We start from the raw sequence: 72,089 nt of genomic DNA on the forward strand, positions 1-72,089 counted from the left end.
GAAAACTGAGTTTGCTGGTCCAAACTGCAAATGCATTCAGCACTGTGCACCTTGACCTTAACAGCAAGTAATAACAATTCACTGTCCATGGTCAAAGTTTTGATAAGGACATAGCTTCAGCAGGTTGGCATGGAGAGGAAAAGCTTCATCATCAGCTGACCTCAGCTGGCAGCCCATTGGCCTGATTGCCCAAATATTACATTCCAACATGGTCTCCTGGGTGCCAGAACTGGCGTAAATAACTGTTACAGACATGATTCTGATGGAAAAGGTGTATTGGGTAAAGGTACAGACTGAATATGAAAAAATAGAGCTGATGTCACTCCTATGTAGAATCCTGACTTTAAAAAATAATGTGTATTGATTGATGTGTAGTAATATGTGTCTTATTTTTCATCTATTTTTGTTTTCTCTTTGTAGGTTTGTCAAGACTTCAGCAGGTAGTTTAATGTATATCAGCTTTCAATCAGTTTTCTGGGAAAAATAAACAGCACATCCACTGCAGTACATACAGTATATGTCCTCAAATTTAAGTCAATATGTGATTGGTATCAGGTAGAATTTAGGCTGAACAACATTGTTAAATAATTTTAAGCTCATTTCAATTTTCTGCACTAAAGTACAGCTCAGGGTGAAACGTTGGCTAAAGTATTAGTAGCTTTTTCACCAAAAGCTTGATTGAAGCCTTATTTACTGTGCTGACGATCTAGTGCAATTATTAGGCTTGTGCATTCAGAACCTGTCTTTCCTTTTATGTGCTTATAGAGTTTACTTAGTTGAGTTGTGAAGGCACCTATTGTAAGACTGTGATAAAGGCATTGTAAGTAAATATGATGCAATGGCCTTAGATTTATTTAGAAATGACCAAGTTTTCATCAGCTATGTTCTTACCCACTATTGGTCAAGAGAGCAGGCAGCAGGTGCAGGCAGGGAGAACTTGGCCTTATTTGGAACTTGGATGCAACTGAGACGTTGTCACAAGTTTACTTTAATTTTTTGCGCCTGACCTTGCAGTACAGATAATTCCAGAGAGAACTGAAATAGGTGAGTGATAAAGTCTAGTAAGGCTGAGAGTAAAATACCCAAAAGACAAGAGAACCTGAATAATATTATAGCAATGGGAAATATGTGCACTCTGGTCCTTAAAGGATAACTTTGTTTTCTTTCTTTTTTTTTTACTAGCTGCATTTCCCCTAAAAGTGGATATTGTGACTCAATTGCTACTATATTTTTTTGTAAAGATTCATGGACAGAAGAAAGAATAAACTTGATCTCAACCAAATTATAATTCATGCTTATCTATGAGTCAGACTGAAATCAAAAGCAAGATTGCGCTAATTTATGTCCTCTAAAGATAAAAAGCATAGGAATATGCATCCATGGTGACTTTTTTAACCTTTATTAATTTAGGCTAGTTTCACTTAGGGGTTAACTCTCTGGTAAAAGGTTAATATAAATTTGCTATCTGACAGGAGCATCCATACTCAAACATGGTGTTGCCAATCAACCTTGCATATAACAGTGTGATATAGTTCACAGAACATACCAGACATCGATCAATTGCATTTTTTTTATTGTCATGTAAAAAAAAACAAAAAAACCCATTTGCATTCTGAACACAGACATTTCCCTAATGGGCAGCAACCTGACTGAACTGCCCAAAGATAAGAGCATCAAACTAATGGAAATAAAACAAATTGGAAGAGAGCCTGTGTTGGCATCTCCAAAAACCAGCAGCCAGGATTTGGAAGAGCATAGCTTATGCAGAAAATCTGGCAGACGAGGCAAATCATGCACTATTAGTAAAGACTCTAAAGTAAAGAATCTTCTCACCCATTTGGAGTGCTAGCAAATACTCTGGGCAGCCCCAATTTTAGCCACATGGATATTCCACTAACACTGGTTGTGCTGTGGTTGGACCTTGGCAACATGGTGTATATGGGTCCATGTGGCACAAGCTCGAAGCGAGTGCATTAAACCAATACCATGTTCCAAGGATGTCCAAAGACCTCATTATGGATAATTATCTGGCTGTGGGTCACATCTGGGTCAGAAACATTCAGCTGGCATCAGCAGGAGAAGGGAATCATTACTGGATTGCACATTTCTAGTCATCGTCTTTGCCTTGAACATGGTAGTGAAAGCAGCAGAAGTGGAATGCAGGGCACTGCTAACAAAATCTGGTGTGCAGCAGCATTTAGGGACGACACTGTCAGAACCACATTAGTCTCAGGCAGCAGCTGGCTCATTCAGGCCTTTCTAAAGTTCATCACCTGGGTAAAGACATGGTTTAACAAAAGAGAATCCAGGTTGCATTATTGTGGTTAGATAAATTGCTAGGCTGGATAGATGATTTTCAATGAAAAGGTAAAAGTACTTTTAACATTCAGTCTATCTATTCTTACTTAGCTCCTTAAAAAAAACTCCACTCCAGTGGCATTTGGCAAGTGCTCAGGTGCACCATCCAGAGACAAGTGGCACTCAACAACCCTAAAGGTTGAAGGAATGAGATTAGGACTCACTTTCCTCATTGAGGAAAAAGAAAAAATATATATATACATACTTTAAGTATAACTACAGTCATTTCAGCTATATATGTTACAATTAGAATCTTACAAATGAGACGCTGTGTAAATGACTGGACCGATGAGGCTACGATTGCACTGTTCACACAGCAGGGTTCTCCAAAGAACGATGCCCAGGTTTAAACTTCCCAGAAATCATTGAGTTTAATCATTGGAAATTTGAATGCCTGTTTTTTAAGTGCACTCAGTTTCTTGCTTTTGTGCTCAGATTTCTACAGCCAGCCCATGTTTTCTGTCTGTGTGATGCGTAGCAGGTTTGCTGCCACTCCTGTAAAAATGTTGTTAGGGTGAGACACAATACAGGGAAGGATCATTTTAAAATCTAAACCAAAGAGCTCTGAGTCACATTTCTTAAAATATGTGTTTAGTTCAGTGTGCACCATGTCCACACAGAAAGTGTTGTGAGAGCCACACATTAGCAGAGCTGCCTGTGTGTCTACTCTGGAGGCGTTTAGGTACAGTACAAAGTGTAGGTCACCCATGGACTGAAAGTGCTCAGAACCAATAAAGAAGTACTCTCCTGGGTCTACTGAAACAATTTGATTTCATAACTAGTATAGAATAAAAAGCTCTAGAAATATTAAGGCTATGGTTATTAGTCCCAGGCTCTTATTGAATGAGTAGATTATATTTTGCACATTGTCTGAAGAACTAACAATTCAAAGTATATGAGATACAAAAAAATAATAGTAAGCAGAATATAGACATTGCTATTTGATGGACAATATGAATATTGATTGATTTGTGGCCATTGCTCTTTGATGGGCAAAATTGTGCATGTTCATATTTGAAGGAAAGTCATATAAACATTGATTTTGATTGTGATATATAAGTGGCTGATATTCAAAAATCCTACCAGTGGCTGCACAAAGCTGGAATAAAAGACAGTGCAGAGGCATTAATATAAATATATATGTGTGTGTGTGTGTGTGTGTTTGTGTGTGTGTGTTTGTGTGTGTGTGTGTGTGTGTGTGTGTGTAGGTGTGTGTGTGTGTGTGTGTGTGTGTGCGTGTGTTGCATGTGCAGTCCAGTCTGTTTCTGAATTCAACTCCAAGATATTTGTACCTCTCCACCACCTCCACCTCCTCACCCAGAATAAAGATGGTGTTGACTCTGCTCCTAGTCCTCCTGAACTCCACAACCATCTCTTTGGTTTTAGCCACATTCAACATGAGGTGATTGTTTCCACACCAGTTCACAAAGCTGTCCACTAAGCCTCTTTACTCCTCACTACCACTGATACACCCCACCACTGCAGAGTTTTCAGAGAACTTCTGCAGGTGACAGGAGTCCGACTTGTACTGGAAATCATAGGAGTACAGGGTGAAGAGGAAGGCTGAGAGGACTGTTGCTGGAGGTGCTTCTATGTTGCTGACCACCCACTCTGACAGACATCCCCGCAGCCGTACAAATTGTGGTCTGTCGGTCAAGTAGAGTGCACCAGTGGTCTAGGGTCCTAAGTGGTTACTTTGTCAGACTGTTTCTCACCAGAGAAGCTCAGTCAAAGTATGTTGGGCAGCTGTGGATCAGTAGTTCCCCAGAGTTAGTAGTTCAACTGTCGGTTCTTCTTGGCCAGAAGTCAAAGTGTCCCTGGAAAAGAATCCTGTACCCCAAACCCAGAATGCATTAAAAGTGACAGCCTATCCACAACTATTTCTGTATGAGAATTAATAAACTAAATCAAAATGAAAAACAAATGTTTATTTACAACCGTGGGAAACAGTTTTACAGTGCATGGATTATGTTTCCAGTAAAAGAAAGTGAGTTTATTTCCAATTATCACCACAGACACAAGTTATTCTGAGCTGCAGTGACAGAAAAAGTATCAATGCTGTCAAGACTCCTGCTGGGAATTAAAAAAAAAAATCTGCAATTAAAGTGAAGCTCTTTATCAAGTAGTTATCTGGTAAATGGGGCCTCTCTTTATTAGAAGCTACAATATTACAATCAACCTGACCCATGGAAAGAGGCAACAAAAAAATAACTGCTTGATTGACTCTAAAAGTATCACTTGCTCTTCACTATTTGACACATTAAGCTAAATGCATTTGTCCATGTCAGGAGAATGTAGGAGGGATAATTCAGTTATTACAGTGATCCTCGAAGCCCACGCCTACAAACCAGGGTAATTCTGACACTGTAGCTGGCCCATGTTTTTTTTTTTTTTTGATATTCTGTCTCATATTAGCATGCAGCTCAATTTGTACCTGGCCCAATAGTCAGAGGAAATCCTGACCCAACAACTGTCTCTCTGCCTCCTTCCGAAACAAATCAGAAAGACCATACTGTAAAATGAACAAGTCGTGTCTCCTAATATTTAATGCACATTCAGAAATGTTAATCATCAGAAGTAACAGAAATGGTCAATGAAAGTTATAGTGTAAAAGTTTGCATCCCTTTATAATAAGTGTTCTCTCACTTTGCCTTTATGACCTCCCACAAGCTCTTTAGCTATGTTGTATGTTTTCAGATGTGATTTTAGCCCATTTTTTAATTTCATAATTGTTTCAAGTCTACCAGATTGCTTGGTTGTCTGCCATATACAGATTCTTATTTTAATGATATTTAGGTTGAAATACTGGGATGGCCACAGTAAAACACATTATTCTTTTTAAACTATGCCTGAGTTCGCTTTGCTTTGTCCTTTGGATGAGTGTCTTGAAGGATTCACTGGCTCTTAGTTTTATTTTTAGCTTTTGACTGAAGGTAGGAAGCCCTGCTTATATTGCTTTTGATGCATTCATTGTTTCTTCCACATTAAATAAAGGAATCCCAACACCTTACCAATACTCCACTATGTTTGACTATGAAAATGGAGTTCCTTTCCTCAAAGGGACAGTTTTTTGGTCTCACTACACATACCAGTGTGAACTATGACCAAATAATTCTTGTTCCAAAAATCATTTTGTTGGGTTTCATTCTCCAACGTCTATGCTAAGGTGCATGAGGCAGCACAGCATGTCTGTGCTACCTTATGTCTAGAAGCAAGTAATGGCTTCCTATGAGGTTTTTTTCCTTATTGATGTCTTTTTTGAAGATCAGACACTTGATATGCGGTGGCTGACTACAGATACCATTTTTTACCATTTACCATTTTAAGTCAATGCAGAACAGGTGGGTGTGGGCGGGGAACAAAGGGCAGGTGGCAGGAGAGTGGACAAAGGGAAAGGTGGGGTCACTAGCTAAATTCAAATCCAATATCCATTTGCACAAATCAATTCCAAAGTCCAGCATCAAGGTTCTAGTTTCTAAGATCCAATATCAGTCCCAATATCCACAATCCGATTAAAACTTCCAATATCTGGTTCCCAATTTAAATTCCAAATCAAAAGAGTAGAGTGACTTATAGTCAGGCAGGGTCCTGGACAACAGGGGGTAGAGCAGCAGACAGTCAAGAAGGGTGTATGTGCAGAATATCTCACATTTAGCAAGACCACTGTACAAGCTGCTGCAGGTAAAGGCCTTTAATCGAAAAGTCTAAAGGTTCCCAGCTACCTTCACGATCCATGCAGAGTGAAATAGTGAACATCAGCAGATCCTTGAGAATTTAGTAAACATCCTTACAAGCCCTTCTGTGTTAGCATACCTAGATTTTGACTACATCTTTACACTTCATGCCCGTGCATCTCAAAAGGTCTTTGGGGCAGTTATTTTCCAAAATAAGGGTAGCTCCATAGTTAAAAGCTTTAGTTCTTATCCTTGTAATGGGTAATGTGTGACAAATTTTGGTATTGATTTCTGTGCTCCAAATTCTGTGAGAACTGCTAAGCTTATTGTAGTGGGCCATTGTGGAGTTGGTTAGCTTGTAGACTTCTACTTTGAAATTGGGTACAGGCCATGTAAACTGAATACTAATGTTGACGCAAGTCAGTCCTCAGAAAGGCTCACAGAGGAGGCAGTGAATGCAACATGGTAAGGGAGTAGAACTGCTCAGGAGGGAGACACAGAATTTGTGGCAGCCCTTAACATTTCAGCAACTGACTCACATAGAACAGTTCAATGTTTTAGTCACAACAAACAGACACCCTGTCCCTGTCATTGGAAAGATCTTGGAGTTAAAGCACAGTAATACAGAAATAATTGAAAACAGATGTAGGGCATTAGTCAGTCTCCCAAGACAAGTGTCATGGAATGGAGAAAGTTATAGAGAATGGCCTGATGTAGAGGAGTATGTCACCACCATCACATGAACGTGTCCATGGGAAGCCTTATATTCACCCCTTACCAAAGTCTGTATTGATCATCTCCACTTTGACACCAGTCAGGGTGGGTATGAGTAAATCGTAATGGTGGTCAACCATTTGTCAGTGATGCCAATTTAGAGCATCTGTTTTAAATACTTGCTCTAACTGAGCTTTTGACTTACCGTTGAATGAACTGAACATTTAAATAAAGCTTTTCAAGACATAAAGACAAGATAATGATTCAAATTCAATAAAGAGTAACTACAAATTCTGTTTAGCAGTTGATCTATTTGTGTACATTAGACACTCGTACAGAAAGCTTGAATAATGGCTCAGGGAAATAAGTAAGGTGGATTATATACTCTCCCCATTACAATAGCAACACATACATACAGTGGCAAATGAAAGAGAAAAGTATCTTAGGAAGGTGTTGGGTTACCACATGCCACAATAACAACTTCAGTGCACCTTGACAATGATTCCACTATTATCTGGTTGACATAAGATATATTACAGTCCTCACACCTTATCTAAATGATGTTCTGTTAGCCACTGTTCAAATCAATAATAAAATCTATATAAAACAAAGTAGGTAAAAACAATAATCACTTATTAGCAGATGTTTCTGCACTACAAACCACAATGTCTTTACCATCAGTCTGATGTGGCAACTATATGCAAATGCAACTCCACACAGACATATATACACACAAAGTGTACTGTAAGTACACGCAGTAAAAAAGCTTAAACTTGACCAGTATAAATGCAGCAAACCGACCTAAGCTGTTCAGTTTTTATATCGCCTTGTTGTTTCAACCATTGATGCAGCTTTGTACCGAAAGCTTTGCTTTAATTTAATTTATTTTTCTAATTTTTTTTTTTGCGTTCTACACATTTGGACTCTACATTTTCCATTTCTTGCCGCTCTAGTCTTCACACATTCATTTTCATATTTTTGTATCAGCTGACAGACTACATCTTGGGGCCGTTTTTACTATAAAAGTTTTCAAAATTATACTTTTGAAAGATTTGAGAATATTGCCATCTCATTGGTTTCTGATCCACCAGATTTAAATTTTATTTTTATAATGACATTACATTGATAAATGAGATGCCTGGCCCCGGAAAAATTACACAATAATATTTGCAATAAAATCATAGCATGGATGTACATTTGAGGCTGTTTTAATAGATATGCATGGTCTAACCATACAAAACAATTTACATTTGTCTTAAAAGTGTTTGATATTTCCCTATCATGGCCATCAAACTTGAGAGTGGGGTTCAAAGATGACACCTAAACATTTGAATGTATTCACTTCCTCTGTTTCCTTCAGGTCAATGTTGATTTTAAATGTATCCAGCACATAGTATGAGTTAAAGTTAAATGGATGTCATGCAGCCACTGGGAATCTACGGTGGCCCAGAGAGCTCAAATCACTGCAATTTGAGAAAACAAGTGCAAATAGACAAAAACAAAAACAAAGGCACAGCAAGAAGAAACACAAAACACAACCAAATTGAGAAAAGTGCAGCAAAAAAAAAAAAAAAAAAAACACAACACGGAAATGGCTCCAGGAGCAACTTAAAAATACATTTACAAATTTTCTCTAAAGGTCTGTCACTTTTTAGTATCCCCCAGAAACATTCCTATGAGAATCACAGCTGCAATCATGGCCTCACTCATTCTCTCCTCACCCTTCTCTTCCAATAAGGTACTTGTACTAAACTACTAGCACAACCTGTTTTTCAGAGTAAATGCCCACCTATCTGAGATAGACAGATTAACACGGAGACTGAGTAACTAAACCAGATGGCAGATGGCACAATGAAACAGCCACTTAAGTGGAATCTTCTAGAATCACATTCTGACACAGTGGCAGCTGCTTCATTGTCCCCCAGCTCAGCTCAGGGCAAATTAGGCTAAAAACAAGGCTAATGTGTCCTAAAACAGGAAACAATGTGCCAACAATGATTATATCGCAATGCATAACCATAATAATCTGGATTGTACTCACACCTTCTGAAATATTTTTAGTCTAAAAGAAAATGGTCTCAATAACTAGACAATTCTTTCTAAAAGAGGAGGTGGATTTGACCTTGGAGCTGTTATGATGTATCAATGTTTCAAACAGCACCATAAGTATCTCATTCATCAAATATTATTTTTCATTCCCCCTCTGAGTCCATACAGGAAATCACACTACACAGTTAGTGAATCTACATGACTCTTTTTCTTGTAATACATAATTGTAATAAATTAAGTCACACAGAAAACAGTTCTGTCTCTATACTGGATGACAAAATCATTTTAAGCTGCTCTCAGATGCTCTACACAGACCCTCATGGACATACTCAATAACCAAAATATCCCCGGGAAAAACCTTTTTGTTGATGTGGTTTGTGAATCCACCGATTGCACTGAAGTGAAATGTGGATGTCCTAAATGCTGGTGAGACTGATTTCTTAAATTGTGGCCAGCGTAAAGGAAACAGAAATCAAACTGATACATATTTTTATCCCAAGGGGAGAAGAAGTTGAGTTGTGATAAGTTGTATTTTTGTCTGTTTGAAATTAGAGAGTGATGAAATTATTTTTGACAGAGCACAACAGTAAGAGTATATTAGTGTGTTTTGGCCTTTTGAAATATGCCAGCTTATTAAACAGGAGAGGAGAGTGGAGCGAGTGGTGCTATATTATCACTCTGCCACACTTTGAATCTCATCTAAGTATTTTGTTTTTGATCAAGTACAGCAATATATTGTACTGGCTTCGATTTATTTTACAGCATGCTATATTACAAAGATTATCAATAAAATATGCATATCTTTCAATGGTTTCCAGCTGAGGGCAGACGGGAACCGGGCTACACGACCATTAAGGAACAGCTTTTCCCTGTCTAAACACCCTCAATACTGCAACAACCAGCAACTACAAAAACAGTCGGATGATGGTCCGAAGTGTTTCTAGAGGTCCTGAGACAACTTAAGACAACAGACAGGGAGGTGCTCTATTAACCACATCAAGACCTTAACACGATCTTCCAAAGCTCAATGGTCCAGGTCCATTAAGGACCATAAAGAAATTATTCCCCTGTTAAAAAGTTTTTAATATACGGTTCATCATAAATCTGTTCTGAGTGTTCTCAGTAATACACATACATGCGCACAAAAACAGTTTTTCACGCAAATAGGCAAACATGCCTCTATCACTTTGTGATTCATGCCCCTCTAACATTACACTAACTATGCATATTTATCACCCTGATCTCTCAGCATTTGCGATTGATCTGGATGCATCAGCCTCTGTCAGTGTGATTTTTCTTGTTTGTTTTCTTGTTTTTTGTTTGGCAACCGAGGATCTTGTCTGTGTTCCACCACAACATTGTATGTGATGCAAAACATTTAACCCCTCTTTTGTGCAGAAAATCATGGAATTGCCTAACACAGTCCTCAGATGTGTCTCTTACAACAGATTTTGACACGAGACCAGCAGTTTCCTACGTATTGATAGCAGCTTCCTGATGTCTGTAAATTATATACAATATCCCGGAATTAGGTAGACCCATCTTTTGCCTCTGTGCACAGGTTTCACGTTTTGGAAAGTAACACCACGGAGCATTAGCACGCTCTTATCAGTTGCTCTGGTGGAGTGTGTTAACGGAGAGTCCAGAGTGTGGGTCACAGTTGTGGAAAAGTTGAAGAATCTGGAAAACATTTGCGCAAGGTCACAACAGAACTCACAGGAACTGGTTGCATTTGCATTAACCCCTGTCATCGCACCATCACTAAATCCTGGAGGATCTCATTATTTGTATCTGCTATTGACAGTTCTACTAAATATATTGAAAACAGCCACTTCTCTCCCCTTTTGGTGTCTTCTTCATCTCTGTGAGAAACAATTCACACAAAAGGATAAAAAAACAACAACAACATTGACTTTGAATGAAACTGAGCAGAAAGTCCTGGGCTGACTGGTTCATCGTGTGGATTAAATATTTAAAGACGATGCAGACAGAACCTTTATCTGAGAGACAGCGGACTGTGCCGCTTTCTACACACTGACAGCTGCCAGCTGCTGGCTGAAAGAGGATGAGTTTATCAGTGACCTCGCTCCTCCAGTCTGCTCTTCTATGTATTAATACACTACTGGAGCTTTTTCTCAATAAACACTTTACACAGTTACACCTCAGTGTATGCACACTTAGTAGCTTTTAGACACATCCAAACGACATATCTCTGCAAATAAGTCCCAGTTCATGCGTATGTGCTGTTCATTTGAGGTAACAGAAATTTTTTTTTATAATTGTAGTCACTTATTGTTCTCGAGGGAGTAATTTCTTGAGCTGCGTCCTGGAAGTTTTATGTAGGTTTGTTTACACAACTGCCAAGATGAAGGTGCATGCTAGGAGATTTGGAAGTTGGGATTTTACAGGAATTACAGTATTGCAACATTTAAATGTGATAAAATCTTTAGCTATAAATTCAAAAAGGAGGTGGCGTGAATTACTAATCAGGCTGATATTTCAGTTTGTTTGTGGCACTTTGTTTATTTGTTAGGGAAAAAAGTGCCACTAAAACACTATATCAACTGATGTAAGAAAGGCTTTATGGATCCTTCATCAATACCTGAAATGTTGTGGACTTGGTGTAAAAATATACACAGAGCAAGTTCCATAATTGTGATTAGCCAAATTCTCATTTACACAGAAGGTACTTTATGCATTTCTTAGGAATCGGACTGATTTCAGGGCCTCTAGGTGTCTCAAAGTAGGAAATTACTCCTGGAGAAATATAGGAACGTTGTGGAGGTATCTTAACTGGTTAGAAGTAACCAGAAGATGTTTTTTATAAAGAAAGAAATGTGCAGATTCTTTGGGAAGTTTCTAACATTTGATGACACAAAGCTCATTACAGTAAATCATCATTTAAACAATTTTCATTTTTTGGTTGGTTGTTTTTTATTTTGCATATCTTGGGTGGGATGGACACGCTCCATTAAAAAGAATAACACATGAAATTTTGTCGGAACTATAGTCTTGCAACTTCCACTTTATCCCCAGGGAAGATGTGAATGCTGTGGGTGAGTTGCAACCAACAATTTCTGCCATATTAAGAGAAAAATGTACAGAATAATTTAGTTCTCCACCAACTAGTATAGAATCTACATAAACAAGCTGAACATATACTGTGGATATCGCTGGTCTAAATGGCCTTGCTGGACTCATCAACAATGCTAATTAAAATCCCTGCCCCAAGCATCAGCAAAGACACTTATGTAAATCTAAAATGTTACCACAGTACTAAGACTCATATAGTTGTGGGGGTGAACTACATGATCCTTTAGGGAACAAATGTTCCAAATGCACACACACATTAAAGGTCCCAAGCCAGACTGAATTAAATGTTTATTTTTAATCGTGCTGCCGAAGGTTTGATACGGGGAACATGTGACTAAATTGGGCTGAAGAGGACAAACTGTCACAGTGTAGTCGTTTTACATGGTGGCTTTTCAAATTTACCATAGTACTGAAATAGAATTGGTATAAAACTAAGGGGTTTACTAATTGTCAATGTCATCCTCTGTTGCCTCTGTTTGCCTAAAAGCATAAAGTAATAACCAATCACTATGAATGTCTTCTGGATGACATATAATAAAAAACAAACCTTTGTTCTTCAATCTTTAATCTGTTGGATCTTAAAAATAATTGCCCTGATTGTGACTGGAACTTCACAACTTCCATTCCTCAAATATTTAGACATAAAAATTAGCGCTATTTTTATTCTATTGATTGTGTATTTCTGTTTTATACTATTATGTTAAATGTTCATTCTGCTTTTAGCACTTTTATTATCTAGCTTTTAAAGCATTTGTTTTTCCTGTTGCACTCAGGGTAATAATTCTATTGTATGTCTGTAGATATCTTGGAATAATACAGATTTCTGAATACATCTGGGTCTCTGCTATACAAATTTATCCAAAAATTCATTATAATCAACTTTAAAGTCACTGCCCCAGTTATCCCCATACAGTTATCAATGACAAATTCTAACAGCAGAAACCCTTTTATCTTGAATTTTAACCTTAAATATTTTATTTCTTAGTTACACAAAAACGCTCAAACTTTAAATACTGAGTTAGCAGTCTCGGCTGTAGATGACTTAAGTGCTTAACTTGTGCATAAACCATCTAGTAGAAGAACACTTCCTGGCTTTGGACTTTTATTTTTTAGCCCCTTTTCCCACTTCCTGTTCCTAGTCCTTTCCTTTAGCTTTACCTTTCGTTATCCCTCATTATTGTTTGCACCTCACTATTTAGGTCCAGCTTTCTCCACAGTTCCCTGCCAGATCCCCATCTCTCTCCCAGCCTACATGCTGAACTCGTGATTTACCAGACCATAGCAATCCTGACTGAGGTTTGGTGTATATCTGTTCATTTATCCCCTTCGTCTTTTCCCCGTTTTTAGTTTAGGTTTAGTGGGTTTGCATTTTTGTTGCTCTGCAGATCATTTCTTGTTTCTGTAAAGACAAATTGAATGTTAGTGTAGGTTACCATTGTTTTCTGTGCCATTAAAGCACTAGGAAATACCAGCCTCATTGGCTTCTACCATACAATCAAATACAAATTGGACAGAGGGGCTGTACTGAATAATGTGTATGTATGAAGAAGTGCTGTAAGTTAAGGCTTTGAATGTGCTACATTAACATTTTGGGGGTCTACTGGCTGTAGTTCAAAATCAAACTGTCAGCAAATGTGTTGCATTTACTCACTCCTGATTCAGAACTTTCACAAAGCCTGTATTGTTCTTCAAACGTCTGGAGATATCACCGGCTTATGACCGGTTTCTACTATTGTAACTGCTTCTACATAGAAAATGTAAAAGTGATGACGTGCAGTTGGGGGACATGGCTACCATTTCATGAGATTTACCCTGTTTTTCGGTTGGCGAGTTGGAGGCTGGGTTCTGACTTTCAGTGGTGATTCTAAAAAGCATTGCCATAGTAGGTCAGTGCAGTGCCTTACCTTTGTGACTACAGCTGTGCTCCGGTGGTTTGCTGGCTTGTAAATAAACTGATTTTGCAAAAAGCCAATAGAACACTATTCATGTATTTATTGTTTTTAGTTTTCTCATATTTTGTGTCATGCTATTGTGATTTAATGTTATCAGGAAGGATTTTTTTTCCCAACTATCAAAGTTGTATGATTTAAACAACTTTGAAGCCAAAATCATGCGGGTAAGTCATTCTGACCACAGGCACAGGTAATCGGACCACATTAATCAATCAAATCAATCCAAATGTTATTTATATATAGCACCTTTTATACAAATAATGCAAAAATGCTTGAAAAGGTGTACCAAGCAAAAACAAAGGTAAAAGTAATAGTGAAAATAAATAAATGAATAGGACACATAGATCACAACACCGCACTTGCATCCCCCACAGTTAGTACAGTTTGAAGTAACTTCACATTCTTTTAAACAATGACAAGCCAATTTCACCACTGTTAATAGTAATAGAAAAAAAAAATACTTGAGACTTGACACGATTTCTCTACTTGTAAAGAGTGTATGAAAGTTTCTGAATACTTAAACATTTTCTGGATTTCTGCATAAATTTCATCTAAAACATAATTTTATAAGTTTTCATGCAGTCCTGAAGTTAGCGCTGCAATTTACTAGACGTTTATCTCACATTAGGTTACATCTACAAAGGACCGTGTTAGATTTGCCTTGCACAATGTTATTTGTGACAAACAAGTATGATTACTGGGGATCAGTGCTTCAATACAAATTACACAAGTTACAGTAGTTTAAATTGCAGTTCTGTCGACAGGAAATTTAGCTGAGATTGTCTTTTTCTACATTTCCTAGACCCAAATATTCAGATGTGAACTTTAACACAGATGTTTCACTTGCTATTAATGTTAACTGATGTTCTCTGTGTGCAAAACTGTTTGGTCAAAGCCAAAATTCCTCCCTTTATAAAAACTGCTGGCATTCGTAAATGGCACATTATACCAGAGGCAATGTTGTTTGACTCATTTACATGTTTGGCTTCTAAAAGTATCTGGCTTCTGTATGTGTGTAGAAACCTCAGGGTGAACGATCCTTGTGTTTTTCAGTCCCGATGATGAACCGAATCCAATCCCTGACACAAACACATTCATTTGGCTTTTGAAATAAACATTTCCACCTTCGTGTGAAACATGTACAGTAGTTGACCCAACTGGTAAACGATACTGAAAGAAAATGGTTTTAATTATCTCTAAAGCAGTAAATCATTCAATAAACTGATTTACCTGACAACACACTATAATAGGATAAATACACTTGGAACATCTGTGCCATAACCAGAAAATAAGGCTGTATTAAGAACAATCTATCAGCAGTAAGCGATTACAGCTGTGGGGGTGGGGTGGGGGGGTAATGCTTTTTAAGTAGCCTCATCTCCAACACAGAGCACTTCATTCTCTCATTTATCCATGCCAAGAAGGTTGAAGGTAGCAAGCCAGGCGGATCCTATCAATTAATGAGATGTCAACAAGCATGTCTCCATTATTCATGCGTGAACACTCACACCGCCATAATAAAAGCCCTCAGCTCATGGGAAACTGCCTGAGAATGTAATGCTGTTTTTTTTTTTTTAAATCAGCAGCTTTACAAGGCAGACTAACTAACCAGAGAAGGTTTATTTTTGTAATGCTAAGGATTTGGAACCGATCGAGACTTCCCTTCTCAGTGTTGTTTAGAGCCACAGAGTTTAAGTAAGGTAGGCAGGATTCTGGACTGGATGGTTCGTCTCAATGTAAAATCCGATTCAAAGAGAGAAGACTGCTGTTTCTTCAGAGAAAGATCATTTCCAAAAAGCAATTTTTCAGTCAGTGTTTCTGAGGCAGTTTCTCCTATGCTTTCTGTGGTTTACTAGGGGATTGGGCATTAGACAGATAATAATAATGTAATATTGGACTCTAGACTTAGGTTTGATGCTCATCAGGAAAATGTGTAAGGCCATCAAGACAAATTCAAACTGTTTCTGTATCATGTGTGTACATGATTATGTATATCTGTCAAAACTGCTCAATTCTGTATTGATGTTATGATAGTATTCCTACTGTGAAATTATTTGGGGCCAAGCCTACCAGTCATAAATCAAGAATCCAATGTCACTAGACACACAAACTTTAAACTTGTTGGCATCATTGTCAAACTCAAATATAATTTCCTAGGTTTTGACATACCATTTTTCTTTCATACGGATTATATTTATTTTTTAGTTTTAAAGCCCACCCAGGGAGGGAGCTGCAAATAAGCTTTGGGTAGACACCCATATGCACTGCATTGGTTACCTTTGTGTGCCTATGTTTAACTGCATACGTCATTAACAAACAAAAAAAACCCAACAATAACCTCCCCCAGCCTCCACTCTGCTGGACCTACTCCATCAGTGTCCCCCTTTCTTCCAATCTTGCTGCTGGATGTGCCTTGTGTTTATTTTGGGTGTGTTTGGCTTGAAGGAAGTATGATTAAAATTACATGAGATCCTCAGACTCCATGTAAGAAGTGTCAATTAAACAGTGTGTTCACAGTCAGTAACGCCGACCTGAGAGAATGTATAATTAACTACAATAACTCAAATTCACTTGTGTGGGTTTTACGGTGGCTGTGTACGGGCTATATGAGTGGAAATCAATAGATCTTGTCCACAGCAGACAGCACAGAGTTGTTATATCAGGAAAGGCAGCAAATTATGACAATGCTCCATTTACACTTTACTCTTCAATTGCCTTTGATCTAGAATGAATTCAGATTCTGTTGTTGCATGAAAATAAAGGTTGTCCTCCTCAAATCTAGAAGTAGATGGGAACACACCTGAAGAACAACAGTTTTAGTTAGAGTCTGTTTCATAGGAGGCTTCCGCTGCACCTCTCCACAATAAGATAAGTATTGAAGCATATTACTAGTAAGAAACATGTGGAAAAAAATGCACACTGTCCCTTTAAGCCTGCTATGATAGGATTGATTGATTCACATCAAGATTAGATTTAAAAACCTGGAATTATGAGGGGAAAGGGAATGTTGAGTTGGATTATGGCAGGAGCCCAACACAGTTGCAGGAGGACAGAGGGGGATCTGGGCTGTTTGTAAAAATGGACAAAAAAGTTTCTATTTTATATGCAATATTAATAAAAGTTAAGTGAAACAAGTCATAGTAGCAGTTCTTTACACTATGCCCAATGAGTTTTCTTTCTTTCTTACATTAACAATGGATCATTAAAAGCAACATGATTAGCTTTCAAGTTGTGACATTAATACTCTTTCCTCTCGCATTTGCTGTCATCACACTGTCAACTATCCCATTATGCAAAAAATGTCCATATATTAAGAAAAAAAGAAGTCAAAGGCATCTCTGGTAATCACAGAATTATCAACCAACTGTGCAGCTCTGTGAAGTATTTTAGCCTTTTGTCCTATTGTTTTTGTTCATAGATTCTGTCTTTAAACATACTGATTTTATTAGTCATGAACTAGCAAATATTCTGTTAGATGTGTTTGAACTTTAACAGTGTTTAAACATGGACAGAAAACCTCCATAGTTTAGAGATGCAGTTATAGTTTTCTACAGTTATAGGTATATTCTTTATGTGCATATATATTTGTTTAGCTTTGTTTTCATTGTGACGCACAGTGAATCTATGCTGCCACTTCACCAATAATCTGCAGGTGTTCAGGTTTTGCCAACCTCCGAACTCACTTTTCTTGCTTTGAAAGCTGTGACAAACCTGCACAACCTCTGTTCCGGCCTTTATTCATAGCTTTGACATCAAATGCAATTTATGACACATGCAATCACTCTGTGCATGTGAGGACTGTGTGGAGTCACATGTGTGGAAAATCTGTTTGTACTTTTATTCATGTTCTCTTACAATTCCTGTCAGTGGGCACAGACTAATATAGGAACTCACATGTGTGTTTCAAACTGTGCAGCCCAGCGGCACAGCTAAGATGTTAGCCGCTTTAAAACAGCTTTAACAATGTGTCTTTGTGGTAAAGAATGTACCCCGTTACAGCTGCCAGGACTTTATGATGTGAGTAAGATAAGCTGTTCAAGTTGTTCACGCAGACACACAATGTGTGGCCACTTGTATGAATGGCTCGCTCAAGCCACTCTTTCACTTTGCAGGGTGACACAGTTTGAAGAGAAAAAGGGGAAAAGCAAGATTTGAGAAAAAAAAAATGGTGCTTGACAATAGTCACTGTGTGGATAGAAGTTGTTGCCTGGGGGCTGAAAGAACCCACTCTGACTCTAAAGAGAGACATTCCTTTTTAAAGCAAACTAGATTTTAATTGGAAACATCACTGGGGTCAATATCGTATCGAGGATCTGCCAAAGAAAAAGCTATGTTCCATTCCTTACGGTTGGACAGATGGCTTTCCAATTCAGCTACCACTGTGGTAGCCAGACATGTGAAAAAGCCGATGTAAGAATTTGATTTTGTTATGCATTTTCATTGACTGAGTACAAGAAGAGCTCAATACAGGTTCACTTCTTTCTGGAGAGCTATTCCTGCACTAAATCAAAGTCTGGAAAAAAAAATAAAAATAAAATAAATAAATAAATATATGCACACAGACAAATGTCGCTATTCTTTCATTTTAGGGAATGAAGTCTTGTTTATGGTATACACTGCTAATATGAGAAGGGCATAGAATAAATGTAGATGTATTGAAGTTTAAGCACAGTGCAATTACTATTGTACTGTACTGAATGAAAACTCTGTTGCACTTTTGTACCATGATATATGGTTTCTGAAATATGTATCACTAAATTTCTGTTTCTATTTTCTCTGAAATAGAAAATAGCAAAATCAGAAATATAAAACAGGACATTTCCAATATCATTAGGGTCCAGTCTACATGCACAAACCAATGTACTGGCTACAGTGAGAAAGATTTGTCTGGGTTTATAATTCTGTGTATTCATGTGACCATAATGAGGTTGGGGGGAATGTGCAATTCCAATAAGAACTTAGTTATTACTCTGACATTTTTGGTTACCACTATTGACAGGGATACTATACTGACCCAAATTCATTGCTTATAACTGATAATGTTTTTTAGACCTAGTAACTGTTAAATAAAATGTATAATTCTATTGAGATAAACAACCTCTTCCAAGGGAGTCTTGGTTAATACGGAAACAAACAGCAAACAGAACAATAAAGCAACAATTATTTTGACAAAGTGCCTTTAAATTCTTTGTATTCATTGATAGACTCACTATAATGTACTTTTAGTGGTTTAATGTTTCATGATTATAGCAATGCCACTTAAGATATTTTATATGAGGGAAATAAATGTGTACACTGCTTTATTGATGTTAGACTAAACCTGCAGATTTTGTATTTGCTTTGCAGAAAAACATAAAAGGCTATCAAGTATACTTCAAATCCAGAACAATTAAATAGTTATTAACATAGTATGTTTTAACACATACAGAAATTTACATCAATCACGCTGCTGTATTATGGTCAGGAATACTAGTTAAACAAAAGAAATGACATTTGGTTATCAGATTGAGACAGTTTGAAAGACACTGTGTTTGCTGTGTGACACTCTGTGACAGTGCCAATGATGTGATGCCTAAGCAAACAAAGCTAAGCTCTGTGAGGGTGTCATGTGGATGTCAAGAGCTGGAGATCAGTTCCAGTGGGAGGGTGTGGCGAAAATTGGCATATTGGGGACAGAAACGATGATATGCACCTACAGACGCAAATTTACATTGAATGACGTATATCCTCGTCTTTCCTGTGGCGCCACCCTGGCATTTTGCACCCTTAGGCAAAATTACATGCCCAATGCCATGGGATGGTCCTGAATGGGATGAAAACAAAATTAGAAGGAGCACATTTTTCAACTACGTGTTGCCATGAAATATGAACAAACATCTGATTAGTGTATTTTGATCTAAGTTAAAAAGGTTTGCACAGCGACATTGTGTTCTGTGCCATTTATTTATCTGTGACATTTATTTATAATACGGTATTAGAATAGAGAACTGGTGAGATGATTGCAGCAATCAGACTATTCCTCACCTTCAAAGAGGTGATAATTTAAAACAAGTAACATCTGTTTTTTCCTTGAGGTTATTTTTTTTCCTGCATCAGCAAATGACTAACATGATTTTGATTGTTTAATAGAAGCTTGAGTTGGATGAGTTGGGATAGTAAATGTTAAATACAGACTGTGATACTGAAGTTTATAAGTCAGGTTAATGAGTGAAGATGCACAGTTATTTTTACAATATCATCATCAAAACATCGAGAAATTCCATTTGTTTTCCTACCAAATATATACACAGCCAACCCCGTAACACTATAAGCAACCTTTAAACCAATAAATAACACTTTCAAACTTTTCAAGTTGAACCTGTCACAAAAATGTTAATTCTACTAAGTGTTTATATTGAGGTCACAGTTTGTGGTGGAGTTGTACTGGAGGGCAATATTTTAAGTGGTGACTCTAATGTTTTGGCTTATGGCTCAGAGGCGTCATCTGTTCAAGAAAGCAACACGGCCATATCGAGATGTGAGATTTAGATGTGACTCAATGACTTTACCTCAGAAACCTAAATAAGTGCCATTTCATTTACAGTGGGACAAGTACTGTACTGAGGGACAGTGATCATTCTCTGTAGAATTCATGTTATCCTTTGTTCTTACCTGGTAACTGAATTTAGCAGCAGCAGCAGCTGTTGATATGGACCATGGTGACAAGTAACCGGCTGTAGAACACAGCAGTAATCATTATCACTGTGCATCCGAGTTCACCAAGGCTTCAAAGGGAATTGCACCAATTTTAAAATTTCAAACATGCTCTTTGTCTGCCATAAGACAGTTCTGTCAATACTTGTGAAAATGAACGACTTTTTCCTGCTGCTGAGGAGGTGACACTTGGCCATTGAATTAGTCTCTGGGATATACAGTAGAACCTGCCCGATTTGTTCACCAGTACAAAAATGGATCTTCTGCATAAATTGTATCTGCTATAAAAAAAACTATGACTACACTGAGTCAATATCTCATTTACCATTTCATCTACTTCTAAGTTTTTAACACAGTCTCATTAGAAATTCAAGTCTTCTCAATACACAAACTAGATAAAACTGACTGAAAATTTCTAAATGAAGAGAAATACGATGCTTGATTACTGTATTTTCCGTACTGATGTACCGTACCTTGCTTTAGATTACATTCGAAGTCTAACATATTTTACATGCAAACAAATGACATTTTACAGGATTTTTATCAAGCTTTTTGGTAAATTGGTAAAGGAATAAAATGTTTGGAGATGTATAAAATACTACATATTGTCAAAATAACCTTTGCTTTCAGTACAGTTTGGGACAAAGTATTTGATACTGTAAATAAAGATAACCACACATGACACACACATTGACAGGATGGGACAATGAAAAAAAGCTATGTTTGGTTATTTAACAAATAGATCTGAGGAAATTTGGATTCGGCTAAATAGAAGTTTTAAATTCAAACTGACACAAACTAATAGATTTGACCAGGGATTTAGTGCCTCTTTAATGGAGTTAAAAAACTTTATGATCCTTGAAATAAAGGATTACAAATTTACTTTAATTTGCAACTTAAACTTGACCTTACCTACATGATAAGGGCTTTAAAAGAACAATTCTTTGCCCTAACCTGAATTTGAAGAATACTAATGGATTTAACTATATTAAGGAGTTTTTGTTTATCCTTGCAATGAATTTAGGGATAATACCAGATTTGGAACTGATTAATGGATAAATTAAGGATTGATTTAACATCAGCAGATTTATAGCTGTTATTATAGTACAGAATGTTTTGTTTCAGGGTTAAAAAAACAGTTATGTCCCTGAATTTTCACCAAAATTTTATATGTAAGGGCATTTTACGGGGGGGGGGGCTTTCATTTTAAATTAGATTTAAAACAGTGCTCAGAATAAGAGGTACATTTCTATAATGATATATATTACATATTTTTCAATTCAATTCAACTTTATTTATATGGCACCAATTCACAACTTAATCATTTCAAGGCAATTTATATAATAAAGTCAAGACTATTAAGATATATAGAGAAAATGCAACAAATCCCCCAGCAACCCTAGAGCAAGCCCTAGGCAACAGTTAAGAGGAGAAACTCCCTTTAACTGAAGAAACCTCCAGCAGAACCAGGCTCAGGGTGGGCGGCCATCTGCCTTGAACGGTTGGGGTGAGTGGAAAGTGGAGAGAGAAAAAGAAAAATGCAACAAGAAACAGCAACAAAACATCGGGCAGGTTGATAGGACCAGTAGCTGCACACTGGAAAACACACAGCTCCAATGCCGGGGACACCTGCAGAAAGGGACTGAGACAAGGAGACAGAGAAGGAGAAAGACAACTACGGAAGAAAGAATACACAAAGTTAATGTCATGCAGTGGTGGCATATAAATGTGGGGTGAGAAGAAAGGAGAGAGGGAAGAGGGAATGAAAAGAGCTCAGTGCATCGGGGGTGGTTCCCCCAGCAGTTTAAGCCTATAGCAGCATGAATATAACTGTATCAAAGAGGAAGGTTTTGAGCCTACACTTAGAGTAGAGAGGTTGTTTGCTTTCCAAATCAGAACTGATAGCTAGTTCCACAGGAGAAGAGCTCGATAGCTAAAGTGGTCTATTGGAATGATTTGGAACTAGAAGTAACAAATGCCTGGACTAGTTTTTCAGCATTGCAATGTCACGAAGGTTGAAGAAGGTTGTTCTAGAGATTTGTTTAATATGTGACATAACAAACAAATCCTGGTCAAAAAAAAGTTTTGACGTTCCTTGTAGTAGTACTGGAGGACAAAGCTATGCCATCTGGAGTAATGACATGGTTGGACAACATATTTCTGAGTATTTTTGCCCCAAATACTATGACTCCAGTTTTGTCTGAGTAGAAGTAGGAAATTGTAGGACATCCAGGCCTCTATGTCAGTTTTAAGCTTTAAGTTTGATTAATTGATTTCTTTTAGCTGGTTCCATAGATCAATATAGCAGGGTGTCATCAGCATAACAATGGAAATTTAGTGTTTTCTAATAATGTTGCCTAAATGAGACACATATAAAGTAAACAGTATTGGTCCTAACACAGAGCCTTGTGGAACTCCATAACTAACTTTTCGAAGATTCATTTTGGAAGATTCATCATAAACACGAACAAGTTGGAATCTTTCTGGTAAATAAGATTTAAATCAACCTAGTGCAGTTCCTTTAATCCCAAATTTATGTTCCAGTTTCTGTGATAAAACATTGTGATTAATGGTGTCAGATGCAGCAGTAGGATCTAACAGAACAAGTATAGAGACGAGTCCATTATCTGAAGCCAAGAGAAGATCGTTAGTGACTTTTACCAGTCCTGTTTCTGTACTATGATGAACTCTAAATCCTGACTGAAAGTCAAATTAAAACAAATTATCCCTGTCTGGGCGGTCGCATAATTGTTTTGCAACTACTTTTTCAAGGAATTTAGGGGATAAAGGGGATATTAAAGGGGATATTGGATATTGGTCTGTAATTGGCTACCTTATAGGCCTTTGGTACATAGCATGTTTCTAAGTTGAGGATATCTCATATATATATGTTTTAATGACTCTTTAAAATCCCATATACAGGAAACCAGTGTTCTGTATTGCAATCACTCTGTTGATCGCTTAATTGACCCTAATTGTAATGTACACTTGTCAAAAATCTGAATACTGACAAAACATTCCTTTTAAGTATAGATATACTGTAATATTCCACAAATGTGTGGAAATTGATGTTTTATTTTATTTTTATTACTGTTATAATTGGAAATTAAAGCAGATGCCTGAGGCTCTCCTGGTGGATTTGCCTATCCCAGTGCAGAGCAGCAAACATAAGTTAGTTCACATGTCTGATATAACCCCCTGATGTGCTTCGACATTCGACCTTGAGCTATGTGTGTTACTGTATGTGTGTGTAAGAGAGACAAGACAGAGTGACAGCTGACAGCCCTGCAGGCAGTCAAACAGCAGACTCCCCTAGTGCTGACAATCTCCGGTCAAAACTACAAACACTGACTGTCCATGCTCTTCTATCCCCATATTGGTTGTTTGTCCCTTCTCCTCAGCAGCGTACTGTGCCAGGCATGTTGGACCTTCGTTAGCTTGGTTTTAATGAAAACATACAGACCTGACAAACCTTTTCCAACATCATTCAATAATAAACCCAAAGTAAAGGTTATTCAATCATCATACTTTGGTTAGGTTGGTGCACAAAAAGTACTAGGCTTAGGGGAAGATTGTGGTTCTTATGGTTGTATCTACAAAAAAGTTAATGTTGTGGAAGGGTCATGTTATTGATATTATATTGATATGAAATGAGAAAAAAATAGCCTGTGAAGAAGTCCTGTGTTTTGTTGACTTGACCGTCCACCCCAGCTTCCGTCCATCCTTTGCTTCTGTCATAATTACAGCCACTAGATGTTAGCAACAATGAAATGTAACTACGGGTCATAATAAACCACTGGCACAAATGACATCTGGAGCTGTGTTTTAGGGGAGGAGAGTCTCTCATCCGTGTGATTGTGGATGCATTTGTTGTTGCTCTTATTGTCTCTCTGAGCCTCTAAAGGCTGAGAGAAGCATGATTCTAAAGTACATGTGGGCATGTGTTATGCTTTACAAACAGAATGAATATTTTCTGCATGAGGCTGAGCTTCAATGTCATTCTTCAGATTCAGATTAGTTTAAAAGCAATGTTGTGAGGTACACGCAGGGATGCTTTCTTCATGTTACATACAAACTAATTACAAAAGAGATATTATAGAGTTAAATCCATTTAATCATATTTTATAGTGATATATACATAAATCTGCTTTATTTTGTTATTTTTTTAAGTTAAGAATTTCAGCTTTTATTTTTATATTAGATAATACAATTATGTTCAGTTCCAAAACTACTGGAACATATGACTGACTGGTGTTTCTTGTTAACCACGGGTCCAGTGAGACCTATTGTCAGTTCAAAAAGCTGAAATTATGGTCTTTTGATCTTATAAGCAAATGTCTTCACTGCCCGGCAAAAAACACCACATTAGGCTTCCTATTCCAGTACTTTGAGGTGACTATACAGCATATAACCAAGAGGCCTGCTGAATGCATTACTCAAAATTAAAACTCGGTGTGGAGCTGTGCAGTCTTGCAAAAGGGAAAGAAAAACAAACAGTGTCACACATAAAAAATCTGAGAAACAAAACGTGGAGAATTTCCCTCTTAATATTTCTGATGATGCTGCAGGGTGTCATTGTTATTGACACTTCAGATTGAGTGCTGATCTCACCAGGATGCATAAGGTAAAGTTTCAATCATTCATTATAGAGAGTATGTAAAAAAGGAGTATCAAGTAATTGAGGGAGAGGGAAGGAAACTGACACATGGTACAAGAGCGGGGAAAAACAGCAAATAAATGAGTACGAGTGATTGAGAAGAGGAACAAAGACAGACCCAATTTAGTGTAGCAAGATGAGAAATTAAGAGACATGTGCTTCTGCCAATTATGTGTCCTATAAGTAATGCAAGTGAGCTCATTAGCTAAAGGGCTGGGATCTCCACAACAGGCCACTCCACACTCTGTTTCAATGCTCTTGAATGAATGGCTTTAGAGATTTTAATAGAGACACCCCACGCAGCTCAGCCATTGAGAGCCCATTCAAGAGTGCTGTTTTGTAATGGCCCTTATTTGGACTCATTACAGCCAGTAGCTTTTAATGCATAGTGTTGTACTTAAGTAAAGGTAAGAGCCAGACTTTGTTGCACAGGAGTGACTGTATTGTGAGTTCATTGTACTTTTGGGAACAAAAAGGGGGTCTAATAATGTCAGAGTGTGACAGAAAATGGATTTTGAGTGCAGTGGGTCTTGATGGGTAATGTGAGGCCAAGGCCAACGTTTAGTTTGGTACCAATGATCGCGGCAGTGGTTTGAAGATGGAGATGCATGCAGTTGTAAAGTTGGTTGTTTGAATAGAATTTGAAAAAAAAAGTTTTGTTTTGCTCGAGTTCACACTGAGACTGTATTATCGTGTAATCTGTTATTTCTTAAAGTTATAGGTGGTGCAAGGACATTTGTGCACCTACACTTGGTGTATATATGTCTGTGTGGTCACATTGTCACATTGTTTTGTTGCAACATCCATGCTGACAGTTTTGACGTGGTGCACACAAAAAAATATTACCTTTTTTTTTTTTTACCTTTTTTATTTTATGCAGCTTTTTAAAATTTCTTTTCATCCCAAAGTCTAACTAATACATTGTTTGTGATAACCTTCCCAAGTATCTTTTAGAAATTGTTTTAACATTACTGAATTATCCAAGATGGTTTGTAGTGACAAAAGTGAAACATTTCAACGTCATCATTTTGAACTGATATTTGCCATTTATAAAGTCTAAACTGGGGCTAAAACTTAAGAAGATCAGAAAGTCCAACCATCCAATCCCTGCTCTGTGAATTTTTTTTTTTACTTCAGGATTGCCAATTTCCATTCCTCCTGTCTGCTTTCTCACTAAAGCTTTCCAGCCTCTCTTGAAATCATTATTGCCATCTACGGTTCGGACCAAGAACGATTTTTGACCTGACTCTGCCTGCTTCTGTTGCCAACCGCATGACTGACTAAGGATTATGAGCATTGTTATCTGTCCCTGAAGATTATCACGAGCTCTTGTAACCACATCAATATAAGAAAAGGATTTACCACGCTATGTCTATGCTTTAATTATGCCATGGACACGTTTTTACCAAGCCATGTGATTAGCGGTCTACTACTTTTTACGCAGTCCTGAGCTAAGAGATTTTGGAGTTTGGATATTGTATCACTAAACGGATTTTGGATAACATGTCACCAAAGGATTATTTTTCAATGTATCATTAAAGAAGAATTTCTTTTCATATCAGGGTTGGGAGATTCACCACGGCTACGTTCCACACACTCACTACCAGGTCTGCCTCTGTGTTACGGATCCAGACCACTACCTCATCCCTAGTGGAAACTCCTCCCACCATCTCTCTACCCTTTCTTCAAGTTACTCATCTTTGTCGCTAAGACTTAAAAATATTAATTCTCTCAGAGGCCCTCTTCATCCCCTACATATTCCCAGGAGACCCTGGTTTCTTATTATCATGGTCTTTGTGACTGGAGTTCCCCTTCTAATGGCATGACCATAATTCTGACAGTAGTAGACCGCTTCTCCATGGTGGTTCATTCCATAACGCTTAGCAAGCTGCCCACCTCCAAGGAAACTGCTGACATTCTTCTCACATGTTTTCCGCCTTCATGGCCTCCCCCAGTACCTCAGATTGAGGTACCAAATTCACAGCCAACTTCTGGGAGAAATTCTGTCAACTACTGGGGATCTCAGTCAGCTTGTCCTCCGGTTTTCACCCTCAGTCAAACACTCAATTCAAGAGACTTAACCAGGAATTGGAGACAGGTCTGCGTTTACTGTGCACCGGGGATCCCTCCACAAAATGTGGCCTGGGTGGAGTATGCACACAACTCCTTTCCATGTACAGCCACGGGGCTCACTCCCTTTCAAGTAATCTATGGCTATCAAGCACCATTATTTTCTACCCAGGATTCTGATGCAAAGGTTCAATCGGCCACTGCTGCCGTACGATGTTGTCACCTCGCCTGGCAAGGAAGACACCAAACCCTTCTCAGATCAGTATCTGATTACGAGAATTGGGCCAACAATCAATGCTCTCTTTCCCTACAGTATGCCCGGGTCAGGAGATCTGGCTTTCCACTGTGGACCCTCCCCTTCGGGTGGAGAGTAGGAAGCTTACCCCCCGTTTTGTTTGCCTTTCCCCGTCGCCAAAGTCAATAACCCTGTGGCTGTCAGGTTGCGACTACCCAGGCCACTTAGGATCCATCCCACATTCCCTGTGTTAAAGGTCAAACCAGCACTCACCAGTCAACTTGTTACCGTGCCGTTATTTATATAACAGAAATTAAAAAAAACGTGTTGGCAACATAAAGTATGCCCTTACTGGGGAAGTTGCAATCAAGTGCATCTAAACATCAGCCCTTGAAGAATTGATAATCAGCAAGAAAAATCTGTCTAAAAATAACGGAAAGTGGAAAGGCATGAATGAGGATCCCAAATCTGTTTCTGAACAAACAAGACTTCTGGAACAATGTCCTATAAACAGATGATACCGTAGTGGCCATGTTTGTTAGAAACACAGCATGTTTGGTAGGAACACAGCATTTCAGCAGGGACACCTCCCACCATCAAGCTCAGCGTTGGAGGGGTGATGATTTGGGCTTGTTCTGCAGCCACATTCATTGAGTAGACCATGAACTCCTTTCTATACCAAAGGATTCTAGAGACAAATCTGAGGCCATCTGGCCAACAGTTAAATCCAATTAAAAAGCTATGGTGGGACCTTAAGAGACCTTTGTATAAATGAATGCCCAAAAACCTCAATGAACTAAAGCAATAAGCAGTTATAAAGAAAAGTGGGCCAAATTTCCTCCTCAACAATGTAAGAGACTGATGAAGTAATTGTTTTCTGTATGACTTTAAGTGGTTGCTGGTAAAGGGCGGGGTTTGAATGGGGCTGGTCTTCCTTCAAGGGGCTACTCACTATTGCCCACATGTATTTTTCTGTATGGCTTCATTTTTTGTTCATTTTTCACTGTGCCATTACTTATTTATTTGTTGTTGTTTATCTGAATTTTTTAAGACCTGCTACGATCAATAAATTTAAAGTTTTTATACACACACAAAAAAACATAATTAAAAGACAATTACTAACTTTTGCACATTGGGGGCCTGGTGGCTTTAACGTCCCCACAGCGGATTAGTGTCCACATGTTGATTTGGCTCAGTTTTTACGCTAGATGCCCTTCCTGACACAACCCCTCCCCAGTTTCTACCGGGCTTAGACCGACACTGCACAGCTGGGGATGGCAATGGGCTGTTGGGCTGAGACTTAGACATATAGCTGGGACCGGGCATCGAACGACTACCTTACCAGCTAAACTAAAGCCACCCCCTCTGTATGGTTGTGACCAGTGTCACACCAACTTTTTGCTCTATACATTTAACTAATGAAGGATTTAAAATGTGCAAATGCAGCAGTTTGGTTCGAGCTAAACATAGAAACATCACGGTTGGGTTAAGTTAAGGTTAGTCAGAATGTTGTTGTTTTTTTTTTACAGATGTTTAATATTTACGACCAATGTCATTGACCAATGATGTCTCCACTGAGGTGGACCTACGGTAACTACAGCAAATACTTGTATCGTGAGGTGTGGGAAATTTCTGGATTTGTAGTCAGATGGAAAAGTTAATTCTCAAATGGTGCCTGGTGTGCATCTCAGTTTAGCAGCCTCCTACAGTGATTTTTCTCCACAATGAAAAATGCATTAAAAAAATAAATTAGTTATGAAATTAGAAACAGGCATTGTCATTAGCTTTTCATTGCAATGATTAGACACAGCAATAGCTTGAAAAACTCATCACACCCTGAATAATAATGAATGAATTTACAAAACACATTATTAATAAATGCAAACTCTAATAAATAAAGCCTTGTTGACACAGGCCATCATCATTTATGTGCCTGAGTAGTGATGTTACAAACTGTGGTTTGATGAATCTGTTGACAATCTTATTTCCAAGGTCTTTAAATGTGCAGATGCTTGTGAAACTGTTTATTTAGGTAAAACATGCACATTATTCACATTCACACCTCTGTGTTGGTAACTATAATAAATGTGTATGTATTTATTACATACACATGGGGTGGGGTCGGGTGGGGGGGATGATAACATGCAACTCAGGCAATGAGAAGATTTAGTGCAATGTGAAGTACCAATTGTCTGTAAGCCACTTCTCAGGAAGCAAAACAAAGCCAAAGAAAGCATGAGTTTCAACAGCGTGGTGGGCTATTGGTAATCTTTTTACATTTCACTACGTAAAACATAATCAGGCTTGTGTAATGTGTCATAATCCAGCTATTCATCTATTATCTTCACAGATTAATATTACAATGGCTGCAGCCAGCTTTTACTGGGCAAAAGGGCAGGGCATACTCCGGATGGGCTGCCAGTCTATCAGAGGGCCTGCATCTTCATGCTTTGTAAAAAATTACGGTGTCTGAACAGCTCGAGTGTATGCTGTTATTGAAGTAAACTGTAGCAAACAAAATATTAGCATATTCGTAAATGTCTGCCTGATCACATTCCCAAGGCGTCAAAAACCTGCTGTTTTGGGTTGTTTTTACCTTTAGCTTTGATTTCAGCAAATGAAACAAAATAAATTACACTCAGGTGACTGACATCACAGATACACACTTTAAAGAAGTACACTTTAAAGTCCTCCATAATGCCAGAACAGTATATTATTCATCACTAATAGAGGAAAACAAGACCAGCCCCCAGTTTCTTTTCAGCACTGTAAACAGACTGACTAAGAGCCGTATTCCAACTAGACTGCTCATGGAAACTTTACCCTTAAAAGATATGTACATATCAAATATCATTACTCTATCTTTAGAAACTGTCTATGTACCACAGGCATATAATGTAGCTGTAATTAAACCACTACTTAAAAAATCCTGTCTTGACCCAGGCATTTTAGTCAATTACAGACCAATATCCAATCTCCCCTTTATTTCTAAAGTCCTTGAAAAAGTAGTTGCAAAACAGTTATGCGACCACCCATACAGGAATAACTTGTCCCTCTCTGCACGTGTCCCCGGCTTTGAAGCTGTGTGTTTTCCAGTGTGCAGCTACAGGTCCTACCAACCTGTCCAGTGTTTAGTTGTTGCTTTTGTTGCTCTTTTCTTTTCTCTATCTCCACTTTCAACTCACCCCAACCGGTCAAGGCAGATGGCCGCCCACCCTGAGCCTGGTTCTGCTGTAGGTTTCTTCCGTTAAAGGGAGTTTTTCCTCTCCACTGTTGCCTAGGGCTTGCTCAAGGGGGGATTGTTGGGTTTCCTCTATATATATGTTTATGGTCTTGACTTTATTATGTAAAGTGCCTTGAGGTAGCTTATGAATTGCACTATATAAACAAGGTTGAATTAAATTAAAAACACCAACATTTTTATTTTAAAATCTATTATCAGTTTTTCAATCTAAAACTCATAAGAAAATGTTTTTATTTGCCTAATAATATCCTCCTTCACTGGGTGTAATTCCTAAATGTTTCAGCCAATATTTTTGAACAAACCCTTAAAATAAAGACGAAATTCTACAGTTTGTACACTCCTTGACAGTTTCATTTCAAAACCACTCTCTCTAAATTCAGGGATGATTTAGGTACTGCATAATCTTTTTACTTCCAAACTTGTATTCAATGTTTGTGCAGGTTGTCTTTCTTTAATGTTGGATTAAGTTTGAAGATTTGAGACAGTTTAGTATGAGTATTTTTTTTTACCGCAAATAGAATTTAGAGCTTGCAATGATCATCGAAAACATTGATAAAATTGCAAAAAGGCAAAAATGAGCAAAACTGTGTTCATGAGAAATGTAGTTGTGGTGTATTAGAACTGCTGGAGTGTTGCACAAGCATTAGCTTAGAGAGGCAAAGGTGTACTTAAGTACTCAAGTACCTCTGCCCTCCTTGTTTTACAACCTAACCACTGCTTTTTACCTGGATCAGATTTGATCAGTCAGTCACAAGCTGGAAGATAGCATCTTAGATGAGGGTGTAGTAGCTCCTGATTGATTCCCCCTGCAAGAAGAAGTGTGTGTTTGTATGTGTGTGTGTGTAAATATCAGTTAAAAAGCCTGAGGTTATAAGCGCAACAAAAAATAGATTAGATTACAGTATTTGTCAAAGACCAGATGAAATCAAGGACTGAACTGAAGTTTTAACATTTGGTATTACAGCATATTTAGCACTCTCAAAGACAATTTCCCATTTATAGAAGTTTTGTTTTTAATTATGTTCACAGTTGAAATCACTCAAAGAATCTCAATTCCCTCTTCAGTGAGCCACTTCATATTTTGTCTGCCATTATGGTAATTTATGACAATTAGGAAGTCAGTGTGTACTTTTTGTACACACCAGAAGGATTATAGTAGTTTTGACAGTTTGGACATTTTTTTCATTGTGTTTTAAAACAAATATCAATGGAAATGAGCTTTTACAGCAGTGCTACCACAATCGGCAAAGTAGCTGTTATTATTTTTGGGAATATGTAAACAATAGAGGGATTGAAATGGGTGGTTTGTTTGGTCATTCACTGTCAACATGGAAACACGCAGGCAGTGTGACAGTCCATTTTTCTGTCAACCTCAATATCCAACTTGTCATTCTAAGTGGTATGTCACTTTGATCGGAGATTTAACATTGCTGTATGACCAGCATATGGCACGAAATTATAACCCACAGTACCACAGAATGCAATGAGTTCCAAATCATTTATTTGAAACTAGGGGCTGAACGGCTCAAGTAAAAGACCCGACCTGTTCAGTTCGCTAGTCACACAATTCAGTCCAGTCATATCGTTCATTTATAACAGGCTGAAACATGCAGAAACAAAATCTCAGTAAACATGGCAAAAACCCTCACTTGCAGCACCAATAACCCAGTGAAGTGGGCACTCAGACTTGAAAATGCCAAACCTGGTCTGCTGTATGGGAGCACTATGGATTCAGTGTTACCTTTAAGGTTATCACTTTTATGTGAATATGTATTTGCAAGCTTTAATTGAATGCATCAATTTGACATAATACCTGTTTTCTTTTCTTTTCTGTTCTAAAATACTTTCTTTGCACCTTGAATGGGTGATTTGGTGTTTAGTCATGCCCTCTTTTGACAGTCGGTGGCAGTGGGAGTCTACTGGGCACAGTCCGTGGGGTAAACTGCAGTGTCTCCCTGTCTCAACAATTCTTTCCTTTATTACAGGTTATGAACCAAAAACTCACCTAACAATTGGTGTTTATTATGTAAGACTGAAGGATGAATCTAAAGACTTAAAATAGCAGTTGTGAGAGTAGTTTCTGCTGCATGTAGCATCAGTGGTGGCAACACTTAATTAAAGTAGCAATTTAGCTGGCTCCATGTGAATTTTCATGTTAGAAAGTTTGATTGGTAGACAGCCTTTTCTGGACTTACTAATACTGCTATACATGTCTAAGTGATAGTGGATAGTGTCTTTGTGTTGCAAATATAACAAATCATCAACATTTTTGAAAAGTTGAATGTTGGAATAGAGAAGCATGATTTATGATCAAAATTAGTTAGTTTCAGGTTTAATACTTAATTGTATGTAGGGGCGGATGGTAGAGATGGTTTTGATAACTACACTGGTGTGAATTTGGCCTATGGTATAAAGTGACTATACCATTGTGACTGGTTGTGCAGGCTTCATTATCAGCCTACACCAGCAAATAGTCTGAGAAATGTGGGATCCTATGCTGCTTTGTATAGAAACAAACACATGACTCAAAGTGCTGCAGAAAACTAAGAGGAGGAGTTGATAAAGGAGACCAGTGCAACTTCCATTATACTGACATGGTTCAGGTTTAAAGAGTCAGACAACAAGCAAAAAAATGCTGTTCCGAATATTATGTCCAATGACAGTGGTTGCAAGAAGTGGTAATACAAGCAACTTTTTCTGTCACCTCAAGTCAAAACATGCTGTGGAATATGACATCCAAAGCATGTGCCCCCCACAAACGTCAAATGAAACACTGAGCAGCAGAGAGAGGAAAAAAGTTAGCTCTGCATATCATACATCACTTTCCCAGGTATTTTCAAGAGGCTGTGAAACAAAAGTCAGCCGTTGACCAACATAACTTAAAACTGATGAGAGAAAGGGCTTTAAAGGCATTGTCATAGCACTGGATTCAATATTCTCAGTACCTGTCCAAACCTGGCCATGGTAAGATTCATAAGCAAGACAACAATAATAAACAATTTACAACAATAGTGAGAAAGATGATGATGATGTCTAAGGATGATATTGAAGGAATACACTGGCACTCACATTTAGAGCCACTTTTCTTACAATCCTAAGAGTTTATACATTTATTGTCCTGTGGATTGGTTTATTGATTAAAATACCATAAACATTAGATACTAAAAAAGGTTTTAGTGAATGTTGCAAGTCTGTCAAGTTTTTTTTTAAAAAGTCTTTTATATGGTTTTAGAGGGTCTTAATGTGTTAATGCTGACATGTTGGAAAGAGATATTATTTTTGACTGTGTAGAAGCAATCGTCCCGGTTCCTGCAGAGCCACCATTTTGGAACTTGCATTTTGAGATTTTTATTCTGTTTAAGTTGACCAAGAAAAGGAAACCTTCCGTTCTGTTGGATTCAAAGTAATTTTTTTTCGTTATGCAGATTGATTTCATTGTATTTTATGAACGTGTCTTTCAGACATGAAGATTACAGTTTACCATAATAACCATACATTATCTTAACCACTTATCCTGTTCAGGGCCACAGTGGGCTGTTAGTATTAGACTGTTACAGTTAGGTGGAAAAGTTTGCATTCCTTATTTTAAAATGGTCAAAAGAAATAAATTTACAACATAATATTTATTGGACAGTGAGCTACTACAAATGCGCCTTCATCAGAAATTATCCATCCATTTATTATCTGAAGGCACTTATCCCATTTAAGGTTCAAAGGGGGCTGGAGCCTATCCAAGCTGTCATAGGGCGAGAGGCGGGTCCACCCTGGACAAGTCACCAGTCTATCTCAGGGTCAACACAGCGAGATATACACAAACAGACAATCAGTCACATTCACACCTACAAGCAATTTAGAGTCACAAATTAATGGAACATGAATGTGAGAGGAAACCAAAGTACCCAGAGGAAACCCACACAAGCACAGAGAGAACACGCAAACTAAACACAGACAGGCCACGGTCAGTCAGGGACACAAACCCGCAATCTTTGAGCTGTGAGGCAGCAACGCTAAACACTCCACCACTGTGCTGCCCTACCATAATATAAATATACCATGTATGAATATATCATGAGATACCCTTAATATACACTATTTAAATTAGTAGTCCCTACCATCCATCCTAATTGTGTTGTATGTTTCATAAATATATGTGCAGAGCTGCAGTAAATAGTAGTAGTCTTGAGGAAGAAATCAAAGCCAAACTTTTATTTTCATTGACTTCACAATATAAACATGAATACATAAAATTATCTACAATTATACATTAACTATAGGAAAAAACAAAACCAGAATTTGTCCCATTTTTATCCAACATTTGATATCAATTAGTGTTGCATAATTTAATTGTTTCTTCTCTAAAATAGCTAATTTGTGAAAGAAAATCTCAGGTGCTCAAGCCAAGTACCTGTAAACCTAGCAGCCTTACCCTCAATGTGATAAGCCATCTAAGAAGACGTAACCCCAGTGTGTCTGTTCAAAGCACAAGGACATGTGTTTAGTGTTTATAGTGAGTGTTACACAGCCCTGCTGTCGTGGAGGATGCAGGTTTTACCATATGCTTAAAATAACCGTCCTTGCTGACACATAAGCTACACAGTAATAAAAATGCCATTAACAAAGCAGTGTTGTTGTGAAACTGTAATGGTGCACTTTATGTTAAAGAGTTTAATCTGTAACAGAAATGCATTGTTTTGTTTGCACTAATTGGAAAATGTATCATTTTAATTAGGATTTGACAAGAAGTGTTTGTTAACCCCCACCCCCAACCCCCACCCCCCCTCCACCACACCCATGTACTAAACTGAACTGCAAACAGTGAATCAATCTGTGAACTGCTTCAACCCATTTGAGACAGAAGAAATATCAACGGTTAAAACTGAGAAATGTAATGGATTTTTGTAAAACATCTTAAATTTGATGCAAGAAATATGGTTCAAAAAAGTTGTGACAGCAGCATGTTTAACACTGCATTGCATCACCTTTTCTTTTAACAACATTGTGTATTTGAGAACTGAAGAGACCAATTACTTTAGTTTGGAAAGAAAATATTTTCCTATTCCTGCTTGATCTAGGATTTCAACAGATTTCAACTGCTGTAAACTACTAATAGGTTTCGATTTTGTTTCTTTACCATCTAAAAGTTGGGAATCTACAGCATCTTGTGACCACAGAAAACCTACAAAACATATAGTTAACCAGTAATGTTCACTACCTGCCATATGCCATGGTAACAAAACACACCAATCAGCAAATCAGATATATAAGCACTTTTGGGCCTATGATAAGCTTTTCATTTTTGGACGATAATGCCATTGAGAAAAGGGGCAGCATGAGCAGCCTGCAGGTACACAAATCTAATATGGGCCTAAATAAAACTCTCTACTGTTTCAAATCTTTTAGACAAGACTAACCAGATTATCTACACATGATTTAAAGTACAAAAGTAAAACTACTCCACACAGTATTTTGAACAATAATGGTAATTATAGCAAAACATCTAAAACATAATTTAAAAAAAGGGTCAAAGGTCACTTTTGGTAAAAATTTTAGATCTTTATATTAAAACTACTACAGGTGGTTTTGCAGTTTATTAGTGACTATATAAGGATAATTCGGATGTTACCAGCCACATACGCTATACTAGTAAATATCTGTCACAAGCACTTGTATTTGCAGCATGAGCAGTGGTGCAATATGCCAGTCAAACAGCTGCAGCGTACCACTAGTCAGTAATTTATCAGTTAGGATCACTGTTGTGGCACAACACCAATATACCAGTGTAAAGTGTTATGTGCCACTCATAATCACCATTTGTGATTAGAGGAGCATATTATCAGCCTTATGACATCAGTACTGCTGCTCATTTGTTAGGTGACAAAAAGCAGCCTCGATCGAGATTCTTTTGCTATCAAACACCAAAAGCTAAACACATTGGCATGTTTTCCTTTTTTTTTCTCTACAAATGTGATTTTGCTTCCTGAGCTGTAGTTTAGAATGACAAGTGGAAAATTGTGGAGATGTGCAGCTATTTGAGAAGATGCTTTTCAAGCCCACAGGGGAAAAATGCTTTAACATAGTAACATCCAGTGTGAAGTGGATCATAAGCTTTGAGTCATTTTATGTAACTATGAAAGGAATCTTTCTTTGTAGATTCTTCTGTCGTGAAGATTACTCAGAATAGATCAACCATCAACCCTCACTCACAGTCCATGTGGAAAGAAGTATTTAATGATGGTGCCCCCCAGTTAGATTTGGTCATAACTGTACCTTAATTGGCTGGTGAGCGCTCTGCTGTGGAGCCCATCTGAAATAGACATAATAAAAATCTGCCATATGAACTTAACATAATGCACATAAATTAATTAGAATTACTTTCAATTATATGAGAGGACAGTTAGTCCTGATGCTGTTAGACCTGGTCCTGTTCAACTAGAACAGAGAACACTAGCAGTATAAGGTAGTTGGACCTTTCACTAATCCTCCTGAGCAAAATGAATTTACAATTACAGACCCAATTACAAAATACAGGCAGAGTGCATCCTGAAGCAGGACATGGAGATATCATGAGAACTGGAAGCTCAGCTTTGCTGCTAATTGGAGAAAAATCCAATGTGGCTCTAAAACTAGTTTCCAGTACACCACCATTGGGCTGTAGACTGGAGATGTGTAAAACTTTGTCAAAATATAACATTTTTGAGCTGAATGGGAATTTTCAGGACACAGTTTTAGGTGGAGCCCAGTCACAAAGATGCAGAGAGTGGAACCCCCTACAAAGTACACTGTAACAAATTGCTTTAAAATTGACATTAAGACTATACAGTAAAGCTACTGTATTTCAATAACGCAGCATATAACTGTAAGCAGCAATGCATTGTGGGGGCCTGGCCGCTGAGTGTGACGCTAATCTCAGCAGCTCAGAGCCTGAAGCCAGACATGGGGGCTGCTCTGTATAAGCTGTCATCTTGGCAAGCTGTTTGGTAGTTTACTACTGATTTTCATATGCACATTATGGTAATCAAAAGGTGCCTTTTTCATTCTATTCTCGTTCATACATGTGTGATTTGTCATACAATGTGAAACCCTCATCATCAATAGTTTGTCCTACGCTCTTGACTCGAAATGAGCTACAACAAATAAATAAGCCGGTGGATCATATCCCCCCACCACACCTCAAGAGAACAGAAAAGAAGTTACATTTGTCCTCCAAACACTAACTTTGATTCAGATTCCGAATTGATCTACTGTAGTTCATGGAAATATGAGGTACATTTAGAAGTACATTTATTAGGGTGTTAAATTGTGTAGCCCCGCTCTTCTTTTTCTTTTTTAATTTATAGTGGAGTCGGGTTAAGAATGAAAACATTTGTGGGCACTGTAGAAAGCAGAAGATTTTTTAACAACCACCATTTGCATAAATAGCACTCAAGTTTCTTTTAAAACCAAGTTGTAAAGTCGTGACACATTCTTTTAATGTGTTTACTGTACAGCTAACTAATATAATCCACTTCCATGAAGCTAAGAAAGCACAGGTCAAATTAATGCTGGTCTAATGTCTTTTTTTTTTTTAAGAAATAACACCATCTTCCTACTGAACATTTATTTTTCAAGTTTCTAAGGAGTACACTGATTAATGCAGAGGATTGTTACTGGTTTACACTGGCCAAGTGACAAAACAATGAATTCCATTATTGTCCATAGTCTTTTTGTTCGAATTTTAGGGAATGAGTTAATTTGAATTCGTCTGTACAGGTCAATCTGTCCTTCACGTTTTAGAAGAACATTAGCAAACACACACACAGAAATCCTGAGAGAAATTATGAAGGTGTTAAGAAAGTGGGGAAACGGGTAGTGTTTTCCCATCATCTGTGGTTAAAATTAAGTAAATAAAGTTTGTTGAGCACAAACCACTTCTTCCCAACCAAGGTTCTGTATTTGTTCTGTTACAGCACACAGATGTTTGTAGGATTTGAACCTGCTGGCTGTTCGCACATTGTCCTCGTACCTGTGTAGGCTTCTTTCAAGTACTCCACTTTCTCACAACATCCCAAAAAAAAAATTCATCAGCGTTTCTAAACTATTTGAGGTGTGAATGTGAGTTTGTATGTGGAGTGATGTACTCTCTTCTTACCCATTGTTTTAGCAGGTCAATTTCAGCCCAATGCAGTCAATAGTGACGCCACCCATCCTGTACACGGAAAATAGTTGTCCCATTTTTGTTCACAGTTTTTAAATTAAGAAATGTCAGACTATGATTCTGAAAATTTGAAATTTTAAAGATCAAACTGAGAGGTAATTGAGAGGCAATATCTAGCATCTTAGAGATAGTGCATGTCACTAATTCATGATCAAACGGTTGACCGTCACCCAGACAATGAATGCAGACTAGAAAACAGCACTCACAGATCCTGTAAAAATGTATTTAAAGTCCACTGAAACACATAACCTTTTAGTTTAGACAGTATGATTGCAGTCATATTGTAATTTTTTCCTCACAGTACAGCTGAATGTCCTGCACATTTGTTTCATGTGATATCATCTTATGTGAAATTGCATCAGAAAATTATCTGACAATTGTATTTTTGCCAAGCTTTACTAAAGCAAATACCTTTTACAGCAGAAGACAATAAATGAACAGTTCTTGTTTTAAACTGAATTGTTGTTTGCATTGACAGAATCGATTATGTTGACTAATCACAGCAGCCCTGAATTAATTTGCAGGTGTTTGTATTTCATGTACTTCTGCAGGTATAGTTGCAGAACTTTAATTACATTTTATATAAAAATGTGCAGCATAAAAAAAAAAAAAAAAAAACGTATTCTGTGACTCATTGTCAGTCTGCCCAGCATTTGGAAATGAATATCTCTTTGCTGCTGCCAGAGTGAAGTGGTTTGATTTGGAGTCTTATACAAATGCTTGAAGTTGATGATGAAACTTTAGTTTCATATATCTATCACAGTTGTGACATAATATGACTGAGGAAGACATGCTGAGAGGGTTGGAGAAAACCCTTATTTATCCACATCGAAAGTGGCAAAACTACCAGCTCCCCATGAACTTTTACAGGAGGACATCTATAGAAAATTGATGGATGGGTGTACATTAATAATTGCTTTTGTAAATTTTATCTGCAATGTGTTTACTCCTCCTTTTCAGTAATTTTATTTTATTTTTTTACCAACACTGCCTCAGTCCTTTTTTAAATGCAAATGGTAGGTGATGCATGGTGCAGACACCCAACTACAATGAGGAATCCATCACATCTACGCCTTAAAACATTGGTGCATAGGCCAGGATACACCTGGCTCATAATATCCGCAAATTTCTAGACTATTCCAAATCGCTTCTGTGGGTACACGGCGTTCTACGGTGACAGATAGACCAGTAGGGATGAGAAGGAGACCACATCTGATGCAAACTGATGTAAATGCTTGGACTGTCTGGTCTGTGGTGTGCAGTCACATAGTGAGCTTATGAATAAATGTGACAATGATTAAAATTTCAAGTGTCTGCTGATCTTGAAAATAATTCTGCAGAGCTCCATGGAAACAGACAAGTATTATATGACTGCTTTCGAACATTATCTCTTAGTCTTAGTTATTTTATATTAAACATTCAAATGTAAGGTGGAATAAAAAAGTGCTTGAATCCATTTTGTACAATGAGCTTCAGTAATGTAGCCTCTAAAATTTGTTCATGTGGCAGATCACTTCCGATATAAAATTAATTTGAGGCACAGTATATTAAGCACACACACCCATGATGGTCTGAGTGGGAGACAAGCTGTTCTTAAACACATACAGATATGGTGCAAACAGACAATGCTGGCAGCTTCCTGACAATTTTATTATTTTATTTAAAGCAGTGTTAATATCTGGATCTAGATAACATTATTAACTTATGTTAATGTTCACCAATGCATTGCGACATCGAAACTACTGGCAGGTGAAGTGAAGAGCACAGACTTTTTTCATTCCAATGGCACCTGTCAGACGATCATCTGACAACAGAACAGTTTTCCATTTTGCCTGAGACCATTTTAAATGATCTTTGGCCCAGAGAACCTGCCAGCCTTTCTGGATCATGTTCGCATATGGCTTCTTCTTTGCATGGTACAGCTTTATCTAACATTTATGGTTTACAGAGCGAACTGTGTTCACAGACAGAGATTTCTGGCAGTGTTTCTTAACCCATGCAGTGATGTGCAGTAGAGAATTATGCCTGTTTTTAAATGCAGTGTTTCCTGGGGGTCTGAAGATCACATGCATCCTGTTCTGCCTTGAGATTCACAGAGATTCCTCCTGATTCTCTAAATCATTTGATGATATTATATACTGTGGATGGGGGAATCTTCAAAGTCTTTGCAATTTTACATTGAGGAACATTTTTCAGAAATTGTCCAAAAAATTGTACATACAGTTTGTCACAGTTTGGTGAACCTCCACCCATCTTTATATTGGAGATGTGTTGCTGCCATCAAATTAAAGATAAGCTAATATTTTTCATGAACTAGTAAAATGGCTCAGTTTCAACATCTGATATATTGTTTATGTTCTATTGTGAATAAAATATGGGTTGATGAGATTTGCACATAGTTGCATTCTGATGTTATTTACATTTTACACATCATCCCAACTTCGGTGGAATTAGGGTTGTGCATTATAGTAAAAGGCTGTGGCACCAAAACTCTGTTACTCTATCCTGTAATGTCACATGTTAAAACCCCTTAAACTTAGGCTTTAAGTGGACCTGTATTAAGCTGTGGGTCAGATAGTCAAAAGTGTATTATTGCTACATATCAACCCCAATGCATCTGTTAAAGCTATTGGTCCACACCAATATGACCAGTGGTCAAAACATGTCGAAATAAAGGTTTAGCCCCTTAAAACCTCGCCTGTGTTGTCTAACAGTCTCAGGCTCAAACAGCCAGAGAGCTGTTAAGATTGTTGGATTGAGACGAGAATGAGTCTGATTTATCTGTCTGACTTTCTGGCTGTTAAAAGCTCACACTAACGTGACAAATTAAATAAAGAGTACTCTCTGAAGCAGGCAAACAGACAATGAGAGATGAGTCCAGGTAAGAGCCATCATCCTTTTAAAATGATTTCCCTTACAAATTGTAAAGCCTTCAGAAAGGCAGAGATGCCGATAAAGAGAAGAAGCCATGGTAGAAAAGGGCTTTTAATCTCTGAGATAATGAAGGTGTAGACAGAACAAAAGCAGCAGTTAAATAGCTACTGGATGTCCTTAATGCAGTATTTTAAACACTGAACACATATTTTACAAAAGTAAATTATTGATTTATACATAATTTTTAAAGTTCAAAACACTGTGCTGCAATTGTTTTGTTTTTTTAATTTAACAATCATCAGCACATTGTACATCAAGCACAAAACAAATACATAATACAGTATAGAACAGATAACAGTAAAAGAAAGAAAAGTACATAGGTATAGTTAGGTGGAAAAGTTTGCATTCCTTATTTTGAAATGGTAAAAAGACAAAGAACAACAACATAATATTTATTGTAAATTGAGCTTTTACAAATGTGCCTTAATCAGAAATTATCCATCCATTCATTATCTAAAGGAACTTATCCTGTTCAGGGCCACAGAGGATTCTAGCCTATTCCAGCTGTCATGGGGTGAGAGGCAGGTTACACCCTGGACAGGTCTCCAGTCTCTCTCAGGGCCACTACAGAGACACCAGACAACCAGTCACACACACATTCACACCTACAGGCAATTTAGAGTCACTAATTAACCCAACATGCATCTCTTTGGACTGAGGGAGGAAACTCACACAAGCACAGGGAAAACATGCTTACTCCACACAGAAAGGCTACAGAGGGTCAGCAAACCCAGCCCACAAACCTCTAGCTGTGAAGTGGCAGCAGAAACCACTGTGTATTATTTCAGTTATTATTCACATGCATTTACCTTAGTATTTATTAGATTCATTTATATTTAGCATTCATTTATATTCAGTGCATCCAGAAAGTATTCCCAACGCTAAACTTTTTCCACAAAATCAGAGCACAAACCAAGCCATGAAAACCTCTGAAACAGGATTGTATTGGGGCACATATCTCAAGAAGGGTTCATAAAAATGTCTGTAGCATTAAAGGTCCCAATGACCACAGCCGCCATCATCTGTAAATGGAAGACTTTAGGAACTACAAGGACTCTTCCTATAGCGGGCCATCCGGTTTAACTTAGTGATCGAGAGCGAAGGACTTTAGTCAGGGAGCGGACAAAGATGCTCATGGTCACTCTGAAAGATCTCCAGCATTTCTCTGTGGAGAGAGGAGAGGAGGATCTTTGATAAAGATTATAGTTAGTTATAGTCATGCTGCTATAGGCTTAGACTGCACCAACCGAATGCACTGAGCTCCTTTCCTCTACTTGTTCCTCCTCTTGTTTTTTGTTGGTTCTTGTTGCTCTTTTCTTTTCTCTCTTCATTTCCCAAGTGTCATGTCTAAAGGAAACCAGGCACGATTTAATACCAATACCATCCCTACTGTAAAGCATGGTGGTGATAGCATCATGCTGTTGGGATGTTTTTCAGCGGCAAAAACTGGGAGACTAGTCCAGGTTAAGAAAAAGATGAATGCAGCAATGTACAGAGACATCCTTGATGAAAACCTGTTCCAGAGTGCTCTGGACCTCAGAATGTGGTGAGAGTTCATCTTTCAACAGGACAACGACCCTAAGCACACGGCCAAGATAACAAAATAGTAGCTACAGGACAACTTTGTGAATGTCCCTGAGTGGCTCAACCAGAGCCCAGATTTGAACCTGATTCAACATCTCTGGAGAGATCTGAAAATGGCTTTGCACTGACGCTCCCCAACCAAACTGATGGAGCTTGAGCGGTAGAATGGGAGAAACGGCCCAAAAATAGGTCTGTCGAGCTTCTAATAAATTTGCAAAGATTTCAAACAAACTTCTTTCACAATTTTGTATGTGGGTTGGGGTATTGTTTGTAGAATTTTAGGAAAATAATTAATTTAATCCATTTTGAAATGAGGCTGTAACATAACAAAATGTGGAAAAGGTTAAGCAGTTAAGCACTGTGAATACTTTCTGGATGCACTGTATATCCAATAATGTCTTGTTTATTCTTTTGGTGATATAAGAGATCACATATCTGGAGAATTCTCTGTGACAGTAACAAACAGATTCTGTCAACTTCACTTAAACTCTGCCCTCTATTAGATAAAGGCAGACATTGAAAAAGTGCATCACCACAGCTATAGCTTCATCCTCAGCTCTCATTCAGTGCACTCTTGTAAATAAATGCTGAGAATCATTTGCACAGCTGAGCCCTGTATAGGTGAGACAAGGGCTCATCTGACAAAACCTGCATTACCAACATCAAAAATTATGTCATAACGTAACAACATTTTCAGATGTATAGGAAAAGTAAGACAAGTAGTTGTATTAGTGCCAAAAGATGTTATTCACAAACTGTTTCTTCAAGCTGCAGCATGTGGATGCCTACCAGATTTTCCTCCAAATGCATTGATCATACAGTATATCACAGGGGTAGCCAATATGTTGGTCACCGTCTACCAGTCGATCGCAAAGGTAGTGTGGGTAGAACGCATGGAATTAACAAAGTATACGTCAGCCAATCATCCGTCCTCGCTATGAAACGAAGAAGGGAAATGTGGAGCAGCATTGGATACACCAATCTACAACAACATATATTGTGCATATAAAGCATTCTCAATACATTCATAAATAAATATATGTCTTGTATTTTTATAGTAGATAGATCATTTTGACTTGGTAATTATATAAGTAGCTCACAAGCCAAAAAGTGTGGGCACCCCTGGTACATCAGATAAACTTTAAACTGAAAGTTTAAGACTGAACTTCACTTAAACAGCCCACATACTTTTAGAGATTGTGTTAACAAATGAACAATGTGCTTTTTTACATGCAGCCTGTCAGTATCGAAATGAGAAGCTTCTGAGAGCATCAGTATTGATAAATGGACTCTACTTCCATCCTCAGCCAGCTAAAATATTGATGTTATTTTATGTCCTTAGAAATGAATCACATTTATTGGAATTTTTTTTTTAGGCTTACAATAAAAAAATCTATGCTAAAACAGAGCAGGAAACCAAGGAGATGAAAGGCAAAGTGAGACGGAAAAGGCCACAGAAAGGACAGGGGAATGTGACGAAGCACAGAGAACAGATATGATTAGAACAGAAAAGGACAGCGGAGAGATGAACACATCCAACTTAGCTAGTGTGCAACAGAGTTCAGCACAGCTCTGTGTAGTCATCACAGATGCAAATTACACTCATAGATTATTACTAGCATCACCTGCTGACCCCTCATTACCACCATCTAATGCAGATCAGGTTTCACTCAAATCACATGCAGCTTGTTCTTGCTTTAATCCCTCTGATCCAGTTTTCACTTTAAAATTGAAGCAAATTTGGTGAGATTGCACAACTGTGTACATGGGAAAAAAGGAAAACGAAATTACCGAAAATAATTTAGTTTCTTCTGAGGGTTGAGATCAGCCTTTGCAATGCAAAAGTGAGAATACTTTTGTTGTAATTTGTCGGTACTTATCAGAGATGTATTAAACAAAATTACATTTAAGTTTACTACAAATGTTTACTGCAGTATAAACCAGGTATATTTGGAGTATGTTTGTGCTTTTTGCTTTTTTTTCTTAATTTTAGCAATGGATCTTCTCCCAGCTATTAACAGACTTTCAGTTTACCTATAGCAATCGGCACCCAGCGTAAACGTTTTTTTAATGGTATAAAGTTATTAACAGTAAGCAGTGAAGGTACAGACATTAGCAGTCCCCTGTGAACACAGTAACTGCTAATTATATTATGTAATTAGCTGCCCGTTGAAGGATGAGGATGTTTTCATAGCTACACTACAATTTAAGGGTATATTAAAACTTCATACCATTTGGGAAATAGTGATATGTAAAAGTGAACTTTGATTTAGCATTAAAATAATATAACAGTGGATTTGTACAGTATGGATTTGCCAATGATATTTCCTGTTATTTTACTAAAATAGTTTTGATACCTTTTCACTGATGTGTCATTGAGCTCACTTGTCTTCATTATCTGTTATTTCTCTGCACAGCCATTCTGAACAGAGCTGCTGGGAGTGCTCTGCCAGGCAATCATTAAAGATTTTGTGGGAAGTGTAACGGTAAAATATTTGTAAAATAAATGTTTATTGAATGGACTTTTGAATACAGTGTTCACAATCTGATTCATTTGAGGTCATGTTTTCATGGATTTTTGAGTGATATTGTAAAGTTTTGTCAAAGAGAGGTACAAACACTAAGAAAAGGCAAAGTTTGTGGTAATAAATTCCAAAAAGTACTTTACACAAGACAGATCAAAGTTAAAGACAGAGCAACTCCTTCCTCTCACTTATTCTCAAGCTGCTGCTTTGAGACTGAGGAGAATCCACTGCATCAAGCAATTCTGTGAAAGACAGAATGGTGAAGTTTTTTAACCCTAGCAAAAATTAGGACATATCAAATTTTCCTGATATTTCAACTAAATGCACGCTGCTGTAGACATGGCTTTTTATGTGCTTGTCTGTGATTCAGAGAGCTGGTCTGAATCACAGATACTGTAACAGCAGGGTTTTGGACACAACATTCTGTTTAGTTTAACAGACAGCATTGACTGAACTTCCGTGGAGTTCTTGGTGCAAATCACATACAGTGACAATTTCAGTTCAATTTAGTATGAATGTAACTGATTTAGACTAATTGGGCACACATACAGTAAAGCCTTCACTTATCTAGTAACAGACTACTTGTCATTATTCCAGGTGGTCTTGTGTTCCACCAGGTGTGCATTGCTCTCTGTTTAACAAATCTGTAAAAAAAACTGAATGTTAGGTAGGCCCCAGAACCCCTTTTTGAGACACTGAAGTCCATTACACAAAAGAGAAAAAAAAAACGTAGATGCTGATCACAACCACTGGCAGGGTGTTAGTATCAGTTTTGCCCAAGGATGACGAAAGACCTTATTTATACCCTGAATCAAAAAGTGGGTTTTCCTCTGCTGAGCATGAAAACAGTACATTGAGTGATGGAATGAGGATGGGACTTGGGGACAGGGCATTAAAACGGACCATGATACAATATTCCAAAATGGCACCCAATTTAAACCGTAAAATTTTTTTTCCCCCGATATGTGTTTTATATTGTTTTATATTTCACTGGATATGATAAATGAAATTGTGCTAAAAAGCTATTTCAGGGTGTTTTTCTTTATGACGTGTGTCTATTGGTGTTAATGAGGCTGCCCAGTTTTTCATATATGTCTCTGAAATATTACTGAGCACATTAAATACAAGTACAAAGTACAGGAGTCCTAATCAGACTACAAAACCTGCTATATCCTTCTCAAACATGGGAACACATATCCATATTTTTAAAGAGGTTAGATAACTCATAACATCTAGCACAGGCACTAGATTAAATAGGCAATCTTTGGTGCAAGGTTGGGCGTTAGGTAGGTTGCAAGTAGCCTAAACCTCTTACTGAGTTTTGCCAGCTGATTCAAGCATTATCGTGCATTTGCAAAGCTGCTGGCCATTATTAGCCCATAGGCCTGGTTTGACTTGTCACTTACCCATCACCATATTTATTGTGAGTGAGACTTCTATTGGTCATAGTAAACATCACAGTCGCGAGAGTCACATTTGGTGTCATAATTCAGAGTCAGCAAAGTCTTACCCACTCATTTAACCTCAGGGTTTTTTTTTTTTGTGGCAAAACCAAACATAGTGGCGCATAATATTGTCATAGCCATACCCGATCACAACCACCCCTCTTAAGCCATTGGAAGAATATCACAAAAAGCAAGCCTGTGATATTTAATCAACCACCATGCATTATTTGCAAATAAAACATAGATATCAGCATGCACTTACAGTACATAGGCCATATGCAGTAGGGTTTAAAACCTTGGGAACTCTAAAATGTTCACTGTATAAATTAGATCTGAATCAGATGATCAGATTTTTACACAGTTCCTTCAACTACATAAAGGGAACATAATTAAACAATTTAGAAAACATTGAACTTGATCAAGTCTAAAAGAAGAATGTGTAGAATTTAAATTCCACCAGTCGACTGTCAGGCAGATCAAGTACAAATGGAGAATATACAACACCACAATTGTCCTCCCCAGTAGTGGTCAACCAACAGAGATGACAACAAGAGCAAGATATGAAGCAGTCCAGAGGTCATAAGGGACTCCAGGGTAACATGTTCAACAATGGTATATGTGACAGAACTGCAAGGATGAAGCCAGTCTCCAAAAAACAACATTGCTGCCCATCTATAGTTTGATCAAGGCCATGTGGATAAGTCAAAAGGTTGTTTGGTGAATGGATGAGACCAAGCAGAACGGTTTTGCTTAAAGCAGCATAAAACCTTAATGACATCTGTAAAACAGGATGTTGGTAGTGCAGTGATTTAGGGAGCTTGCAATCATTGATCGAGCTATAAATTCTGAGTTGCACAACAAAATTCTACCTGCATAAAAATCAAGGTATCTATATTTAATCCTAACTGACCAAAACATGAGACGCTTAGTCTGATTTAATTTTAGACTGTGAGGGAAAAAAAGTTGTTTCTCGCTCTATACAATGTATGTGAACATCTGGTTTTAACCCTATGTTTGTCTTGTTTGTTTAATTGGCTTCCCTTTATTAGGTTTTAGGACTTGTGCACATGTCAAATTACATTTTATGGAAGAAATTGAATAAATTCTCAAGGGTTTGCTAAGTTTTAAGCACCACTGTGCACACCACAATGTAAATATGGTTCTTTTCACAACATTTGAAAAACAAATGTTACAACTTAATTGTGAGAATTGAAATGTTGTAAATACTTGATTGTCACCACATTTAGATTTGTTTTTACTTAAAAAAAAAGATATAGCGCATACAACAAAGCTAATATGAAGTGGTCACAACAGCCATTTCTTTCTCAGGTCCTTTTCCTGAAAAGCCCCTGTGATATATAATATATGTTGTTTTTGGCCAGTTTTCTTTATCTTTTTGTTATTGACTGACAACAGCAACAGTTCTGCCTAATTAGAAGCATCACTTGAAATGAAACTGTGTTGTTCCTATTGCTGTTCTTACGCACACACACACATACACACACACACACACACACACACACACACACACACTGTAAATGCAACTCTAAAATTATCTGGTAGTTGATAATTTTTTCATTGTATTTATTTATTATTCATTATCTTTCAAACTCCAAAGCTGAGTCCCACTGCAGCAAGTGCACAAACATAAACGGAAGCATGCACATGCACGGCTGACAGCCTGTCAGAGCTCCGAGCTGTTATTCACAGAGGAGCTGCCTCTGCTCCCATGATGGGAATTAACAAACGCTACAAGGAATTAGTGTTTCTTGGCACTGTACAAATTAACTTGTTCTGCTCCATCTCTCTGCGATGCATGCTGCTCCTTGATGCGACTCCTTTTGGGTGCTCTTTGTGTGTGTGTGTGTATGGAGCCAATTTGTGTGTATTTGTCTCTGTGGATTAGCAGAAATTAGGCATGGCAAAGCCCAATGTCAGAGGAATTTCTCTGGGTGAATTTGTCCAGACAGAAACTCTGTAAGGAGGGTAGACAGGCCACATGCAGAGACACACCGTGCACACACCTTGGCATACAACACATATACAGTGATGAGCCACAACACTGAAGCCACCTGGTGGTACAGGGGTCAGCATGTGCACTGTGACCAGTCTGCAGCTATTGGTTCTGATCCCTGTGGTGTTAAGGTTGTGGCTAATCATTGTAAAAAACATATGCAAATGCAAGCACATGTCTACAAAGAGTATCCCACTCTTCACACCCACTCAAACACAGTGAACTTCAAACACACATCCTTCCTTTTCCTTGTAAAGGTCTGTACATAGTCTTTAATGCTACTGCCTTTTCCCACTTACTTACTAGACCGTGAGAGCAAGGACAAGGAAACTCTTGGTCTGTTCTATGGATAGTGACCAGTCTTGAGTCCCTTTAAAACATGCACTGCAATTCTGACATGTCTACTGACTCTGCCGGAAGAGGGTGTATGTTAGGACGCAAATGTCCAAGTGAGACACTCCTGACGTTATCTGGACTTTATCCTTTGAGCCCCTTAGTGCAAAGTCCATATGTGTCACACTCCAGAGTGCGTCAAAGAGTGTGGTAGTAATTTTTATTGGACGTAAAATGAGAGATAGAATGTGGCAAGTAAGTTTTAATACTTGTAAGTGCACAGGGAACCACAAGTGTTAGAGGTTTGCTGGGAATGTCCATAGGGGAGGCAGGTGAGCGACTGGGGAAGCTTGGAGTCCCGGTATAGGTGTGGCGAGCTGCCAGGAGAAGAAGTTCTGGTGCTAGGGGAAAGAGCTGAGGAGAAGGAGAACCGGAGAAGTGAGTGGAGCAGTGCAGGGCGGCTGGAGGTTGTGGACAATGAGGTGGAAGAGGGGGTGCTGTGAAAGAATTATGTGGGTGAGCTTGTGTGTGCAGCACTGTGCTCTGTCCTGAATTTTCCAGAGGATTTAAATTGAATGAATGGGCATGTTGATGATGTTTCTATCACTCCAATACTTTGTAGAGGAGTGATAGATTTATGAACGGCGCTGATGTGCTGTAAACAGTTTCCCACAGCTTAAGTTTAATATCATGTTGTGCCTCATGTTTGAGTTTCACACATGAGGACGGTTCTCACTAGGGCAATCTACCATTGTGTGTTACATTTGTGAAATGCAACTTTGGACGTTTTCCTACTTTAATTATTCTTAACGAAGTCTGAAGTTCATATTTGAAACAGGCTCTGGATTTAATGGGTAGTATTGTATAGAGGAAGAACCATAAAAATCATGAAAGGATTCAGCTGGTGGAGGTCATTGCATCAATCACTGACTCTGTTTTATTTTGTTCTTTCTTACAGAACAGAACTAGTGAGGCATTGACACCCTCTCTACTTTTAAGTCTAGGCTTAAAACCTTCCTCTTTAATAAAGCATATAGTTAGTTATAGTTATGCTGCTATAGGCTTACACTGCTGGAGGTTTCTTCCGTTAAAAGGAGTTTTTCCTCTCCACTGTTGCCTATGGCTTGCTCCAGGGGGGAATTGTTGGGTTCTCTCTATACATCTTTATAATCTTGACTTTATTCTGTAAAGTGCCCTGAGATGACTTTGTTGTGAATTGGTAACATATAAATAAAGTTGAATTGAATTGACTAGACTGTGGATGTACAGCATTTAACAAATGGAACATTTGAGCTCCAATGTATACGCAACAAATAATCTCACATACTTAAAAATAATGTTATAAACACTTTTGCTGGACCAAATAATTGCTATTCAATGTTTTGCAAAAGTTGTTAATACAATACATTTGTGTTGGGGTTATTGGCTGATTTGTGGTAGCAAATTCACAAAGGTATTAAACTGCTGCTCATCCACAATAATTTGGTGACCAAAATGGGATGGACGTTCCACTCATCTGGGTCTAAACTTATAAGGGTGAATGGGAAAAAAATAAGACTAGGCTAAAATTGTTATTGGTATTGTTACTTCATTGTAGAAGTTTTCAATTCACATTTATATTTGCAACTAGAAAGAGGAAATACAAACCTAGCTTAAGAAAGAAAAACACAAAAAAGGACTTCCTGTTATTGTACTCCCTATTTTATGTCCCATTTGAATAAAAGGTGCCATAGTGTATTGTTGAAAAGTTACATACAATGGCAAGTTTTTGGGTGACTCAGTGTCTGGTGTACATAAACATTTGTGCAGGGTACATGAACTAAATGTTTCATAGAAACTGTCTCAAAGTAATCATCCAAAGTTAGAGTGGGATTGACGAGGGTCATTGTAGATCAGAGTGAGAAAGAAACCTGTGTGACTCATCTGAAGTGCATTGAAATCCCAAACATCTGTCTGAGGGAGTCTAGAGAACGTGGGTAACAAAAGCAGGGGAATTAAAATCCTGTTGTTTGTACAGGTTCTGCGAAATTAAGTGCATAGTAATGGGGAGAGTGTGTGGGTGAGGATGTTAGGGTAAAACAAAGGCATGTTATCTTCATATACAGGAACACTGCCCACAAAGTTTTAAAGTAGTGTTAGAAGACACGAGGCAGTGGAAAAGAAGGGAAGTACTTTCTATTTATCATTTGCACAAGTACCATTTTGCACATACACTGTAAAAGAGTTATTACAGGACTCCTTTACTCAGGTTTGACATCACATAAAAATATTCAATAAGGGCATTTTATCTATATTATCTATTTTTCCAAGAGCAGTAGAAATGAGGGCAGGATTAGATCTAAAAGAGAATGAGTAGAGGGGTGGCTGTGGCTCAGGAGTTAGAGCAGACGTTGTTGGTTCGATTCCCGGCTCCTACTGTCCCATGTCAAAGCTCCTCCATCAGCGTGTGAGTGTATGCATGATTGTGAGTGCCAGTGGGTCAATGAAAAGCAGTGTAAAGTGCTTTGGGTACTAATAAGGTAGACTATTTACCAATTAATTGTGTAAAACATAGACCGTAGGGATAGAAATACACAACTGTTTGGCTAGAGTGATCTACGGGAGAATAAGGTTTTCATTTCAGGAATACTTCTTTTTAGTCTTTTTCCTGTTATGAAACCAAGTTAAGAGAGAGGATGCAGCAAATGCAGATGCTGATGATGAGGTTACTAATCTTGACAGCAACATTCTCAGAGTCAGGCCAGCTGCCCACAAAAATGTGGCAGCCAGGTGAACTGAAAAAGATGGAGAAACAGCCTACTCAATTCAGTTCAATTTTATTTATATAGCACCACATCGGAACAAAAAAAAATCATCTCAAGGCACCTTATATAGTAGAATTATGGAAAGAACCCTACAAATCCCCCTTGAGCAAGCACTAGGCGACAGCAAAGAGGAAAAACTCCCTTCAACAGGAGAAACCTGTGACAGAAGCAGGCTCAGGGTGGGTTAGGGTGACTCGAGAGCAGAGAGAGAAAAGAAGAGCAACAAGAAGCAACAGACAAGGAATATAATCATGGAGGATGACAAGCAAGTTCCAGGTGGTGCCAGGAGATAGGACTTGAACCTTGAAGCTTTGGAAAAAGGATAGACTACACAAAAGAGAAAGAGGGAGAGAGAGAGAGAGAAAGAGAGAGAGAGAGAGAGGAAGAAGCACACTGCCCAGATCCTTATGTGCCCGAGAGAGAAAAAAGGGATAAGGGTTAAAGAGATGCAGTGATTTTTCTGAAAAGTACAATAATGTCTTAGGCAAAAATAACTGGACTACACTTTAGATAGGTTTAATAAATTCACTGAGCCTGAAAACAGGCCACCAGCAAAAGACTGGTAACAGGTACAAACCCTACAACAATCAGTAGCTAATCCACAAATGGGAAATTAAGACGCATAATGTCAACAAGTTGTGAGTTTGGATTTAAGACCCTTTACAGGGTCAGCCTGCATGATGTCGGCAGGGATGTTAATACAGAGGAATAGGGCACGGTAGGCAAATTCAGCCATCCTGCACTCGAGTGCGAAGAAATTCCTTTTAGTCATTCAGCTGACGCTTTTATCCAAAGTGAGGAACAAACACTAGGCTTCAGTGTCTTGCTCAAGGACATTTTGACATGTAGCAAAGAGGAACCAGGAATCAAACCACTGACTTTGTGGCTCGTGGGCAACTGTTCTACCACCGATCACTCTGGTACAGTGTGACACGGATCATAACTGTAAATATGTACAGCTACTGCAATACAACATTCCAAAATAGTTGGAGTTTTAAATGTGCGATGTAAAAATGGGGGGAGGGGGTGTCCATAACTTTAGTGACATAAAAAGCTGTGTTTGACCCCCTGTGTCTGACTCCTACTCTTTCATGATCTATTTTTATTTGTTACTAAGTGAAGCACATTGTGGCACTTCTGTGTCCTCACTCACAGTTTTAGATTTCTTTTACTTTCAGTGGTAAATGTGCACTGTCTGGGCCATAACACTATTTGGCAGGGTTGCAAATGGGATATGCTAAAACGGTGATGTTGTTCTGGAGCTGAGCGGGATATTTTCTTTTTTTATTGGGATCTTCTATCACATCATTCATAGAATAAGAATAGCGGCCCATTTGTTTTTACCCATACTGATGAGTCCAGTATTAAATTTGCTTATTTAATCTGAGTCTATAAAATGTTTTTGCCATTGTGTTCGTCATGCTGTTTATTGTCACATTTTTATGAAATACTGCTCATCTCACCCCAGCTAGACTTGCTGCTTTCTGCAATCATATCTCTCTGAAGTACCACATTGTTCTTAACCCATCTTTCTAACTGAGTGACTGTTATTGTACATGGTGTCTGGTGTACTTGATTTTCTGCCGATTCGTTTCCTCTAACCAAGTGTTTTATTCTAGGAATCAGAACTGATCCGTTTGTTTGCTGATGCTTAGTTTCTTTTCTTATGAGATACTCATCGGGTGTGTTGTGCACACACTGTTCCCCAGAATATGTTAGGGAGAATGATGGTAAGCTGTCTGCAGAGGAGAAATTACAACATGACTTTACTCCTGTGTTGGAAGCAGTTACTAATTAAATTAATTAAGGGTTTACATACAAAACACATTATATGAAGAGCTAAGAAAAAATATGCTTTGTTATATAATAAGACTATAGCTACAGCAAGTAGAGCTGAACTGATTCACTGTTACTTAGACACACATATCACTGTGAGGGTATAACCTTTGACTCAGCATGACCCCAATTAAACCTGAGATAATTCATCATACCAATTTTTTTTATTCCTCTGAGAATTACCAGACCCCATAATATTGATATTGAATATTAATAAAGAATGTCTATATATTTCACAAAAATGTAATTTCAATTATTCAATTATGGTTGATTTGCTTTGGGTTTTATGACACTGATCAACGAGAGCGATTCAAGTCAAAGTGAAAACATCTCTACAATGTAATCTGAATTAATGTCATTTGACTTGTTTATGCATTTTTCCAATCAGCTTTGCACATCAGGACAAACTGCTCAAGCCCTGTCAGGTTGTAGGGTGATCATGAGTAAACAGCACTTTTCAAGTCCAGTCACAAATATTTAATTGAAGTCTCAAAGGTTTCTCTATATTTTGCTGCATTAATTTTTCCTGGCTTTACAAGCCTTCCAGGACCTGCTGCAGAGACACATCCCCACAACATGCAAAGATGGTGTGCTAGTGATGATATGCAGTGTTTCCATCAAACATAGACTCTAGTGTGATTAAAAAAAGCTCAATTTCCAGTCTTATCAAACCCCAGTTGATTTCATGGTTTCCCAAGTCTTCTGACAAGCTGTAGCTGAGATTTACACACAACTTTCACAATTGCTTTGGCTCATATTTTGAAACAGTGGTAACATATCTTAACTGTAAGTGCAAGTGTCACAACAGTTTCATGGTACATGAAAACTGAGTGACCCAAAATATTTCATTTGCACTTCAAGATCCATTTTTTGTGTCAGTTTAATTTGCCAGTGCCACCACAGTAAAAAGTTGTTACATACCTGTCAATATGTATAAATCCATTATTTTCACTATTATAGTCACAAATGACATAACTCCGACAAAAATACATCCTTATAAAAAAAGCTAAATAATAAAAAAAAAAAAAACCATAATGACAAACCTGTGGCAGTTTGTTTAAAAATACAAAACAGAACAGAAAGCCTCACAGTAGGCTATAACACCAAGTTCTCATGTTCTTGGACTTCCTGTCAGTCTTCTTGGTGTAGCCAGCCTTTTACAAAACCACATCTATTGTTCTCCCAAAGCACTGGGGGAAAAATCTACTTTGCTTTTCTAACTTCATAAAAACTAAAATATGAAACTACCAAACAGACAAAATGCCCACAACAACAAAACACCCTCTTTAAATGAAGTAAAAATGTTTTTGTGCAACATTGGCTACTATCCTAGGAGGGCAGTCGTCAATGGACCACCGGGTTCAATCCCGATCCCGGCTATATGTCAAAGTGTTTCTGGCCAAGACACTGAACCCCTAACAGCCCATTCCCCTCCCCAGCTGTGCAGTGCCAGTCCAAGCCCGGTAGAAATTGGGGAGGGTCGCGTCAGGAAGGGCATCCGCAGTAAAAATTGTGCCAAATCAACATGCGGACAATAATCTCCTTTGGTGAGCCTGAACTCACGGGATAAGCCGAAAGGACAAAAAACAAAAGATAAATAAATTGGCTACTATCCCACAATGCTTTGGGAGATTATTTATTTGCATCTCATAGAACAGTGATTCTGAAACTGGGGGTTGAAAGATAAATCTGACATGTGACAAGATGATAAATATAAGAAAACAGAATGATTCTATCATGTCTCATTTTTTCAGAACTTATAGTCGGACTTGTTTTGCATGTTTCGACAGTTTCATCTAATGTGTCAGTTTAGGCACGTTATAGTGAAGATATGAGCCATATTAACATGACATTTGATGTTACCAACCTATCTGCACAGCTAAACCCAAACTTGTTGTTCAAGTAGTTCACAATTTATTATATTCAACAAAATCATGTTCTGCTTTTAGTATTTGGTCACAAAAGAGACAATTTACAGCTAAAAATGTTTTTTTCCTCTTCATCGTCATGGTTCAAATTAATCTGGTTTAATACTTTGTAATAGTAAGAAACAGCAATAGTTGTATTACAACTAATAATTAGTAAAATTGTATGAGCTATTTTTTGTGCCATATTGGAATCTGGGAAACTAAAACCAAGAAGTGTTAATAATGCTTAGACTGGCAGGAAGCCCAATTTTCTTTCTCTCAGACAGTGCCTTCATATCACAACACCTGAACACACAAACAAGAGGTGCTAACAAAGCTGGTAAGCAGGTTCTCAAGTCATTCCAGTGATGTTGTGACAGAGGAAGCACAAAAACAAATGAGCTTCCTCCCAGTTTATCCAGCTTGCAGATTATACTAAAATGGAAATGTTAAGTAAAAAAAATAAAAAAGGTAAAAATGACAACCTAATAAAACTGTTATGACTTGAATGACTTGAGTTTTAACTAGAGTTAGCAGAAAATAAAAGTAAAGTAAACCTATGGACCTAAATGTGGACCTATTCCCAATCCCACTCATTTGGCTGAGCAGCCCCCCCCCCAAGAAAAAAAAAAAAATAGTTTTACAGATTTCCATGACTCACATGGAAGACTTTGGACATAAACAAAACCTTGATATTTGCCAAAAGCGACAGGGTGGCACCCATGAGCAGTCCTGGGGCATGATTATGAGGACTGGTTGGATTCTGCGGCCCTGGGGCAAAATAATGCAAAATAACAATGCACTGCACTGTGTCCGACAGTAACTTAAAGTTGCATTATTATATTAAAGGTGTGTATTGGCCATCAGCAGAATATACTAAATATTCCAAGATATCATCACCAACAAGTTTCAAATTGATAAAAAAATACCAAAGTGAACGTGGGTGATTTTACATCTATTTTATCCCCTTTTAGTGTAGCTCACATAAATCATTACTGGTGCAGCCAGTTTGTTGCTAAAGTCACAGTAGTTAAATGAAGTACAGCTGATTAAAGAATTGTAGTATAAATACACCTGTAACAAATCAGAAGCAGATGAATACAAGAAGATTTCCTAGTCATTTAATACGTCTTGGAGTTCAATTAAATTCAGAGTAAAAAATTGCACAGAAAAGATGCATGCACAGGTGTCCGTGGAGTAGAACACTCGAAAGCTAATTGAAAGAGACTAGTGAGACACCTATATGTTCAATAAAATATCTTTAACATAGGCTGTTTTTGATGGCTGCTACAGTAACTTGGGTAAAGTCCTGGCAGCTGAGTGTAAAAGCCTAGGATAAGCATACTGTACATGGAGCTTTTCCACACTGTTCTCATGCAAGAGGAAGAGAAGGCATAAGACTGTGTAGTGTCCCTGATGAAATCACAGCCACTTTGTTGACCATAAAACGTGATCTTTTAATGAAAGAGGCTGAATCTACCTGCTGGACTCTGGCCAACTTTAAATCTCTTCCTTCCTCATTTTCTACTGTTGGTACAAACAATCCATAGAGTTGTATTTTCCAGAAGAATACTGCATCCAACCATTGTCAAGTGGTAAATTGCTCCATGGTCTCAAAGTTGAATTAATGTAGCTACTGAGCAGAGCCAAGCCAGACAAAAAGAAACTGTGTGGGTTTATGAAAGTCATTGGAATCCTAAAAAAAGAGGTAGCGAAGAGGAGGGGGGCAGGGCTGACAGAATAAAAGCAGGGTCATAATGAAAGGTCAAGAAAAATGGTGTTGCATGATTATGTTTGAGAGTAGATGACCCTGCCTGACACCAACATCACCTCAAATTAACCTGTAATTTGTTTTATTGTGTGCACAAAGAAATTCTGATTTTGTATTTGTGATCAGGCAGAAAAAATGAAATCGCAAAATTACCTAGAAAAAAAAAAAACTGTATTTGTATACAAAGTGTTTGTTCTAGTGAGCATGAACAATGCAATTCATTGGCCACATCACTGAGAAAATCAGGGCTTAATATGGTTCAAAGACCTTTAAACACCGGGTTTTGGGCTCGATCCCTAATTTTTCCAGTTCGACTTCCCCGACAATTTTAACGGCCACATTACATCCAGCACTGAAGTAAACTATCTGTGGTTGATCACAGCCCCTGAGTTTTGCTTTCTGGCCTTGTTCCTTATGTATAGAGATTTCTCTCGATTCTCTAAATGTCTTAATCATAGATGATCGAATCTCAAATTTCAATTTTACATTAAGAAACTTTATTCTCAATGTGTTAAACATCTTTTTTTTTTTTAACAGAATGATGAACTTTGCCCCATTCAAACTTGCTTCTGAAAGATTCAGCTTCTCTGAAATACATTTTTACAAACTCACATTTAACACCACATCCCAACCTCTGTGAAAATATGGTTTGTAAAAATGTAACTTTTAGGAATGAGGTTTGATAGCTAAGAAGAGCAGAGTCAGATAATCAATGAAAACTGTTTCACTCAGGAAAAAACCTAAGAACTCTGTATATAAAATATCAGTTGTACTGTAAAATTGGATATTCTGGCAGGGATATTTACATAATTAAATACGACTATTACAGCCCCTTCAAAAGTGCTGGAAGGAAAAGCCTCATTTATTAATTTTTGCTGCAAACTGACAGTTGGGATTAAACTAAGAAATTGGATATAAAACAAAAGTTCATACTTTCAGTTTTTAACTGATGCCATTTACACCTAGAATCCATTAAACATTAGTTGACCCAGAACACGTGACTGACTTACCCAGGACTCCCCTTACATATTTTATCGGTTTAAACATTTTGTCTCCCAAATGATTAAAACACATCAGTGTTAGGTCAGACGCCAACGGACATATTAATAAGCAATAAAGCGAAGCATTCTGGCACTGATTACTTGAGGTATGGCCCACGCTACAGACCAGATAGAATCTGGATGAATACTTCCACCTAACAGATGTCTTCAGCTGTGATATCCAAAGTGGAGACATTGGAGAATTTCATGTTCCCTTGGTGTAATGCAGTGGGTTGAGTTAGTTGAGCTGTGTTTGATAATCACAGGTCTTACATAGTTTCATCAACAGGACGGGTTCCTGGAGATAGCTGCACCTGAATAACTTGGTAATGTCCAGGTTGTCTCCAAGATTGTCCCTTTATTGACACAGTGTATGAAGAATATCTCACAGGGTATCACACCATAGCTTTAGCTGTCCATGCTGCTAATGGGACTGATGTCCAGTCATGGAGGACCTGTACTGATAAACATAACACAGGATGTTTATTTGATTATTTAGAAATTCTCTTAAACTTACATTCGCACTTATATGTGTACAGCACCAACACTATTTTATTTGAATAACAGTAATCAGATGATATCAAAAGGATCACAGGGTGCTGGAGTCTATCCCAGGTGCACAGTCCATCTCAGGGCCAACACAGAGAGACATACACAGACAGAAAACCCTTCAGATTCACACTCACACCTATGGACAATTTAGAGTCACCAGTTAACCTAACATGCATGTGTTTGGACTGTGGGAAGTACCCGGAGGAAAGTCCATACAGAATCCCACCCACGAATCGCCAGGGATGTGATTTGAGGCGGCAGTGCTAACCACTCCACCGCCATGCTGCCCCACAATAATAATTTAAAAAAAGGAATTTAGAGTCCTGGCACCATGGATACCCTACCGTGGACTCACCTTCACTACAGAAGGTTTCAGCTTCTTCATTCCAAAGGTCCACGTGGATGTGAGACTCTCATATTGGACTTTTGAGATGGGAAGAAGATGAAATATGACAGGAACCTTCTTTGTGTGCTCTCTTAAATTATTCTCATACTTAATTTTTTTTCATTTCTCTTATTTACTCTCCTCCCATTTCGCACTGATTTGCTAAACTGACATAGACCAAGATGCTAATCTGTTGATGAGCCCACAGGAATTTTGAAATAATGATATATTTGTGTGAGGGTACCAGCGCAATAGATTGGAAACCAAAAAGTGTTCCTAGTGTAGACTAGCTTTAAGGGTTTGGTCAAAAAGTTATTGATTTTACATCCCAAACTTTATAGATGCACAAATATTTGGGCAAACAAACACTGTCACTTCTGTTTCTTTGCAGTCACTGACTGCCTGTCTGGAACCCATAGTATCACCAGACACTGGGGTCCTTTCCTGTCCTGCTGCTCTGCCAGGTCTTTTCGCAGCTGTCTTTACTTCCTGGTTGTTGTTTTAGGGGCACGCAGCCTTCTGTTGTGCCCTCGGGAAGGGAAATGCAGCTTCATTCGATTTTTTTTTTTTTTGCGGAATATTCCATTTCTTTGACCTAAACTGTATCCTCTGGGTGACTGGCCATCTGCACAGTGAAGCATTTGGCTGATTCTGATCAGATAATACAGTGCTTAGCACTTCAGAATTCATCCTGCTGCCTTTGTCAAACACTTCTTCCACCATGCTTCAAATGGTGAGGTGGTATGGTACAGATCATAAACCTCTCCATTCCTTCCTCAAACTCCTCTCCTCTCATCATTACGGTAAATTGATCTTCAGACCTTTATACCATGTTTTGTTTCTTTTTAGACTTACTAATGGTTTACATCTGTGCAGAAGGCTTAAATCAGAGCAGACAGTCCATATCAATAGAAACACATCTTTGCTGTTTAATTTCCAATGTATTATGGTGGTGTACAGTGCAGAAATGATGAATATTGTGTCGCTGTGCATCTGTATAGGTGTTAACTCTGTAATAAAGATATTTTCTGGTTGTTTACCACCTCTCACCCTATGCAAGCTGTGACACAACAACACAGAACAGGATAAGCAGTACAGAGATGGATCTCTGGAATATCAAGGTGTCATGCCTACATTATAGAACTGAAAGAAAAAAAACTGTAAAATGCTTTTTAGATGCTGATTTCTTAGGTTTGCTGGATGGCAAATTCAAATAATCTTTGCGATAACAGAAATGATCACCTCATCAACTGCCTGACAGGATGCGATGCCTTGCCACAGCCCTCCCCACAGGAAGAGCCTCCGTGACCATGGACGGCTGTTTGAGGTGGTAGCTCATGGTGATGATGGATTTAAATCAAAGCCACACCTGTGAAACAAAAAGCTGGCCTTGCTTGTATTTCACTGCTTCCTTCCCCATGTGACATCACTGCCTTTTTACTTCCTGTTCTCGTTGTTATGGCGTCTGCTTTAAGATTGTTTTGGGCACTGAGGCTCCCAGGAAGCTGTCTGTTTCCTGACCTGAAATATGGAAAAATCTGAAGGTTGAAAAATGAAACAGAAAGGGACAAAAAAAAATATGAGGTTTAGTTATGATGAATGGAAATGTGGACAAGTCTTTAGTTGCTAATTTTTTTCTATTGATCCAAGGAAATTAATGTGCAAAAAATGTTACTGTGAAAATGTATTTGACCGTATGTTTCCTTTACCTTAACTGTTACTGACTCATCTTCATAATAACCTGTTGAAATAATGTTAAGGAAAAGGATGGAAATTACTATTTATCGCATTTTGTGCTGTTGGCGCCAGCAGCAGAGCTGCAGACCAGAGCAGCAGACTGGATTTAAGATCACAGCCCACTGAGTCCAGTGAAAATATTATTAAGGTGTCTATAGATGAAGCCCTGGACCAAAGGACACGAACAATAAAATTATGTAGATTTGTTTATCAGAGTGAAGTGAATATGTTTAGTTTTCATGAGATTTCACTGGACAAAATTACACAACCGTGATGCTGGTGTGATTAGTTTAAAAGTGCCTTAAATTTGTCCTATTTTTACCCAAGGATTCATGAAGGGGGGAAATCTGCTAAAAATGAAATTTTTTAAATTTAATTCTATTAATATGAAGAAAACATTTCTGAAATACAACCACAATGAAATTTCCATGTGAATGAATCTATACATATTTAAGAAATTTTAATAATAAAAAAGGGACATACAAGCTTATAAAGATTGAGTTTTACTGGTATCAATCTAGTGCCATCTCTAAAAATATGGGGAGTTATGTGTTAGAATCTAACACATAACTCTCTAACTCCCTGTGATCTAACAGTTAGATCATAAATCATCTATGTAAAATCATATTTTTCCCTTGGGTTTTTTATTAAATTAACTGATTTAGTACATTACATGTTTTAATAATAATTTCTAATCAGGTGTAGCATACAACCTTTTGTCCTTTAATGTGCTATTAAAGGCCATAACTCCCTCCATGCATGCCAACGTTGCTGCCATAGGTTTGTGACCATCTATAAATAAGTGAAATACGTATACGTACGATATAAATACGTATTCATTTTCATTTTTTACAGCATTGAATAGGCTACCGTATGCAACGTAATCTATGCTCTTCTTCAGGTATATAAACTTGTCTGATTGGTTAGGACAAGTCTCACTCAAAAACCTTTAGAAGTGAATAGCTCAGCATTACTGCCACAGCTGCTCTGTGAGTTGGAGCTGATTAAAGCATTGATGGCAGATGGAAGATATACATACTGCAGTTTTAATTTGGCTTTTTTTTTTTTTTTACAATGTTCAACAGAAAAAGATTCATGTCAAAATTGAAACAGATCTTGAAAGCCATCTAAATTAAATCAAGCTGAATGGTTCTCACCCTTTCCCAGTCTTCGAGCTATGTTTACTGTACACAATATACAGTAACAATACCAAAACCCCTTTAGTTGTATTTGTGTTTATTGGAAACAAAATTAAGAAATAGCTATTTATCAGTTCTTACTGGACTGTATTAAGTTATAAAAAAAGATTTTTTTCTGATATTGACTACAGCCAATAAATCAGTGTATTTTTACACAATGCAAATAATCACCTAAGTAATTACACTATTTATAATACTGTTTGGGGTTTTTCTTTACATGTTGTTACAATAACGTAAATGTGTCTTCTGATTTATTTGTCACGTGATTGTAGTGAATTCAAAGTTTATTTCCCACTCCTGCTATTAAACTTCATTATAGCGTGCCAAACACTCTGTATGTATGTACATATGTATGGGTGCAGAATTTTCAAAAGATGTAGAACAAAACATCCATTAAACTATTTGACACAACCTTGTTTTTATGGACCACAAAGAGATTTTGTTAAAGGATAAATTCAGCCTGTGTTTAAGCACAGAGATGGATGGCAGGGGTTATATGGAAGGGGGGGCAGGAAGATAGGGGAGGCCAAAGATGGGGATTTTTGATAAAAGACACACACACAGACACACACACACACACACACACCATAACAGGCACCTCTGTGATGACAACAGACTGGACATGTCTGCACCAGCACCCTGTGTGTGGGAGTTGGGTGTGTTCAGGTCAGAGTGGAGGGAGGTGGACAAGTCATGAAATTATTTTAGTGAAAGCTTTCAGCTCAACACTACCCTCAGATGGTGGAGCAGAGAATGGCACTCTGTTATTTGACATGCCTAATATAGGAGAGCTTTTAGTAAATGCTTTTCACAGCTCTTCAAAGCCAAAAATCCATTCATTTCACTGCCGCTTCACTCATTCAAAGGATCCTTCTTTTCCAAATGGCCATAGTTATCAGAGTTTTGGCCCTCATGTGTGTTCAAAGTTCCTCTTATACTTCAACACAGAGGGTGAACCCACAAAGCTGGCTCACTCTTAACCATAGAACATCACCATGGTAACCAGTTCTGTATGGCCATCCTGCTCCAGAGCAAGTTGCATTTACTGGACTGGTTCACATTGTGCAAACAGACGACCTACAAACTGCAAAAAAACCCCAAAAAAGTCAGTACACCTACAGAATCCTGACAGGGACAAAAAGACTAAACACAGATAAAAATGTAGGCTCTTTGCTGTGTTGTAAAAAACAAACAAACAAAAGAACAAAGATGTAAAACAGGGTCACATAAGCAGTCACACAAAAACTGGCCTTAATTTTCTACATGGCCAAAAGTATGTAGAGAAAGAACATTACAACCATTTGCACTCTTGCTTTTGAACATCTAATTACTAAAACTAATAACAGCATAATCATAAAACCATATTGATACTGGTATTAACCCACAGTATTATAACCACACTCTCATTGTATATGACCCGTTTTCTGTTTACTGTTTATTAATATTGTAAAATGTAATCATAACCATCCTCTATTGTAGCCATGTACATATGTAAATTATTTTAAACTGCTACTAATGGTTAGATGAAAACTGTATTTCATTGCCTTGTACTATAATGTGCAACGTTTAAATCTATGTAACCTATAAAGGTTACAAGCTTACTAGTATCCGACCAGTAAGTAAAGTAATTATATTATTAGATTAAAATTAGCTCTGTTGTTACCAGTTGCAACATAGAAAGAAAGTAAATTAACATCAGTGTATGATTTATTATAATCCAGTAATATCCTAACATCTGCACTAACTAAAAGCTAATGCTTTAGTACTTTTACGAAAATTTGAATGCAGAACCTACATAAATGCTCTACATACTCCTTCCATATAACAGGTGACAATTTGACTTTGGCTCATAGTTTAGCCAGGATGAACTAATGCAAGCTTATTGAAAGCAGATGAGTCTAGAAGAACCAAACTTGGTTCAACTTGTAAGAGATCAGTGAAAATTTAAGCTTTTTTATAAAAAAGGAGGTGGGGGGTAAAAATATGCACTTATGTGGTTGGCCGTACATCTACATTCCAGTTTTTGATTCCATAAGAACTGTCGTTGTTGTCTTACTACCATTGTTTACATGCATAAGTAGCCAGATGGTATGTTAACTGGTAGTTCTTCAAATATAAATCAGGAAAAACTGCTCATGTCAACATAATCAGATAATCAGAAGTGGGATATGTGGGAATTTATGAAGTATTTATTGGCCACCTGGCATCACACACTGGGAAAACATAGAGCTGATTTCATGTATTTATTGCATTTTACTAAGGTTTGTAGTTGATGTTAAGGCAAAACAAAAGAATAAGCAGAGTCAAAATGTAGCCGCAAGTGATGCAACCAGAAGGGGGCAAATGCCAGGGTCTTCTTGTGCCATTCCCAAGTCTGGATAAATGCAGAGGGTTGTGTCAGGAACGGCTTCTGATGTAAAACGCATGCCAAATTAAACATGCAAATCATGAATTCCACATTGAATCCACACAGACTTCTATACGGGATCGGTCAAGGCCCGGGTTTACATCGACAGCCACCGGTGCTGTTGGCCTACAGGGTGCCAGTGGAAATTGAAGGAAGGGGTGTTAATGGGCAAAGAGAGAAGAGGAAAGCTAAGAGTGTAGGACTGACAGTAGGGACATTTAATGTTGGGATTATTACAGGGAAGGCTAGAAAATTGGATGACATGATGTAGAGAAGGAAGGTGGATATACTGTATCCAGGAGACTAGGTGGAAAGGTAGCAAGGCTAGAAGCTTAGGAGCAGGGTTTAAGTTATTTTACTAGTGTCGGATAGGAAGAGAAATGGAGTAGGACTTATCCTGAAAGAGGAGTTTGTGAGGACTGTTCTGGATGTTGTTACGGCCCTGGGCGTATGTGTTGTTCCTTTTGAGTGGCATTTTTTTGAATGTTTTTGAATGAGATTGAGTGTTTTTCTTGTTGTGTGGATCTGTGTGTTTGAGTTATAGGTGCCCTGTCTGATTGGCTGGATTGGGGGGCAGTAAAGGGAGCTGATTGGTCCATTCTACACTTCCTGGAGTTTAAAAAGTACGGTTCCCAACAGCCAGACTGGCTTCTCTGGCAGCAGCACCTGTTCTCTGTCCTTGTCCTCCAAACCTTTTTGAGTATTTTTGAATTGTTAGGCTTTGTGCCATGGTTTTGTATCGTTATTGTATATTCTGTAAATAGAGTTACTCCTATCCATTGCCACCTTGTATATACTTGTAAATAGTATTGAATCTGTAGGGGTGGCCTGCCATTTTCTTTCAACTGTTTTCTCTTGTTTTAACATTAGGGAGTTAGGGTTAGTGAGTGGTTGTTGGTTTTCTAGAGGCTAGCTAGCACTTTCTTTAGGAAATAGTTTATTTTGTTTATTAGTTTGGCCTTGGTTCACCCTGAGTTGTAGTGTCATGTTTGTATGACATTTTCTTTCGTGGAAAATAAATGTCGTACTCTTGGAACATCTGGATCCTGGATTTTGGTTTCGGGACCAGAGAGGGAACAGCCTAATTTATCTTTGTATGTTGCACCCCTGCCCCCTAGACAGGGGCATAACAATGTGAAAATTCAATGTTGTTAGAGGTTATGCCCCACAGGTAGAATGTTAATTACAAGAGAAAGATAAAATCTGGAGTGAGTTAGATGAAGTGATGCAGAAACTTTCAGGAAGAAGTTGAGACAGGTGGGTAGGAGGTTACTCTGTGTGGCAAGATCTTGGAGAGTGAGAGGATGATCCATACAAAGTTCACTTTCGCAATGACAGAGATGCAAATCGTCTTATTAGATGTCAGTACCATCAAAAGTAGTTATACTAGTGCTTGGATTCTCAGAATCAAAGTCTGAATTTTAAGTTTACAGACAGGATTCTTCACAATTAAACACCGGAGTTCTAAAAGAAAAAGTCAGAATTCAGTTACATTTTCCAGCGTGGCTCTAATCCTCTTGCAGCATTTTACCACAGAGAACAGCTTTGCAACAGCTGAGCAGCCCTGTGATAACTTGGAAAACTTAAAATTAAAAAAAATTCTTACCCCCCCCCCCCCCAAACACACACAAACAAAAATATTTGTTACATGATCAGCTCATCTGACCGTTTGACTGTCGGTTTGCAGTGCAAAACACAAGTGTGCACTAATGTGCTCAGTCAGTTTCCTAACTGTAAAAGCTCACAGATCAAAACATCACCAAAATTATGTAATTCACTGTCACAATCCAAATAAATCGAGTTTGAAAATGTAACAGGAATGTAAAAATGAACAATTTACAAGAGAAAAACTACAACAAAACCACATTTGGGTTACAGTGACCAAATTGACATAATCTGTATTTGTTTTAGTAGCAACTATAATAAATTTCTGAAAATGATTTACTAAGTAAAGAAAAGAACTTTGAGTACAAAGAAACTAATTTAAGCAACAAGAACAGGTAAAAAGCTGCTCTTTGTTATAAAATTATGCACAAAACTATTCATCTTTGGTTAATATTGTTCTTTGGAGAAATTCTAATTTATCAGCTGAGATTATTATATTGTAGCACTGTAACAGATGCTGTGGTAATTGCCTTTAAAATTACTTCATAAGTGAACACACACACACACACAACTTTGTGTAAAGTATACAGTGATTACAATTACTTTAACATGATGCAGTTGTCAATAGATACCATTTTAAAGTCTTAGACTTTAGAATGAACTTTTATAGAAGTACATATTGACAACGCTGAGTAAAAGCTGAGGCAAGTGTCCAGTCCAGATCTGTCAGCTGGGAACCAGGATGGCTACAACATCTGGACTTTAAATGATCCTAAGAAGAAGTCATATGGGTGATTTGCATTTAAACATGAGCACCGTCTTACAGGACTGTAAGCAAATGGTACACCTCAAGCCAGGCTGTGAGTAAATGATGCTTTCATATCCAGATGATGCAAACAAACTGGAGTCACACATACAGGTGTAAAGGATTAAACATGTTATAGATTATAAGTGTAAAGATTATAAAGTGTATCAGTTCCATCAAATGTGTCTCAGACAAAATTGATGATCTGTGTACAGCAGTTTAAAGCTACGTGTGAGACTGCCCTTACCTTTAGTAATACTCTGAACTGAAACCTAACATTAGCAAGTGAGCCTGTTGATGGTTAGCATAATCATGCTGATGGTTAATCCTTAGGCACCATTGTCCACATACTGGCCATCGAGGGTCATGATAAGATGCGTTGCTTAGCTGCAAAAATGCATCTTGCACTATTGCTTTGTTTCTGCACTGCATGTCTGTCTTTTAGATGGCGCCACCATGAGATATAAATTACTATCTTTTACAATCGTGCAATTTCAGCAAGTTTATTTACAGTGACACTGTGCAACAAGATTGTTATGAACTCAGGTAGCACATACGTAGCTTCAACTTTACTATTTGGATCTTGATCAACTTGGTCAGGGCCCAACAGTGTTCACATACACAAGTGAAAGTTTGTCATGACTTGCTTTGTCTTTTAGCATCCAAGTATGCTGATTCTATATTGGTTCTCAGTTTGTGAGAACTGAGAGCATTTTATTATCAGCATTAAGAGAAAGAAGGACAAACGATGAAGGAATTGGTTTTTGTTTTTGGCAACTGGTAAAATGGGGGAGAGGCAGTATCTTAATCAAAAAGATACTGCTCCACTGTTAGTATTACCTGTATGCACCATGGATTTCAATTCTCTGTATGTATGTTCTGTACATGTGGAAGAACTGACAATAAAACTTGTCTTGATTAATCTGGAACAAACTTGTACATTTATGTTATCAACAGCCTCATATTTAGTAGTTGTACTTTTATTAGTGATGGGCGGATCGATACCAATATATCGATATTTCGATCTTGACCACCAATTTTTAAATATCGATTCTCAAGTTAAAATATCGATATTTTCTGTTTATTTATTCATATTTTCTCTGCAGTCATATCCGAATGTTTTCTGCTCCTTCTACATCAATTTGTATATTATTTGTGATGCACCGCATAGGAACTACTTTTCCTTCCGCCGATCCGCCCCATGATCCACAATCTTCAACTAAACTTCTTCGACACGTGCTCGGCCGGCTGGCGGCTCCGCCTCCAAACACAGGCAGCATTTCGGAGTGAAATGTATCATTTTTATTCACGGACTATTTCGCTACGAACGTTCTGTTTCAAGAGAATTGTAGAAATAGGCAAAGTGTGTCTGACCCATAATTGGTTTTAAACAAAGGGAAGGAAATACAGATGGGTATATAAGACATACATGTAGATGAGGGCGAGTCATGGATATCAAGTGACATAAACTGTTCACCTGATAAAGAAAGTGTCATGCTGTTGTCATGGAGATAAGTCAGAACGTTAATACGTTTTATTTAAAATAATGAAAATGTTAAAAATGCCAATAGGTTGAACAATGATTTTGCTGTCGTTTTAATGTTTTTAATTATTCCCTGTAAGGGCTCACGTGATTGTGTTTCATCGTGATCAGATGAAAGAATTAACATAACACTCTGGATATCGGATCGGATCGATATCGCGATACTAGCCAAGGTATTACTTGGTATCGGATCGAATCTGAAATCACTGGTATCGCCCATCACTAACTTTTATACTTTAACTATATTCTAAATCACGCACCTTTGTACTTTAACCTAAGTAAAGAACTACAGTGGTACATCTTTTTAAAGTGGACTTTTATTAAAAAAAATATTTTTTACCAGTCTAAAATGACAGGAGACATCATTTACATTTAGTCATTTAGCAGATGCTTTTATCCAAAGCGACTTACAAGTGAGGTACAAGGCAGAAAACATTAAAGCAAAGTCCTATCAGAAAAGTGTTTACATTTCATTCATGCAAGTGCAAGAAAGAGCAAAAAGAACATTTGTTTTTTTTTTATTATTAATAGATTTAAGTGCATATGAAGATGCGTAAGAGTTCTGTTTTCAGCAGTATTTTGAATATTGTGAGTGAGTTTGCTGAGCGTGCAGAGTTTGGTAGCTCATTCCAGCATCGTGGGATCATTGCGCTGAAAAGTATGGATTGATGTCTTCTGTGCGGTGGTGAGACCACCAGACGTCGTGCATTAACAGAGCGCAACAAACAGGAGGGATTGTAGACCTGAATAAGGGAGTTGATGTAACCAGGAGTTGTAGAGGTGATCACCCTGTAGGCAAGAGACAGAGCTTTCAACCTGATGCGAGCAGCTACTGGAAGCCGGTGTAGAGATCTGATGGGCGGTGTGACATGAGTCCTTTTATGGCCAATTTAAAATTAAAAAATGAGGAGTGCTGCCACATTTTGGATCATGAGCACGGGTTCAACTGTGCATAACAATAACCCAATTAACAGAGCATTGCAGTAATCAAGACAAGCTATGACCAGCACCTGTACAATGAGTTGGGCTGTATATTCCGTGAGGTAGGGTCTGATCTTTCTGATTAGTGAAGAGAAACATACAGAAAGGACAGTACATATCATTGTACATCATGTGACTGTGACCTTTTTGTGTCGAGGCCTCCTGCTTCACTTCCTGTTCCAGGCTTTTATTAAATAGTCCATTTGCCTTATTTCCTGTTCCATGGTTGATTCTGGCAACTTTACCACTCATCCTGATTGTTTTCAACTGTTCCCCTCAATTCAATTCAACTTTATATAGTGCCAATTCACACCATAGAGAAAACCCAACAAACCCCTTGAGCAAGCCCTAGGCAATAGTAAAAACCTTCAGCAGAACCAGTCTCAGGGTGCGGGGCAGCTGCCATGACCGGTTCGGGTTAGTGGAAAGCTGAGAGACAAACCAAAAGAGCAAAAAATAGCAACAACAAACCACTGGATAGGTTGGTAGGACCAGTAGCTGCTCACCAGAAAACACAGCTCCAAAGCTGAGGACACCCGAGAAAGGGACAGACAGAGAGGGAGAAACAAAACTACAGTAGAAAGAAGACCAAGTAATCTGACTAAGAATGTGAACTGGGAGCTGGTTCCACAGGAGAGGAGCTTGATAGCTAAAGGTTCTGCCTCCAGTTGTACCTTCGGAAATTCTGCGAGCCACATGTAGGCGTGCTTTCTGAGATACAAGTGGTATACTGGGATGATACGGTACTATGAAGTCTTTTAGATATGATGAAGCCTGACTATTTAGAGCTTTATATGCAAATTCTGTCCTAGATTTTATGGTAAGCCAATGGAATTAGTGAAGGTGAAATATGATCTATCTTGCTAATTCCAGTCAGCACATTTGCTGCAGCATTTTAGTTTAATTGCAGGCTCTTTAGGGAGTTACTAGGGCATCCTGAAAGTATGGAATTACAGTAGTCCAACCTAGAGGTAACAAATGCATGGACTAGTTTTTCAGTATAACTTTGAGACAGGATGCAATTAATTTTGGCAATGTTCCATAGGTGGAAGAAGGCTGTTCTAGAGATGTTTTATATGTGAGGTAAAGGGGCTAAAATTTCCCATAGGTGTGAATGTGAATAGTTGTCTACCTTTACTTAATAATGTTTCCTAAAGGAGACATATATAAAGTAAAAAGTATTGGCTCTAACACAGATACTTGTGGAACTCCATAATCAACTTTTGTTGATTTGTCTGTTAACCAGTCATAGCCCTTGACAGTTCCTCATCTTGTTACAGCCAACCAATGATGTGCATCCTCTGTGATGATGCAATGATGTTGTAGCCAATAAAATAACAATTTCCGGGATGTATAGTTCGCATGCATTTAAAAAAGGTAGATATGCCTAGTTCTCTGCGTAAAGGAGAAGCAACTCACTGGAACATACCGAGTACGCATAACATTGAGTCGAGCGCACACGTCGATTTGAGAAGGAGCAGAAGTGCTATTTTACTTAGAAAACTACTGTGGCATTTCAGAACAAATGTTATTCCTGCAGGGAGGATTTTTTTGAAGAAGGTTCGTCAGGCAAGTAATGAGGATCAAGCCCAAAAAAACAGAGCTCCAGCGATGAAAATACCGTGGACTCAGCTGCAGAGGGATACTACAATCAGGGCATTGATCCTGAATTAGTCAAATACTTATTTTACATTAACAGTGCTGGTGACTTCTTGATAATTCAAATACCTATAGAAAAATCAAGCAGAT

This window comes from Channa argus, chromosome 14 (assembly GCF_033026475.1).
Source record: "Channa argus isolate prfri chromosome 14, Channa argus male v1.0, whole genome shotgun sequence".
NCBI lineage: Eukaryota > Metazoa > Chordata > Actinopteri > Anabantiformes > Channidae > Channa > Channa argus.